At 53.4% G+C, this 64,858-nt stretch overlaps 4 protein-coding genes across 11 annotated transcripts; all 4 read right to left on the minus strand.

The window, feature by feature from the left end:
• Nucleotides 1-951: 951 nt before the first annotated feature.
• COX14 (cytochrome c oxidase assembly factor COX14) lies at nt 952-1,353 on the minus strand (the record flags this gene model as incomplete). Its single annotated transcript, XM_084877544.1, has 1 exon — nt 952-1,353. The coding sequence occupies one exon, from the start codon at nt 1,351-1,353 to the stop codon at nt 1,180-1,182; it is 174 nt and encodes a 57-aa protein (XP_084733670.1). The 3' UTR covers nt 952-1,179.
• GPD1 (glycerol-3-phosphate dehydrogenase 1) lies at nt 952-13,804 on the minus strand. 3 transcript variants are annotated; one of them, XM_084877498.1, is made up of 9 exons: nt 12,029-13,804; nt 11,445-11,622; nt 10,516-10,656; nt 9,791-9,929; nt 9,448-9,560; nt 8,529-8,762; nt 7,974-8,080; nt 3,963-6,978; nt 952-1,361 (listed from the first exon to the last, which is right to left on the minus strand). In XM_084877498.1, the coding sequence occupies exons 1-8, from the start codon at nt 12,067-12,069 to the stop codon at nt 6,882-6,884; spliced, it is 1,050 nt and encodes a 349-aa protein (XP_084733624.1). In that variant the 5' UTR covers nt 12,070-13,804; the 3' UTR covers nt 952-1,361; nt 3,963-6,881. The 3 variants fall into 3 exon arrangements, with proteins under 3 accessions (XP_084733624.1, XP_084733623.1, XP_084733625.1); XM_084877497.1 differs by having other exon boundaries at nt 3,784-6,978; nt 12,029-12,084; XM_084877499.1 differs by lacking the exons at nt 952-1,361; nt 3,963-6,978; nt 7,974-8,080 and adding an exon at nt 8,100-8,224 and having other exon boundaries at nt 8,459-8,762.
• ASIC1 (acid sensing ion channel subunit 1) lies at nt 12,231-53,724 on the minus strand. 5 transcript variants are annotated; one of them, XM_084877415.1, is made up of 12 exons: nt 53,194-53,724; nt 52,021-52,398; nt 51,195-51,390; nt 34,329-34,479; nt 33,629-33,756; nt 33,191-33,341; nt 32,789-32,845; nt 32,216-32,369; nt 31,711-31,802; nt 31,144-31,223; nt 30,941-31,045; nt 28,702-30,797 (listed from the first exon to the last, which is right to left on the minus strand). In XM_084877415.1, exons 2-12 carry the CDS (start codon nt 52,380-52,382, stop codon nt 30,693-30,695), a joined length of 1,581 nt encoding a protein of 526 aa, XP_084733541.1. In that variant the 5' UTR covers nt 52,383-52,398; nt 53,194-53,724; the 3' UTR covers nt 28,702-30,692. The 5 variants fall into 5 exon arrangements, 3 of the variants coding, with proteins under 3 accessions (XP_084733541.1, XP_084733542.1, XP_084733540.1); XR_014794464.1 differs by lacking the exons at nt 51,195-51,390; nt 52,021-52,398; nt 53,194-53,724 and adding exons at nt 12,231-12,250; nt 36,768-37,913 and having other exon boundaries at nt 30,533-30,797; XM_084877416.1 differs by lacking the exons at nt 51,195-51,390; nt 52,021-52,398; nt 53,194-53,724 and adding an exon at nt 44,359-44,446.
• On the minus strand, nt 15,486-27,816 carry SMARCD1 (SWI/SNF related BAF chromatin remodeling complex subunit D1). Of its 2 annotated transcripts, XM_084877432.1 has the most exons (13): nt 27,461-27,812; nt 26,704-26,891; nt 26,391-26,433; nt 26,174-26,296; nt 25,591-25,713; nt 24,198-24,314; nt 22,579-22,680; nt 21,882-22,043; nt 21,694-21,791; nt 20,144-20,279; nt 18,414-18,536; nt 17,267-17,368; nt 15,486-17,140 (listed from the first exon to the last, which is right to left on the minus strand). In XM_084877432.1, exons 1-13 carry the CDS (start codon nt 27,635-27,637, stop codon nt 17,087-17,089), a joined length of 1,548 nt encoding a protein of 515 aa, XP_084733558.1. In that variant the 5' UTR covers nt 27,638-27,812; the 3' UTR covers nt 15,486-17,086. The 2 variants fall into 2 exon arrangements, with proteins under 2 accessions (XP_084733558.1, XP_084733557.1); XM_084877431.1 differs by having other exon boundaries at nt 21,694-22,043; nt 27,461-27,816.
• Nucleotides 53,725-64,858: the final 11,134 nt, after the last annotated feature.

Genomic DNA, 64,858 nt, shown 5'->3' on the forward strand with positions numbered 1-64,858 from the left:
TGTTTCTAACTCTATCCCTCTCTCTTCGTCTCTGTAAAAAATCAAAAAAATATATTAAAAAAAAAAAAAAAAAGAGAGAGAGAGAGAGAGATGTGAGAGACACATCAACTGGTTGCCTCCTGCATGGGCCCCAACTGGGTTAGGGCTTGCAATCCAAGTACATGACCTTGACTGGGAATCAAATCCAAGACCCTTCTGTGCACAGGCTGATACTCTAACCACTGAGAACACTGGCCGGGACTAAAGCTCAGTGTTTTTTAATCCTGGAAGAGGGCTTTCAGGTGAAAGGTTAGGAGTAGAGGGACAAAGGTCAGAGGAGTATGCACAAAAAGTATGAAAAAGGAAGGAGGTTGATATTTGTGGTGATCACCAAGCACATGAACTAGTAAATCTCAAAACTGAATGGTGGTAACAATACCTCTCTTCATAGTTGGGTTTTACCTTGAATACATTTTTCTTTCAAATCCTCTTCACAGCTCTGTAATAAGACCTGCCGGTTTGATTTCCCGTACAGTGGAACAGCGAGAAATTGACCATTATGCTAACTACACCCAATGAGCTTATGGAGGTGAACTGTAATTACTATAGACTGCCCAACAACCCTTCCTTTTGGGAACTGAGCTTCTTCCACTTGGTGCCATTCTGAGAGGACTGTTAAACAAGGCCTCTACCTGCCTTAAGTGCTGCACAGTAATTGGTGCAGGAATGGTCGCTGACCAAAGAGCTCTGGTCTTTAAATTGTCAGGGGATTTATACAGTTGCTAGGACAGTCATTTTTATGAGGTCATGAAAGTTGATATTACTACTCCTAAAACTGTATAATACCCACTTCATGGGTATTAAGAGCTCAAGATAGTGGAAATCCAGTCTATGACTAGAAAACAGGTAGTTAAGAGCCCACCTCTGTGGTCGTAGCCTATTTAAATAAACAAAAGCACCAAGACACAGACAGACATGACAAAATATTTAATGTCTGTGCATGTGCCTTCCCCTGCCCCAATTCCTGTTACGATTTGATAGCCTCCTTATATGGCAGTTCCAGAGAACACAACGGGCACTGATCCCCAGCAGGACTTGGAAACCATTAAGGCCCTGGTTCTCTCGATTTGGATGACTGTTGGTGAGCTCTTTCCACAGCATGCCTCAGGCCTCTCTGGTCAAGGAGAAGAGCCCCCAGTTCTACAGGTCTCCTGGGGTCTTCTGTTCTTCTGCAGCCAGGCGCCGGGACATGCGCCGCTGGAAAAAGTGGTAGGCTCGAACACTGCAGAGGTAGCCCCCATACACAGTAAGGAGCATCATGGAGGCGGAGAAAGTCTTGTAGCCAATGTCAGCTAGTTGCTTGGCAGTTGGCATGTCGTCCCCTACAAAGAAAGACTGAATTTTAGACACCAGGATAGGTCTCCTGTGCCCAGCCCACTTCCTTGTTGAAAGCCATTCCATAACTTCTGCATCCTGCTTAGTCTGTCTCCTCTACAGAGATGCAGCGTCTTATAGTGGTTGACAACGTTTGGGAATTCTAAGATTCAAAATAAAATCTACACGAGACACACACACACAGCTGGAACCAGGTGAATCCGGATGACATTTTTTGGAAAGAAGTGACTGTTATGGACCACCCAGAAATGTTAACTGGTACATTAAGCATGCATCAGTTTTTCTGGCTAACAGGCAATTAATGGAGGTAGCCAGGGATTAAACATGAGCAGTAAATTATTCTCTGTAGAAGATCAAATGGGAACCTTCTAGGCAATATCCAATTTATTTTCCCCATAAAAACAATCTTATTCACGGTGGTTAGGTTCCCAGGTTAGCCCTCAAGTATCTGTTTAAGCCATAATATTCCTGAAATAGTGCCCGCCTTCCCCAGCATTAACTCTTAAGTTCCAAACACAACACAAAGCACCTATCCCAACGGCTAAAAAGAAATGGAGTCCCCAGCAAATTAACTCACATTTGCATGAGATAAATTACTTCTAATTTAACCATTCCCTGGATATTCTGAGCTACAGAACAAGAGAAAATCTAGCATGGCAATCTCTCATCCTGCACAAAACATTCCTCAGTTTGGGACTATGTGTTCTTAGACTCCTCTTTGTTGAGGGAATTGAAATAAAAAGACTAGCTGAGATTAGTGAGAATATGTGGGAGAAGAAAAGCGCAGGATTAGCTGGCTTAGGGAGTCGAGAGTGGGGTGAGATAAGTGCTTCTCTGAGTGAGTTCTACGGTCTGAACATTTCCTTAGAGCCAGCCCTTGAAGGTGGACTCCAAGCTGAGCTGAGGCATAGCTTCCTTGAATTATAATTCCAAGTGACTTTAAATAAGGTCAGAGGAAGAAAACCAAATGGCACAATCTCAAGATGAGGTTATCTGAGCTTTGAAAGGACCCCAAGCTGTGAGACTGAAGAAAACACACAGAGAGAGCAGAATATTAAGAGACTTGCGGACCTTCAACCTCCCCCCTACTTCTTTCCCCTCACATTCCCCATAACCCTGGCCAGAAGCTAACCACTCCTTTGAGGAGCTGAAGGAAGAAGGCTGGAAGCATTCGCTAGCCAAGAAACAAAATGGTACAACTTGGCTAGAGTGACAGAGACTTAATAGAATTGATTTTGGTATCTAGAATCTCACTTCTCTTGTCTAATCCAACCTAAGATTGTTCCTATTTTCAAATTTTAAAAAACTCTTCACATACCCTGAGCTAATACAGGGTGTAGAAAAGAAGACAGCCGGGACCGGTTTGGCTCAATGGATAGAGCTTGGGGACTGAAGGGCCCCGGGTTCGATTCCGGTCAAGGGCATGTACCTTGGTTGCGGGCATATCCCCAGTAGGGGGTGTGCAAGAGGCAGCTGATAAATGACTCTCTCTCATTGATGTTTCGAAGTCTCTATCTCTCTCCCTTCCACTCTGTACAAAAATCAATAAAATATATTTTTTTAAAAAAATAGAAAAGAAGACAAATGCAGAAGTTCAAAGAGATTTATTAACTGAATAGATTAGGGCAAAGCTGATAATATCTCCAAGTTAGGAAACTTTGTCCATTGGGACACTTACTAGAAATAAGAAATAAGAACCAAGGTGGTAATCACACTGTCAGTCAAGATCTTGAGTTGGGATTTGGACATCTTAAAATTAAGATGCTCAATACAATATTCAGGTGATGCTGGCTATTAGGCAGATGGACATGCAAATCTGGACAGCTCTTGGGCGGTGACGAGTGCCACCAAAGCAGAGGATAAGACCAGAGAGAGGGAAGCCAAGGAAACACAAATTTGAAGAAGCAAAATAATTAGGGAAATCCTGCTTCAAGAGGGGGGCTTTTTCGTTTAACTATATCCCTCTTCCTGGTTGAAAGTCTCTGCTGTACCAAGTCACCGCCACTGATGGAAGTGTGCTACATTTTTCAGGTGTACTGGGCCAGAATGAGAATTGGGAACCACTAGGGCAAAGTTATGTGCCTTGAAGACTGGTCATATGGGAATAGATGACTAGGTCACAGGTAAACCTAGGGTAAAAATTTAGCCAGGGCCTCAGCAGGCCCACGAACCCCGACCCCCTCCAAGGTCAGAGCTACTAGAGTCAGAACGTGGAGGGCCAAGGTTTGACAGGAACCTACAGCTGCAAGGAGCTTGTTGAGCTGGACGCAGTGCAAATCGCGGCCTCGTCCGCGGTGCAGGATACACCCATACACCGGTGACTTCAAGGGCACGGAAGCCCGAGGACTAGGGCACGGGAGGATGCGGCCCAAACTGGCGCGCCTCCGCTCGCCCCCGCAGTCGGCGTACCTGGAGGTTGCAGCTCGCTCCCGTCCACCGAGGCTCCGCGGGCAGCGTCCCGCCACCAGTGCGCGCGGCCTGACAGAGCACCTGACACGAGGGCGGCGGTCCAGGAACAACCCTAGACACTGAGGTGCTATTGGTCAGGGAAGCCACCTTTCCCCCTCCCGCCTATCCACCCCAATTACCTTCTGGGATACGACACCCAACTCAGAGAGAGCGCACGGCGTGCGGGACACCCAGGCGGGAGCGCGCCGCCCGCAGCCCCGCCTCCTTGCCGTCCTGGAACTTCCGGCTTCCGGCCCAGCCACCCTTACTACGCATCCTCAGACGAGCCTCGGGGTCCAGGAGGCCCGTTGGATTCTGGGGGTTGTAGTCATTCTCCGTTGAGAGAGGGTCTCCGGTGACTCAAACTCTAGAACTGGAACTTTTAAGTAAGTACCCAGTCACGGAAGAAGAGGCGGTCTTTGCCGCGGACTCGGTCAATCGCCAGTCCTCGGCTCACGGCGCAGGGAAGTCGCCAGCAGCGGGGTAGGTTCCCCCCGGCCAGCCCTCCGGAGTTGAGCCGCGCGCCCCCTCCAGCCTGGCGCTGCCCTCTGCCCGGTGGCCACGCTCAGGTAGGAAACGACCCGCACCGTGAGGCCTGCACCGCCACGGAGGCCGCAGGCCTGGCCATGGCCACGGAGTGGGCACGAGGGCTGCTTCTGCCCCGTGTGTGGCCTCTCTGCCCGCAGGCGGCGTGAGAAAGTCCCAAAGCAGCTCCGGGAAGGGGAGGAGAGGGTGCCCCGTCGGGGAGGAGAACTGCGTGGGCACTGCTAGGGGCAGGGAGCAGCTGGGAACATCAAGGAGGGCTTTCTTCTTTTTCTTTTTTTAAAATATATTTTTTATTGATTTCAGAGAGGAAGGTGAGGAAGAAAGAGATAGAAACATCAATAATGAGCGAGAATCAATCATTACTGGTCGCCTCCTGCACGCCCCCCACTGAGCCCGCAACCGGGGCCTGTGCCCTTCCAGGAATCGAACTGTGACCTCCTGGTTCATAGGAGGATGCTCCACCACTGAGCCAGCCAGCTGGGCAAGGAGGGCTTTCTTTTCCCCCTTTCCTTGGGGTAGAAATGAAAACACACAGCATACAAACTGCCACAATGCACGGAAGCACCCTTCCCCAACTCGTTTCTGGAAAATACACACATACTTTATTGGGTACACAAATAGCCTCATTTGAAGGCCTCAGCTTCAGTTAACTGTGGAGGGAACAAGAGTAGGCGAAAGTGTTTGACTACCCAAACAAGGTCACAGCCGTGCTGAGGGAAGGGACTGCCTGCCTGCCCTCACTCTGACCTCCTGTATTCAGCCAGCGCCCCTCACTGGGCCAGCCAGATCTGGGGGGGCTTTTTTTCACTGGAAAGTGAATTCTCAGCAGCTAGGTACTGAGAGGAGCCTGCCTCCCTGGTGAGGCCGGGAATAAGAGAGGGTTAACATGGTGCTGGCCAGAGCTAGTTATATGCCTGATGCTGCCATACAGGAAGCTGAGACCCTTTGCTGGATTCGAGGAGCATCTTAGGCCCTCAGACTATTAATAGCCAGGAGCCTAGGCTGCTGACCTGGGACATTCCCTCCCCATCCTGGAGCAAGGCCAGTGCACAGCACCCTCCTCCCCTCCTCCCCTCCTGTTCTTCCCTTACCCTCGGACAGCCGGTGTGCCACTGCGGGCACACTGCTGTGCTGCAAGGACTTTTCAAAACATGCGATACCTGACTATTTCGTCAGGGCCACTGACCTCTTTTCCCTTAAGTTGTCAAATAAAAAAGTGACAACAGCCAACACAACAATAGCTGTCCAGTGTGAGTGATTCAAAACTATACCTTTTTTTTTTTCTTTTTTTTCTTCAGATTGGTCATGTGCCACAGAATTTTAGTCATTAGTTTATGTGTGCCATGAGATGAAAAAGGTTGAAAATCGCTGCTTTAGGGGTAGGGTGCTTTTCATTCTTTCCCTCCTCCAGTTTCCTAGCTCTTGTGAGAAGGTGTATATATCAGATGACAGAGGGCTGGCCTTGGAATGTCATGATCCACCAGCATGGGACATGGTCACCTTCCCTACCCCTGATCAGCTTTTGGGCCACTCTCTGGCCACCTGCCCTCTAGAGCAGCTGGTTAGCCGCTCTGCAGGCCGCTAAGAAATAGGTTGAGGTTTGGGGAGAAGGAAAAGGGGTGGAGCCAAGGATGTCCTGGGGAGGGAGCAGGAGGATCCCAGCTGAAACCAGCCACTGGAGCTCCTGAGAAGGGAGGCGGGGCCAATACAAAGGTCACAGGGAGCAGTGTGATCGCCTGCAGTGAAAAGGTGTAGCTGTCCACGGGGAGGGGGAGGGAAGACTTGGAAAGGTCACGCACTGTGGGGAGGAGCTGGCAAAAAAAAAAACTAGGAACCAGGAAGTCCATGGGGAGAATGACAAGCCCCAGGGTAGCAACTCTGGTGCCAGGGCAGCCTGGGGGAGGGGAAAGGGAATGACCACAGGTTTCTGAGGACGCAGATGTTGCTAGGAGAAGCTAGAAGGGGGTTGAGATCTTTGTATTTTGTTAACAAACACTGAGATCCATTGATGCTGTGCAGGGCCTGGCAGAGGTCAGACAGAGCAAAGGAGTCCCTATGTCAGCTCAAAAGCCAGATCCCTCCCTGAGGGCCCTTGCCGCATCCCTCTTGTGGCTGAGATAGTTCTTTAGCTACTGACCTGGGCTTGGGGACAGGATCCCTGTTCTGTGTGAAGCAGCAGTGGGCACCCATTGCCTCACTTCCTTCTCCCTCCGCCATGCACACCCAGAGGCGGCAGCCCTGGGCCTTCCCCGAGGACAGGGAGAAAGCGGGCGCCACATCTGGAGGGGATCGAGGCCTCTCTCTCCATTGCTGCTGAGATATGGCAAGAGGCTGCAGGCTGCTTGGTGGTTCAGGGTGTCCAGACAGGTCACTGGGCCCTACAGCTTCCTGTCAGGTGAAAAGCTGAGAAGGGGCTGCTCTGGGGGGGTCCCAAATATCTCGGTGGCCAGGTACACAAACTTCCGCCTGTCTCCATGGGGTAAAGAAACTGCCTGGCCTGGGCCACGGCCTGCTCACATATGTTCTGGATGATTCTGGAGGCAGCGGATGAATTCACCCACTGGCTGGTTCTCGTAGCATATTCTGTACACAGCCGTGAACAGAGGGAACCTGGAATGGGGAGGAGAGACCCAGCTTAGCCTCCTTGTACATCCTCTAACCCCCACTCCACATCCCCTTCGAACCCTCCATTCTCCTCCCCTCCCACCTTTGAGTTCAGGTGGCCTCTGGTTCTCAGTTCCCAGCTGCTGAGAATTTTAACTTCCTAGCTCTGGGTCTTAGGGTCAGGTTGTTAATTGCCTCACTCCCTGTCATTGAACTGGCCAACATGATTCCCTGAAATTGTTTTGATCCAAGTGGACAAACCTCTTAACCTCTCTGAGCCTCGGTATCATCACCTGTAAAAGGGGGCCAGTGTGGCACAGTGCTGAAGGGATCCTGACTCTGTGAAGAGCTTCATAAATGCCAGTTTCCTCCTCCTCATCCTCTTGCCCAGGCTGTTTGCTTTACCAGGAGGCTTTACTCTGACCAGCCATGAACTGATCTCTTGAGCCTGTTTCATTCCCTCTTATCCCAGGATTCATTCTCCACCAAGAGAGCTCTGCTCTGATCAGCCATCACCCCCTCTTGTCTGTGTGCTTCACATAAAGCAGCACCTTGACGTAGAGACTGTCCTCACCCAGGACCCAGGACAGAGGTCAGGGACAGAGGGTTGGCTTTAGGTGAGCAGCTTAGACTCAGGATGATAGACCGAAAAATAGAACAATTTATTCCTATTCCTGCTGCCCAGAGTTCCAACCCCCACAGCAGAGAATGAGGAAAGAATGGAGGGAGGCTGTGAGAGGGGTTGAAGCAATGTGGTATAAAGATCACTAGACTGGAAGGAGTTCAAAGACCATGAACTCCTAGTTGGGGGACAGTGGGCATCCAGACTCTTTCCAAGCTCTGGTCTCTGTGTGTGTTAACATAAGATAACATTTCCCTCTCTGCCCACTTTACTACAGATTGAGGAGGGTTCAAGAACTTAAAGAATGGGAGAGCACTTCTGGCTGTGACTCCCTCCCCCAGTGGGCTTGGTCCCCAGGGGGGCTGTGGCAGACACTTACTTTTGTACCAAGCGCTTTTGTTCGAGGATGCTGTGTAGCTCCCGGGCTGTCTGGGGCCCCTGTAGCTTCTGCCCATTCAGCATCTCTTTCTCCAGCTGCTCAATGGACTGTGAAAGCACAGGACAGGTGGATGGAGATGAGAGAGGAGGATTAGCGTGAGGTTGAGAGTCCGGGGCTTGATGAGAGTAGGAAGGTCAAGGAAAGAAAGGCTAGCAACGTTTACAAGCTTAATGTTTGTGCTCAAGAGACACCTCAAGCCGAAACCGGTTTGGCTCAGTGGTAGAGCATCGGTCTGCGGACTGAAAGGTCCCGGGTTCGATTCCGGTCAAGGGCATGTACCTTGGTTGCGGGCATATCCCCAGTAGGGGTTGTGCAAGAGGCAGCTGATCGATGACTCTCATCGATGTTTCTAACTCTCTCTATCCCTCTCCCTTCCTCTCTGTAAAAAATCAATAAAATATATTAAAAAAAAAAAAAAAAGACACTTCAAGCCAGGTTCCTCTACCTCGACACCTCTAAGCCCACCCTCTGTTCTCCATTCTCCCCGGCGCCCACCTTTCCTGTGCGGGCAAAGGCCTCGGACACCCTGCGGTTCCGCCCTCCGTAGCAGGTAGTGATGAGGTCAGCGATGCCACAGCTCTCCAGGAAGGTGGCAGAGGACACAGGGCCCTTGCAGAAGAGCTTGGCGAAGGCAATCATCTCCATGAGGCCCAGTCGGATCACCGCTGCCTTGGTATTGTCGCCAAAGCCCAGCCCATCGCAGAAGCCAGCCCCCACGGCCACTACATTCTTTGGAAAATGGAAGTCACAGATGAGAAAGGATCCCCTTCTTCAGGCCCCACTCGGAGCCCTCGCCACCGGCCTCATGCTGCTTCCATCAGCCATGATATGCCCACTGAAGAAGTGAAGCATAGTGGGTGGCTCCGAGACTATTTCTACCTCGTGGTTTTCCCACTTGTGCTCTCCCCTAGCCTGGGCTTATGCTGCCCGGCTCCCCAACTCTGCTCCATCCTCCATCCTGGAGGAATTTACTGAAAACCAGTCTTCCATCTGGCTGGCTCCCCCGCCCAGGCCTATCGCTGATATCCACAGCTCTGTCTAGGGTCCAGAGCTCTAGCCATCAGTCTGTCTGGGTGTTCTGGGCATCTCCCATGAGCCTGAGTGCTCCCCCAGAGCATCTCCTCTTCTCCTTGGACCGCCCCTGGAGCCAGTGAGAGGGATGTCCCACAAGAGGCTACAGGGAGAAAGGAGGAGGGGGGTCCTGTGTCCGATGGTGAATAATCAGCCCGCCTAAATGATTTTGGCTTTGCTTCTGCAGTTCTTCCTACGTGTATAGGATTTGGTGGGGAATGGGAGCAACTGCCTCTGAGTGAGAGCCTGGAGGACCAGTAACCAGGTATAGCTAAGCCAGGCCCTCTTCTCCCCACCCCAGGATCTTCTCCCCACCCCCTAGCTGCTTCTACGTCCTTCTCACCTTCAAGGCCCCACATATCTCTACCGTGTCCACCTCTTGCACCACCGTGATGCGGAAATTGGGCGTCTGCATGAGCTCTTTCAGAAGCAGTCCCTGGGCATGGTCCTTGCAGCCTGAAATGGAGAGGGGCAAGGCGTTAACAGCGGACTCTTGGCTCTCCTTTGCACACCTGCCCTAAGCAGGACCCGAAACCCTTTCCCTCGGGGTGTCCCAGCCTTCCCTCACCTCTGATGCTTGGGTCTTCTTCCTTTGTCTGCCTTATGGGGAGAAGATGGCTAAGTGGGTTTGGGGGAGGGAGAGTATGGAGCTGCTTTATGTACGTGGGCTGTGGTGGGGCTCTCACCAATGGTTGTCTCACAAAACTTCTCATCAGCCACCTCGTTGGCAATGTTGGCCCCCATCAGCACGTTCACAGGGATGCCGAGTTGCTCCCCAATCACTTCAGAGATGAGCTTCAGCCCGTTGGGGCCCTCGTCTATACCCTGGGCACAGGACGGAGCTCAGGCCAGGCGCTCTTTATGCCCACCGAGGGCTTCCCACCTAGAAATCCTACCCTTTCCAAATCCGCTGTTCATCAGTGTCCCCCGACCCCCCATATGTCCTGCTGCCATCCCAACCCAGCCAAAGCTAGATGTAAGGAGCGTGGATGGCATATGAAAATCCATCCGAAAACTCTCCTCCACCTACTCTCTCTCCAAGGCAGTGTATCTCCACATTCCTGTACAACTCACTTCCAAGTTCCCAAACCAACTTCCATCCCAGTCACTGCTCCAAACCAACCTCTCTCACATTCCTCAACCCAGCCTGCTCCTCACACCCCCGGTATCCTTTGGACACCTCCTAAGCTCCAGGTCATCTGCCTCCAAACCGATCTCTTGTCTACTCCTCAACCAACCTCCCCTTCCCCGTAGCCTCCAGCATCTCACTGTTTCCCACGCCTCCCCAAGCCACTCCTTTCCTCTTCCCAGAGACTCTTAGCCTACTTTTGCCATATTCTCTCCTCCACACTTTACCCACCCCGAGCCCCACAAGTTAGCTGCACCCCCATTCACATGGTGTCCCTGGCACCTTAATAAGAGATATCCCGATTGCTCCTGCCTTCAGATGGCCCTTGAGCTGATCACAGAGCTTGCCGATGAACTGATGGGGCACCACAAAGATCAGGATGTCAGCATCCTCGGCAGCCTGCACCACATCTGGGACAGCCACCTGTGGGGTGACCGTGTTCATGGGCTGATAGACTTCTTCTGACCCCCACGAAACCCCATTCAGTTCAGAAGATCTAAAAGCCAAAGAGTGAGGCTTGTGGGGGAAAAGACGACCAGTTTGGGGTTGAATCTGGAAGGGCTAAACTTGGAGGAATACGACACTGTATTCCTTCTCCCATCGCCACCATCCCTCTCTGCTCCAGTTTTCCGGGGCTCCTGACTCTGGGAAACCTCCTCCCAGCACCCTCCTAGCCTTTGGCTGCGGGACAGTTAGAGGCCAAAGGAGGCCTGAGCTTGGCAGGAGGAAGAGGCCAAGTGATTTCATCACCCCGCTCCTCAGGGTCCCGAACGGGGAGGGACAGTGCCAGTTCTTCTGTCTTCTCTGGGGAGTGAGCCACGTGGGTTTGACCAAAGACCTTAAGTCCAAGGAGCATCGTCCAAGTCTGCTAATAACCCAGTGAATAAGTAACTGGATTAGAGCCTGAGGCAGGCACTACCTGAACCCCAGGCCTGGGAGCCAGAGAGCCTGTCTGGTTGCCACAGAAACCAACTTCCTAGTCTTTTGAAGACCTGGGAGTCCATAAATGGGGGCGGGGGCTGGGGGTGGGAGTTCTCCTGTTCCAGAAAGTGCCCAGGAAAGCAGTTTGGGGGCTGTGCCTAGGAGTGCCCGGTGCCTGGAACAGCCTTCCTGAGACACTTCCCAAGTCCAGGTCGCACCGGAAATGGCCCCCTTCAGCAGGAGGCGAGCACACCTCCCCTCTCCCTTCCCTGTAGGGAGTTGGAGCTCACCACGTTGGAGGGAAGCTTGTGCCCTGGCAGGTATTTGACATTTTCATGCTGTGTGTTGATGATCTCTGTCAGCTTTCTGCCCCCGACGTCTTCCTCAAACACCCACATGGTCACCCGTGGGTCAAAATGTGCCAGCTTGGCTGCATTGCCACCCACAATCTTGGCGATGGCTGAACCCCTGGTAGGAGAGGGAGCACAGAAAGTGGGGGTGTGATGGAGGAGGTTGGCAGGGGAGGGGGCAGTGTTCCACCTCAGTGTATGGCAGGGGAGGGCACAGCCCACCAGATTATTTACCTTCCTTGTCACCCCCACCCCCAAACCCAAGCAGCTTTTAAGCAGAGAGCACTGGAGGCCCCCTTCCGTGCCGAGCAGGTGCAGGGCCAGGGCCAGGGCCAGGCAGGGGCCAGGAGAGGTTTGGACACCATCTGTCCTCCGGGGCCGGGAGCGGGAACACAGAAGATAACAGCAGGGAGGGAAGAGGAGTCAGGGTTTTTTCTACCCGCTGCCTGCCTCCTGCCCACCTAGGCCTCTGTGTTCTTGGGGGATCCCCCTTCCTCCCCATACCTCTCGGCAGAGCCACTTACCAGTTGCCGGAGCCTAAAATGCAGACTTTCTTGACAGCCATGGTGCCGCTTTTCTGCCGGAGCCGGCTGGTTCACACTCCCAGCTCTTCTCTGCGCTGGGAGCATATAACTCTGCCACACGTGGGTGCAGCCAAGCCCCGCCCTCCAGGGGAGGCAGGCGCCTGGGGAGCCAGTCTGGCCGAGCCAGGGAAACGGGAGAAAGGGGTAGAGACAGGTGGGGAACTGGAATGGGGCACAAACCACGCTCCACTTTGCCTCAGGTTTGCCAGCTGATGGTGCTGGCAGTCTTCCTTTGGCCCCGGCTCAACCCCCCGTACCCCCCTGCGGCGGTCTCGTTTTGAAGTGTGCCAAGAAAAAGCCCAGATAAGGAGCAAGTGACTGGCCCGTCACTCCCTCCCGTCTCACAGCACTACAGTGTGCCACATGCAGCCCAGGTAGCAGGTACAGGAATGTTTTCTTTCCCGGGGTATATGTCTGGTATATCCTCCTGCCAGGACTCCAAAAAGTGCTCTGCAGTTTTGTCCTCTAGCAGGGAAGGGACCAGGTCACTGGCCCCACACTGGCTGCAGGGCTGTGAGTGGGGGTGGGCCCACTTTTAAAGCTGAGACCACAACAAAGGTAAAGGCGTGCTTTGGGGACAACCCAGCCCAAGAATGAGACCCCAGGAGCCCTGACGGACAAGGTCATCTCGGCTACCCACAGCCCTCATCTCAGGCACTCACCAGGGGCCTCCTCGCCTGTCTCCCCACCTGAACGTCTTCCAGGAAGGGAGGATGGGGAAGGTCAAAGTGAGAGGCTCTGATGCCCACAGGTTTCCTTTTGCGACTCTGGGCTTGAAGAAGACAGGAGAGAGAAGGTGCCAGCGTGCTCTCTGCCCCGGAGAGGCTTTCAGCACCCTTCAGTTTTCTTGGGGCTTTAAACTACCACACTCGGGCCGCCTCAGGTCGGTGGCTAGTTTGCAGAAGCCAGAAAAGGGGAAAGGAGGCTGGATCGGAGTAGCGGTGACCTTTGTGAGAGCGTGTTGGTCTCCGATGCTGTGATTGAGGAAGTGGGGTGGGGAGGGGAATGGAAGCAGCTTTCAGCAGTTTAGGGCTCTCTATCGCCCACAGCCATCTGTTTGACTCCGAAGGGAGCTCTGGTTTCTAGGCTGATCTGAGGAGAGGTGAAGGGCCCTAACACTCCAGCTGCCTGTGCACCTTGACCTAGAGGGCAGAGACCATTGTGTGCTCACATGCTGACCTCCTGAGCTGGCAGACTCCTAAGTGGGTGTTTCCAATCCCTGGGGCCACTGTTGGCCGGCAACAGTGATAAACACTGGGCTAGAGGGGAATCTGTGCAACCACTGCGTAAGGGTAAGTGGGCACGAGGTCAAAAGCGATGGTTTCCAGTCCGGCCACTGTGTCTCAACTGAGCATCAACTCATGCACCAGGTCACAGTTCAGTTCCCGGTCAGGGCACGTGCCAGGTTGTAGGCTCGATCCCCAAAAAGGGCATGCAGGAGGTTAGTTTTTCTCTCTCACCCATGTTTCTATCTCCCTACCCCCTCCTCTCCAAAAATCAATAAAAACATTTTCTTTAAAAAAAAAGAACAATGGCCGAAACCGGTTTGGCTCCGTGGATAGAGCTTCGGCCGAGTGGAAGGTCCCGGGTTCCATTCCAGTGAGGGGCATGTACCTTGGTTGCGGGCACATCCCCAGTGGGGGGTGTGCAGGAGGCAACTGATCGATGATTCTCTCTCATCGATGTTTCTAACGCTCTATCCCTCTCTCTTCCTTTCTGTGAAAAATCAATAAAATATGTTAAAAAAAATAAAAGTTGTGTGCGCGGAAACCAGTTTGGCTCAGTGGATAGAGCGTTGGCCTGCAGACTGAGAGGCCCCAGGTTCAATTCCGGTCAAGGGCATGTACATTGGTTGTAGGCACATCCCCGGTAGGGAGTGTGCATGAGCCAGCTGATCAATGTTTCTCTCATCGATGTTTCTAGCTCTCTATCCCTGTTCCTCTCTGTAAAAAATCAATAAAATATAAAAAAATAATAAAAAGAATAATGTTCTAATGGCTGCCCAGAAAAAGCCCCCCATATTCTCCTTCCATGGCCAGTTCCCATAGGAGAGAACAAACACAAAATCAGTTGTTTCCCTTAGGAACAAAGTTGTACCTCTACAGAGCCAGCCTGGCACAAATCACTCCAGTATGCACTGGCTCGGAGACAAGGCTCCAGTGCCAGGCTGCCAGCTGGGAGAACTGATTATGGGTGATGGAAGAGAAAGAATGCTTCTGTCCTTAACACATGATGGGAACCCCAAAGAATGGATATTTATGCATAAAATAACCCCATTGTTTTTCCCTAAATTCTTCCATCTCATTATGCTCCTGTAGTAATTTTTAGTGTGGAGACAAAGAATTTGTTCATTTATATAGGAATAGTGTGCAGAGATCCAGAACGGCTTGTCATAGGAAGTTATCTGTATCACTAGGCTCTTCCCAAGAGCAAACTAGATTTGCTTGAAATTAGTAAAGGTTCATCAGTTACTCATTACACATGTAATCAGCCTGGGTAAAAACAGATGCTATTTCAATGTCCTTGACATAATTTTTTTCCACTCCAAGTTACCACCCACACTCCTTTCCCTACTGAAATCTGATAAACCCCCAAGTTCCAGATTAGGAGGTGGTTTTCTCCTTGGCGGGTTTGAAGACAGGGAATGCTTGAGAGTTCCCATCCCACTTTGGAATGTGCTTGCACGCATGCTATATTCTAAACCCCCTTGGGTAGAACCAAGCAAGACAATGGCACAAAGGAGGAAAGTAATGAGCCGCCAGCTGGGAAGCAGGTACATTATGCTAGAAACTGCTAATGGGAATATCAATCCTGAGCAAAATCTTCCAAGTTCTGCCAGTGAGGGGCTGGTTGACTCTAGTGTGAGGATGACAACACAGCAAGCCTTTCCATGCTGTCTTAGGAACTGAAATCTTACTCAGGGCTGTGCAAGTGGGACTGTAAACAGTAGGCAGGCAGAGAACAAAACGGTTTTAGCTGTGCAGGCCCTGGCCCCAATCTAGGAGCCGCCCTGATAAGTGGAACTCCCTTGGAGGACGCTCAGGCTCATTAAGCCTACGGGATCACAGGCACCCACGGACAGTGCACATGAACACACTCAAGCCCCTGGAACCCAAAAGGACAAGGGAGATGTCAGACTGTCTGGTTAGTACTTTTCCACCGGAGCTGGAGACAGCGATGAAACCCAGTGACCCCCAGCCTCTGGCCTGCTTGGACCCCGGGGCTGACAGTGAGTTCTCAGGTGAGGACCTGAGGTCCACAAACCTTTTTCTACCATATCCCCAGCACCTAGCAGGTGCTCCTAAATAGCTGTCAAACAAAATGCACAAACACCGTAAAAGCACTGGAGAGAAAAGCTCAGGGAAGAGCTCTCCCTCAGGAGGTAAGGGCACCCATCTTTCAGAAGATTCTTTTATTAAAACTGGGTGACATCGATAAGGGGACAGTACAAAAAAAATTTTGGTCCATGAAAAAAACATAATTCAGTTAATAAAAAGTTATCTTTTACAGGGACACTGTGTAGGAGTGCCGAGCTTCCTTCTCACGGTTCCAGCCCCAAGAACAGAGGTTGTCCAGTGTCTCTGGGGAGCTTTCAGGGGAGGGGTGGGATGACAGAAGGAAGGGGACAGGAAGAAAATTCTGTCCCCAACGTGGAACAGGCAGGGATGCCGGGCAGGGAAGGTGCTCGCAGGAGCCTGAGGAGAAGTGGGAAGCAGGGGCTTTGTCAGTTCTGTGGGTTGTGCCCAGCTGTCTCCCACTCTGCTGTGTTGAGTCTGCGAGCCTGGGATATGCTAACTCGGGGTGATACACCTGGAAGAAGAATCTGAGGCTCTCATGGAAAGATGCAAAACCATCTCAGTCCCAAGGGGCCAAGATCACAAGGTCCTGCTGCTACCTGAGGGGCCTGAAGCTTTGAGGGCAGGGGCTGGGGAGTCCCCATCCTGTGAGGCAGGGAGGAAGGAGTCACAAACCCAACTCAGAGCTCTTCTGCAGCCCTAGGCGCGTTCACTCCTCAGTGCCCCAGAAGTCACCAGCAGGCGTCAACTGGGCAGACAAGGGGCAGGAAGACAGGGGTGGCCCAGGGCTTTTACCCGTGTGACTTGAGGCCTGTTTCTCCGGGAAGGGATGGGGAAGGCAGAATGGAGTAAATGAAAGCACACCTCCACGCAGCGGCAGGAAGAACAGCCTCCACTAGTGACAGTGCCCGGGTTAGATTCCTGGGGCTCTGACAGGGAAAGGCAAGATTCCCCCCCAAAATACCCTGCGTTAGGACGCTTAGGAGGGAGCCCTAAAGAGCAGCTACGAGGAGTATGCTGGGAGGGAGCAATCCTTAAAGAACAAACTCCAATACTGATGGAGACCCCCTACGAGGGCGTAAGAGAAGCACTGAGACAGCAGGCCAATCCGGAGACTGCAGACTGACCGGGCCTCAGTGGAGCTTGGGAGCCAGGGTTCCTTTAGTACTAGGGCAACAAGTGAAAGGGGAGTTTGCTCCAAACCTGTGGAGGGAAGGAAGGACGTTGGGTTCTGTTATCAGGAGAGCCAAGGTCAACTAGCTTATAGAGTGCCCCCAGGCCTGAGTCTTGGAGAAGGGAATGAGGCTCCCAACTCCTCGGTCTCTGAAGGGCAGGATCAGTGTAGCTGGTCCCCTTGAAGACCATCTGGCCTTGGGCCTAATTCATTCAATGCACTGATACCACTACAGGTTCTCTCTCTAATACTATCTAGAGGTCCTATGCGGACCAGGGGAGGGTAGAGGCACCCGGGGACTTCGTGGAGCAAAGGGAAGCTGGGGGTGGGAGGGGACGGGTGGGAGAAGAGGGTCACAGGTATCTTGTAAGACAGAAATGTGAGACCCTCTTCATTCTGGTGTTGTCCTTTCAACCAACAGCATCCCCTGGAAGGTCCCAAGCAAGACCAAGGCAGGTGCTATGAGGCAGGCAGAACGGGGCCCAAATAAAGAATCGGCGCAGCCAAATCAGGGCTGTGGGAGAGGCCCTATGTATTTCGGATTCCCAGGGCTTGCTCTAATTCTTGCCGTCTCTGCTGCACCTAAGGAGAAAACAGTGGAAGGAATGGAAGATGAGACAAACCAGGAATAGGCAACTCATACCACTGACCCCGCCGGGAAGCAGACCCCTGCCTTCTGTCACTTTCCCGTGCAGCCCAGGCACCTACCTTGGAGTAGAAGTATCGGCACACGGCCTCCTGGGCCCACGGCTGGAAGTAGAACTCAGCTCGGCGCTCTTCCTCTGGGTTGCCCACCACATCGGTCATGGTCTGAGGGAGAAGGCAGAGTAGAGAGAGAATAGATTTGTTTCCTTTCTTTATGCCCGAACAGAAGGTGTCAGAATCCTAACCCACCAGTACCTGTGAATCTGACTTTATTTAGAAATAGGATCTCTGCAGATATCAAGTTAAGGTGAGATCAAAGGGTAGGCCTAACCCAATAAAACTGGTATCCTTATAAGAAGGAGAAATTTGGGCACAGAGACAGAGATGCACAGAAGGAAGAAGTGAAGACAATTGGAGAACACCATCTGCACACCAAGAAATGCCTAAAGCTACCAGTTAGGACAGACCCTCTCGAACAGCCCTCGAAGGAACCAACCCCTGCGGACACCATCTTGATTTCAGAACTGTGAAACAATAAATTTCTATTGTTTACACCCAATTTGTGGCAGCTGACTACAGCAGTCCTAGCAAACTACTAACGAAACGCCCACAGTCACCCTGCAATCATCAAGTCACTGCCTGGTTCAGGGATCCCTTCCGGAACTCGCGGTCCCTTCTCAGCCTCTAAGAGTCACAGGCACCACAGGATGGCGAGGGCTAAGGGAACATTCACACATCCTGTGCTTGTTCCTGCCTTTTTGCCTCAGCCTCTGGTGCACCCCTCACTAGGAAATAACAAATTCTTCATGAAATCTGGGCCAGCTATTTGAGTATTATCAATCTCCCTTCTCCTTTTTATTATCTTACTGATATTGGTGAGATCCAATAATGTCTGATATGGCTTATTACTTTTCAAATCACAGCCTAATTTCCCCAAACCGAATGCATGCTGCTTTGAAGCAGAGATCTTTTCCCACCTGTATCCCCTATGATATGGTGCACAGTGACAACAAATACATGTAAGATACACACTTGATGATTCTACCTCCATTTCCCTACTTAGTTGTAAGACAGACCGTAGAATGTGCTAAAGATAATCTGGTCCCTCACTAACCCTCTGGCTCATCGTCTCTACCAGATGTCACAGAAATCATACAAACATATGCCTCACTGAACTGAGTCCCTTTGCCACTTTCCTAAGTATTTTTACCTTGAGGTCCCGGCACTGAGACTGAAGCCAGTCATTAATGAAACCCTGAGGGTCTCTGGCAAAGCTCAGCATGAACTCCCGCTGAGTCTTCAGCTGATTGATAGTTTCTATTGTCTCATGGATCTGAAAGGAAGAAGGAAGCTCATAACGTTTTCAAAATGGGGAAATGCAAAGTTAAATGGAAGACAGTGTGGACACCTCCTTGTGCCACTCCCAACCTCGTACAGAGCGGCCTTGAAAGGACACCACTGCCCAGAGCTCCACTGCTCCAGCCCTCACCTTTCTCTCAGGAGGTAACTTGCACTGTGGCTCTATTTACCTGACGTGAGAGAAGTTTTCCTTTTAGTCTCTGGTGCCCATTCTGGGGGAAGCTACATGGTGAGTACTAACCCACAGCACAGACAGGTCTAAAAACACTCTTGGGTAGAAAAATAGTACAGAGGCCTGTCTCAAAAGTTAGGGTCCATGGATTTTTTTTTTCTCTGCCTTCTCTTCTCATCCTCCATACTCTTCCTGGCAATTTCATCTACTCGGATGTCTTTCATTACCACTGACAGGCTAATGAGTCCCAGTCTGCAAACTAGAGTCCATTTCCTAAACTCCAACCAATCCAATGACTTGGATTGCACCTTAAACTCAGTAAAACTGCCCTAACCGGTTTGGCTCAGTGGATAGAAGGGTCCCAGGTTCGATTCCGGTCAAGGGCATGTAGCTTGGTTGCAGGCACATCCCGAGTGGGGTGTGTGCAGGAGGCAGCGGAAATACTACTCCTCACCCAAACTAGAACCCTGGGAGTCACCCTAATGCCTCCTTCTCCCACCATCCCCATCTAAAGAGTCCAAATCCCTTCAACTCCACTTTGACACTTCTCAAGGCTGTCTACTTATTTCCCTCCGAACTGTCCGTACCCTAAGTTTAGACCCTCCGTATATCTCACGTGAATGACTGCACCAGCCTCCTAACTGGGCTTCCTGCCTCCAAATCTGCCTCTTAAAATCTGCTCTCACCCATCCTGACGGTGATCCCTCAAAATGCAAACAGCATCAGCCAGTCCAGTATTCAGTATTAACAGGCGTTTCCTGCACCGAAGTTTCTTAGTGATTATGCTCTACTTTCCTATCCAGTTTCCTTTCCCAAACGCCCCATCACAGGCCCCTGGAGCTGTAGCTAGCACACAAATGACATACTTCTTGACAATGCGAAGCTCATCTTTGGACCTGTACACACCCTGCTCCCTTTCTGGAATGTCCTCTGCCTCCTACACCCTAAGCACCACTCTCTTTTCTCCCCACTGTTAATTTCACTCTGTCGTTCAAGATTCTGTTGAGGCATCAACTCTTCTGGGAAAGTCTCCCTGCTCTCCCCTCTTGGCTTTCCTTGTAGAACTATGTCTAATAAAGTTAAAGAGAATAATAACAACAGTAGCAGCAATTATCATTTGTTTTTATATGCCAGGCACAATGTCATGCCACTACTTCAGTTGTCTCATTTAATCCTTACAGCAAGCTTGTAAATAGTCTTTATTTCACCTATCAGAAACTGAGGCTCAAAGCTATTAAAAGGTATAGCCAGAAGCAGAACTCATGTTTGTCTGGCTCTAACCAGCACCAACCACAGTGCCTCACACATACTGGGTGTCAATACATTTTTTAATACCAAGAATCAAAAGGCAGCCTAGAAGCTGTGATAGAGGGCTGGCAGCACCCAAACTACCAGGTAGAAGCACCTACCTTGTTGTCTAGAGTAGCAATCTCCTGCTGGCTGGCAGTCGACAGTAGAAAAGAATTCATCTGGGTCTTCAAGGTGTCATCCACTTCCACATCAATGTCATAACAAGCCGTCTTTTTCTGATCATTTGGGTCAACACTGGGGAGGAAATCAAAGGGGCCTGGTAAAGGGCTTGTTCCCTAAGACCTAATTACACAGGGTAAAAAAGATGGCTTAAGAAGGAAGGGAAAGAAGTTGACTGCAAAATTCTTTTTGGGTGTGACAGAAATGTTCTCTATCTTTTTTGTGGTAGTAGCAACAGGGTATAACACATCTCCCCAAAGTCATCAAACTATACTTTGAACAGGTTCAATTTATTGTATACATATAAATCTCAATAAAGTTGGTTTGTTTAAAAAGTTAATGGTAGCCGAAACCGGTTTGGCTCAGTGGATAGAGCGTCAGCCTGCGGGCTGAAGGGTTCCAGGTTTGATTCCGGTCAAGGGCATGTTCCTTGGTTGCGGGCACATCCCCAATAGGGGGTGTGCAAGAGGCAGCTGATTGATGATTCTCTCTCATTGATGTTTCTAACTATCCCTCTCTCTTCCTCTCTGTAAAAAAATCAATATATTTTTAAAAGTAAAAAGTTAATGGTAAAAATTTAAGTGGAATAAAAGATATACAGTGAAAATAAGTTTCTCCCTCCCCAAAGAAAACCACTACTGTAGTATCTTATATTATCTTTCTGCCTGTTAAACTAAAATTGACCCTGAAAATAAATTCAAATAAAACACACACCACACAAAATAAGTGCTCAAACTTTAATTACAGGAATATAGAACAGACCAACTTCTACTAACCCAAAGTACAGGTAACAGGAGTTCCTACTGGCTGAGTGATGGCTCACAGTCTAAAGAAAGGAAGGCCTTTATTGGAATTAATACAGAGTAAGGCTAAGAAGGCAGACACTATACCCAACCACAGAGACATGCTGCTTTGAGGAGGAAGTACCTTCCATCATGCTATATGTGCCTAAATGCCTTGATCATCCATCTTCTGAACAAAAAAGTAGGTGGAAGTAATGGAGGTGGAGTGTCAGACTGGAATGCCCCACCATCCAGAGAAAAGATGGCAGCCTATCAGCGATGAACTGGTAAATGTCTAAAACAGATTCTCCAAAGGAGAGGAGAAAAGCCCTGGTTTGCAGCATTTGCCAATTTCTGTGGTTTAAATATTCCCAACATGGTTGACTTCAAGCTGCCAATATTCCATCACTGATCAAGGAGTTGGGAAGAGCTGTGCAAGTTACACAGTATTACATAGTACTTCCACCGTATAGACACAGCAGACATAAGTAACCTTGAAAACATAGATACTAATAATTAGGAAATGAACATTTGAGTAATATTACCCTCATTTTAACATAATACATTTAATTCTAAGTTCATATAATTTTAAATAACAGCTATGTTTAACAACCTGCTTGCAAAGTTCCTGAAAATTTGACAGTTGGCTTGTGCTAGCTGACACCAGCCAGCACCAGCACACCACTACCTCCCATACACACGCTTACCTGATGACATGATTAATGATGATGGGTTCTGGTGGCATAAGCAAGGCGTGGAGCCTTTGGGGGATCTCTGAAAACTTCATACGTTGAGACTCAAAGATCTGTGGAAAGGGGGAGGGGTAAGAAGCTGGCACTTTGGGTACAACCAGGGCTCCAAAGGACTCTGGCAAAAGAACGGGTCCTTTGCTTACCTGCTGCAGGTACTTGTCACAGATGACAAACTCCCGCTCGTGAGGGTCCTGGAGCTTATGCGTCTTTATATATTGCCACAGCGCTTGAATGATCACTGGACGGGTCTGGGTGTGGATGCCCAGGAGCCTAGCCAGGCGAGGGTCTAATTTAAACTGGGGAGGCTGCAGAAAACCAAAGAATAAAGAGATGAAGTGAGCTGAGTCTATATGCATTTTGGGGTGTTTAGCATGACCATACATTCAAGTCACTTAACAACTAGTGCAGTAGTGTTTTCTCTGGGACAAACACTAGGAGAAATTCAGAAATGACTAAGACCTATTCCTATATCTAGGGAACTTAAAGTCTGGTTAATTGTCCACAACTAAAACTTTAAAATGTCAGACTGCTGCCCTAGATGGTTTGGCTCAGTGGATAGTGTCAGCCAGCAGACTGAAGGGTCCTGGGTTCAACTCCGGTCAAGGGCACGTACCTTGGCTGCAGGCTCGATCCCTGGCCCTGTTCGGGGCTCATGTGGGAGGCAACCAATTGATTGATGTTTCTCTCTATCCCTTCCACTCTCTCTAAAAAGCAATTGGAAAATATCCTCAGGTGAGGATTAACCAACCAACCAAACAAACAAATAAAAACAAACAAAAATGTCAGCCTGCTGATAATGTGGCTGTGAAAGCCAGACCCCCTCACGTCACCACGGCATACCTGGTAATCCAGCATCAGTAGGACAGTACACCGGACATTCACATCTCCCGGCCGCTTCACCTGGAAGCCGTCCGTCTCCTGGGTAGTGGCGGTCCTGTGCCACTGCAGAGAGGAAGATGTCAGGGGATGCTCTCCCAGGGGAAGAGCTGGGGTGGGAGGGAAGAGCTTCTGAATTGACTGAATTCAACTCTGATTACTGAGGCTACTGGAAAAGAGCAATAGCATGAGAGTTTATTTGTTTTTTAATTGCTATGGCTTTGGGATTATTGTCTGTTTAAGTAGATTAACCTTTTAATTCTTACTGCTCAGGGTCACGTCTAAATTAGCCTAAATTTCCATTGATGACTTTATCTACACAATGGGTAGTACACATGTGCATAGTAAAATAACACAGCTATCATTTACTGAATACGTACTATGTGTGAGAGTATTCTAAGACATTTACTTGGGTTCTATCATTAATCCCCACAACACTCATACTAGATAGGCACAGATCAGCCTATTTTGCAGATGAGAAAACTACTGCTTAGAAGAATGAAGTTTGTCTAAGGTCAAACAGCCAGTAAGGAGTGGAGCTGCGATTTGAGCTCTGATGTGTCTAACTCTTCAGTCCACATTCCTAGTCACTACCATGCTTTAATTAAGCATATTTACAAATTTCTATGGATTCTATGACTTACTTCCCTTATTAGATGCTAAAGACCTTCCCATGTCTCTTAATGGTTGAGGTTAAGGGGCTGCAGCTATACTGGCAAAAAAAAGGAGCAGGTTAAGTTCACTTGGAATGCTGGACTGCCTCATTCTGGTTTTGACTGTATCCCAAAGAACACTGTTGCTAACACGGCTTTCAGAACATTGCATAATCAGGCATTAAAACAAATTCTTAATTTTGGGATGCAAATCTAAACAGAGCAGTGATCAAAAGGAAGTCCCAGATCTATAACAGTAACCTTGGCAAAGACTAGAACCCTAACTGTTAGCCTGTCTAATTATAGAACCTGCTACCATGAAAAAGTATGAATGGTGTATGGTTAACTATGTCTCAACCTTATTAATAAGCAAGATACATGTGGCATGTAAAAGCCGGGTATGTAAAAGAGGTCTCCATTAGAATTTCCCTTGAAAGTGGAGGGAGCAACTAAGATACTGAAGTAACATTAAAAAGGTGAGACAAGCCGAAACCGGTTTGGCTCAGTGGTAGAGTGTTGGTCTGCAGACTGAAAGGTCCCAGGTTCGATTCCGGTCAAGGGCAAGTACATTGGTTGCAGGCACATCCCCGGTAGGGGTGTGCAAGAGGCAGCTGGCCGATATTTCTCTCTCAACGACGTTTCTAGCTCTCTATCTCTCCCTCTTCCTCTCTATTAAAAATCAATAAAATATATTAAAAAAAAAAAAAAAAAAAAAAAAAAGGTGAGACAAGTCAGACTGCAAGAACTTGTCTTTGGTCCAAACAGCTAGTGCCACCTGGAGGTCAATGTGCAAACTACAATGATGGTACTGTACCCCTGGGTTAAGTATTTTTTATTTATACCTCCCCCTCTCTCTAGACATTAAAATTTGACTCCCAAGTCCATCATCCTTCAGTCATAGAATCAAAGTCTAGAGGCAGAACTACTCACTTCTACCAGATGGTTGTCTGGCCCGTACAGGTCTTTGTCCAGTTCAATCACCAAGGATTTAAAAAAGGAAGAGAATTTCCTTTTTTGTTTGGTGGCATCATATTTGGACAAGGCTGACTAGAGGAGAGAAACAAAAGGTCATGTTAGAGAAGCCCAGAAAAAATTCCTGAGACAAAGTCCCATAAAAAAAAAGGGGACACACACACACACACACACACACACACACACGACAAACAGCAATAGGAAACCTCAAAAATGTCTTTTGAGCCTGGCTGGCGTGGCTCAGTGGTTGAGTGTCGAACTATGAACCAGGAGGTCATGGTTCAATTCCCGGTCAAGGCACATGCCGGGTTGTGGGTTTGGTCCCTAGTCGGGGGTGTATGGGAGGCAGCTGATCAACAATTCTTTCTCATCATTGATTTTGTCTCTCCATTTCCCTCCCTCTCTGAAATCAATAAAAATATTTTTAAAAAATGCCTTTTGAATATCTCTCAGGAAACTGTAAGGTAGGTGTGAGTATTAAGTCACAGTAGCAACAGAACCCTGAATAAGCAGTCTATATTATGTATAGGGTCACTGACTTAACTTTGTCAAGTTAAGCCAAACCATTACACATAAAGCGAGTCTAAACAGAAAAGTCTGACTATGGAGGGGAAATGAATCACAGGCAATGAACAGCCAGAACAAAAACAGCTTTATTTGGATAGAATGACAGCACCAGCACATTGGCTGGATCTATAAAGAGAAGGAGGCTCTGACACTGAACCCTGGTTCTTCTGCAAAAATGCATTCACATTAGATTGCCTGTGAACAGCTAAAAATAGAGTCAGAGAATATAAGGGAAACGTGAGCTTCCCCAAGGAGCTTCTGGGGTAGAAAGTTTGGGGGCTATCACCTGTCAGCTGATGCTCCCCATGAAGCAATCAAGGGCCTGTCAGATAAACCTGTTCCACTTAAACTGTGAGATGTCTCCAATGAACATTGGGAAGATAGAGATGCCACAATGGGAATCAAGGACCTCAAGAACTCAGAGGAAAATATGGCCTCAAATTCTAAGTGCAAGCTCACTTGAGCGCGCGCGCGCGCGCACACACACACCAGAATACTCTGCACATAATGCTAAATTCAATGGCCAGTAGCGTCAGGAGGAAGGTAAATAATAAATCTAATCCCAGGACAATAAGGTTCTCGATAAGACACCACAGTGAGGGCCAAGCTGTGGGAGCCAACACAAAGAACCATTGTCTTCAGCACAGGGAACACAGTGACCCATCCCCCGCTGTTCCCGACAGGAGCTGTGAGCACCAGTCAGGCTTCCTGCCAACCAGACAACACTGCTTGTTCCCAGCAGCTCCCCCCCTGGATGCAGACCCGTGGTGGACCTTGAACTCACATCCTCCAGGAGCCGTCCTTCTACCCGAAGCTCCCAGGAAGCCACCGTCCCTTCCCCGTCCTCGGCATCTGACTTAGCCGGATTGAAAGTGTTAGAAATGAAAATTCGCAGCTTCCGTTTTTGCTGAGGAAGGTAGAAACAGGGTTGATGTGGGGCTTCAGTGGTTTGATGCTGAAGACAGGGTCTCCCCAAACCCCATTATTCCTAACAGACTGGCTTAGTGTCTATCCAGTCCCTAGGGTGGGTGGACAGAGATCCCATCTAGGAGTGCAGGCCATTGGTCTGAGTGCAAATGTATATCCTGAGATGCCAGTATATACTGAGATGCAAGGTGGCAGAGTAGTTGTAGCAAAAACATGGACGAGGTATAGTATATTTCTGGTGTAAGAGATACCAAAAATCCCTCCCCTTTGGCTGCTTTGTTTTTATGTTCCTAATGTAAGTCTAGTTCATAGGTGGATGGGAAAGATGCCACTTAAATGCCAAGGAGAGCTGTGCTGTGCCTTGGATTTCTCATCCTAGGCCTGCTGCAGGTTCCCGAATCCTCTCCTTTGGTTCTCTGCCTAGTTCACTCCTGTGTTACCTTGATGGGGCGTTTCAAGGCCTCCTGTATATCTAGCCGCTTCCTCATGATAGTCTGGTCCAGTTTCCTTTCAAAAGCCAAGAGATCCATATAGGCCTGGGATTCTGGTACCAGTTCACGAATCTTAGAAACAGAAAAATATCATGTGGATATAGAGCTGACCATCTCTATTCTCAACCTCACCACACCCTCAAGAAGACCTACAGCCTGGACTCACCCTTTGAGGTAGAATTTTGTCAGCCATCTTCTTTTTCTTTGCACTGTTCAAAAGAAATAGTGTTATCAGGTTGGGATGGAACTAACCAGAAAATGAAGACAGGGTGTCAGCACCTCCATTTATAGTAAAGTGAAGGGATGAAAAGATTTTCTCAAAGACATTCTTCCCTCAACCCCCCACCCAACGTGAGGCATTCTCAATAAGCACCATCTGCTGACACGGCACCACCATTTCTTGGTTCAGATACTCCCACCACCTGAGTTCTCATAGGTTCCCTCCCTCCATCCCTCCCTGCCCGCCATGGTCATCTTACTTGTGGTTTCGATTTTGGACCGCCTGCTGCTGGACCTGCTGGATCTGCTGAGGAGCAGGTCTCTTGCGGGACTGGTCCATCCCTGACTGTGCCAGGCCAGGTCGGACTGAAGGGTTCCCCCCGTAGCCAGGGGGTCCCATGGAAGGTCCCTGAGGTGTCATTCGGCTGCCTGGCAGCATACCTGGTCTCTATAGAGGGGAGAGGACCCAGAGATGTCATAGCTTCCCCTACTTGGCCCACGTGGGGGATTCTTGAGTTCTTTGAATGAAACAAGGCCAGTGGGGGGAGGGCTGGGGGTGGAGTACAATGGAGGGCCCTCTGCCTCTTTTTAATGCAAATCACTGGAGCTTCCTCTGCTCCAGTCGGGATTCGTAAGAAAATATCGCTCCAAAGTAACAATCAGATCACCTTCAAACCCTCCCTAGTCTACTTTGTATCTGTCACACCGCACATCTCTAGTTCAGACAGTGCTGTCAGCTACTCCCTCCTCTGGCATGGAGCTGCCCACGCCCTCATACCCTCCAGGTCTCAGCTGCCCACACCGGCCCCACTCCATCCACCCCGGATCCACATCCTGACCCCACCCCACGGAAACCATGCCCCCGGGAGCAGGGAGAGATGCTAGCTGCCTCCCCACCCTCACTCAGGGCCCAAATCCTGCCAGGGAGCCCCTCCTCCTCCTCGCCCCACCGCTGTCACTCCCAGGCCCCCGCTCGGCTCCGCCCCGGCCGCGCGCCCCTCCTCCAGCCCCGCTCACCGGATAGGCCGCCCCGGGCATCGGGGAGCGGTACAGCCCCTGGCCCGGCGCCGGGCCCATCCGCACGGGAGGCCCCGGAGTCCCGCCCGGGCCCAGGGCAGCCGCCGCGCCCGCCCCTCCTGAGGCTCCGGCCCCGCCGCTCGGAGCCACAGACTGGAAACCCGCCCGGGCCGCCATCTTCCCCGGAGCCGCCGCTGCAGCTGCACAAAGAACCGGAACCGGAACTCCCCCCGCCCCCCGCGCGCCCCGCGAGCCCCCCGCGCGCTCTTCTGTCCGCCCGGCCGGCCGGCCGGCACGGGGAGGCTCAGGGCAGCGAGACTGTGGGCTAGAGGGGGCAACTAGCGGAAAAGGTGTTGGCCACGCCCTCCCGCCTTCGCGGTCAGGGAGGAGAAACCATAGAGAAGGGCCCTGGGATAGAGAGGCCCTGGGAGCGGGCGCCCCCAGGCGACGGGAGGAATGCAGGCCCTGGAAAGGAGGACCCCGGCCCCAGCCCCGCGCTCTGATGGGGGCGGTGGTGCAGGCCCGGCTTCTTCTTGGCCCAGCGTGTTCCGCCTTCCAGAGCGCTTGGGTTGTTCGTTCCCCTCTTACTGCTGGAGAAGTCCGAGGGACTGAAGAGGAGAACGCACTGCTTATTCTCTTTCACAGACGGGAAAGCTGAGCTCAGAGAAATTGACTTGGCAAAGGTCACTAGGTTAGCAGCAGCAAAGCCAAAGCCCAGAATCCACATCTTCTGGCTTATACCTTACCTGTGGCTCATTGCACAGAAAAGGTGCCTCAATAACAACCTCATTAGAACGTCAACCCAACGAATTCCCTGGCTTTCAACCTAACCTGCTTCCAAATTTTAAGTTTATTTTAAAATTTGACTCTGCCTCCTCTTCAAAGCATCCTTTGTGCAAGGACTTCTCTTCAGGGTTCTCTGTTGCCTTAGACCCCGCCCTCTTTCCCTGTCCAGTGGTTCAAACCATTCCTGGTGTGATGGCCAGCCAGTCTCATTCCAGGAGGATGCGGGTCTCCTTGCTCAAGCCTCCTTATTCCTCCCCTGACTGTTTGGCCCTAAATCAAGCTTAGCTCTAGGCTAAGGTGACCAGATCGTCCAACTTTTGGCGGGACAGTCCCAACTTTCAACAATTTTTCCCGCGTCCCGAGGCGTTTTAAAAAAGTCCCGATTTTTGGAAAGATTAGAAACTCAATGGGAAGGCTTAAATGCTATTCCAATAAGAGAAGAAGACACTGACGAGGAGTGGTTGAAACCCAGTTTATTAGACCAGAGGCATGCGTCACCCATAGCCCTGCCTGCTGTTCTCCATCCCGTGCACACACCCCAGGCCTTGCTCCTGCTTCCCTCTGGAGAGATCTGCTCTCTAAGGAATTACTAGGAACTAAACTTCCCAAAGATCCTAAAGCCTCACCCTCCAGCTCCAGGTCAATGCGCAGGTGACCGGCCACAGGTCCTGTTCTGGGGTTGGAGACCAAGAGATTGCTGGGCAGAGAAGGCCTGGGAAGAGGCAGGGCCCTGACCTGGGAGGACCGCCTAGTGGAAGGGGCCCAGCAGGCCCTCTGTCAAACTCACTTTCTCTTTAAGGTAGGAACAGCGCTCAACTTCCCCTCTCTTTCCTCCCACTACCAAACCATACCGCACCAGGAAATACAAGTGATGGGTTTGGGTATCGGACGAGGAAAGGGGACTGGGCCCCAGAAGGAGGGAAAGGCCACTGAGGGAAGGCCTCAGCTCTGCCTGTCAGCACCCCACTGCTCCATCAAAGCAGTCACTGGCCCACAGCTCGCTCTCTCTTTGGAGCCCTTGGCTCTGTGTGCACAGCAGGTCTCCCTCCCTTGGGTGGGGGCTGTCTCTGTATCCCTTCCTTCCCGTGGGAGAGGCCACGGGCAGCCTTGCAGAGGACGCTGGGGTGGGAGGAGCAGGGGAGGGAACGTTAAGGCTCCAGGGAGGACAGAATGCCCCGGTGAGGGGGAGAGGAGGAGGCCAGAAAGAGGCAGAGCTTGTGATTCACAGCTTCCTTTATGTCGCCGCCGAGACAGTGCGAAGGTTACAATGCGCGTGTCGTCTCCTTGTGCTTCTCAGAGGGATGTGTGTACACAGTACAGACACCGGGGGAGAGAGTCCAACTCTTTATACAGGTGAAGGCATTCAGAGACCAGGGAGGGGGCAGAGACATGGGAAGGGGCACTTGGGGGGGCGGGGGAGGGTGGTTCTTGGAGACAAGAGGGGAAGGCGGGGGCAGAGACAGACAGAGTTAGGGGAGAGTATATACAGAGATATAGCAATATAGAGTCTGTATCATATAGAAATAGAAAATGCGGATGAGGTTGTCGAGAGAAGCAAATGAAGTTGGGAAAGAGGACTTGGGAGAATTCCATAAGAAAATTTATGGATGTGGCCGTCTGCGGGGGGGCCCCCCGGGAGCGGGACCAGTGCCCCTCTCCCTGAGCTGGAAGCCAACCAGCTGGATCTTTTGTGGGACAGAGAGGAGGCTGCCTCCTGGGTTTCTGTCCTGCAGCTCTGGGTGGGGGTGGCCTTGTAGGTATCAGGATGTGGCCTACAGCACCAGGGCCACATCTTGCCCCCATCTCCATTTCTTCAGGGGGTCCTTACCCCACCTCCCTAGTGACTCACACGGTGTATGTGTGGGGGCGGGGGCCGGGGCTTAGTTCCTACTTGGAGACTTGGGGCTGGGAGGTGGTCACTGGGCTGAGAGGGTCTCTTAAGGCTGGGAAGCCCCCCCCCCCCCCACTATCCCTCCCCTTCAAGGTACATTCTCTGGTTTAGGGCCAAATTCCAGATCTGAATGATCCCCTCCACTCCCCCCCACCCTCCACTAAGAGGGGGCTTTGGTGACTGGTGGCAGCAGAATGTAAGTGTGGACACTCAGATGACAGACAGCCAGACAGACAGAGTTCAGGCTGGGAGCTGGGGGAGGCAGCTTGGAGCAGAGAGGGGCAGCCTGAGGTCACTTGCCCAGTTCTCTCTTTTTTTAGTTTCTTTTTTAGATTAGTTTTGTTAAAAATAAAAAGAATAGGGTAGAGTCAGGGAGAGTACTCTATGGTCAAGACTCCTTCCTCACCACAGACAAGAGGAAAGGGCTGCCCAGGAGTGGGGGGCTGCCTTGGGAGGGGGAGGGTGTCCCCAGGGCAGATGTGGGGGGGCACCTGAGGGCCCCCTTGCTCTTCTAGCCCTCCTCATCTAGGCCTTTGGTACGGTGGCCTGCAGGGCTCAGCAGGTAAAGTCCTCAAAAGTGCCTCGCGCTGGGTGGTGAGGTAGGATGTTGGCAGCATACGTCATCCCGGCAGGATGGCCCCGCAGGCTCTCACAGGGGTTCTGGAGGAATGGTACAAGACAGGGACCGATCATTGGCAGATGGTACTGGGGCGTGGGGAGGCAAAGGAGGAAAGGTAGCAAGGGGTGGTCCAAGGGTGATGGGGAAGGGACTGGAGGGGGGCACCCATCGCTGGCTCCCTCACGTGTCTTTTGACGTCATCCAGGCTGAGGGCCACTCCCTTGTCTGCGCTGCTCCTTTTGGCCTCCTTCTGGCACTTCCCTCGTCTGCACAACCTGTGCTTAATGACCTGGGACACGTGGGGTGGGGAGTGGGTGTGTGGGTGGCCTGGAACCCCACTCCGCACCTGACGTGGCCCCTGCCTGACACACCCTCCCCGTCGCTTACCTCATAGGCGTAGTCAAAGAGCTCCAGCACCGTGAGGATGCTGGCGCCAATGAACAGCCCCATCTGGCCCCCAATGTCACCTGCAGGGGGCACAGGGAGGTCAGTAGGGTCAAGACACCATGGGAGCGGCAGAGCCCGCTGGGACAGAGCAGGCAAGTCAAAATTGCGGAAGGATAGATAGCCTTTGCCCAGAAGGAGCACAGAGTGATTCTGATGGAGGGTGGGGTTATTTTCTCCTCCATGCCTTTCTGTGTTGTGTGTTTTTGTTTTTTTCTACTTTTCTTAAAATGCATAGGTGTTATTCAGAAAAAAAAATTGTTTATAAAATACCCCAACACTCTTATTCTCTAGGCAAATGTCCAAGGGTGTATGAAATAGTTCCCTATCCACGACCAGGCCTGTCTCTTCCTATTTGCCCTAAGAGAAGGCTCAGCCCCCTCCCGCCACCACATACCAAGGCAACAACATTTGGGGAAAGGCCCCGGAGATGGTTGAGGACAGAGGTGAGCAGCCCGCTTTGGGCGGGAGGGTGACGTGGGAAGGGGACAGGTGCCATCAGCAGCTCACCCAGGAGCCCTGCAATCTCATAGGCCTTCTTCTGTTCAATGGTCTCATAGTTGAGGACTTCAAAGAAAATGTCCAGCACCAGGATGTTCTCCCTGCAGAGGGGTTAGGAGAGGAGACCTAGGTTCAAGTCACATCTCTGTCCCTGACTAGCTAGGTAACTTTCCTAAGTTATCCTCTGAGTCTCCGTCTCCACGTCCATCGAATGAGATGCTGATGGGGATACCTGCCCGTCGGGGTTGCTGTGAGGATTAAATGGGATGGCATATACAAAAGGATGCTCCATACACTAGCAAGTGGGAGGCGATCCCAGGCACAGCAAGGAGAATGACAACAGAGGATGAGGTGAGGAGGAAGGAGAGAGAGGCACTTTCCCTGCTTGTTCTGGCTTGATCTTTTCTCACCCCAGATTCAACTCCCTCCTGTCCGCTGGCCCCCCACCCGAGCCCACTGACACCCCTCCCAGGCCCAGCCCAAGAGCCCCGCCCTGCAGAGCCAGCGCCCTTACCCTATGTACTGCTCAGACTTGTTGAACTTCTTGGCCAGGTATTTGGCGGATGCTTTGCTGGGGATCTTGACCATGGACAGCTCCTTGGCATAGCGGGTCAGATTGCAGGGCATTTCACACACACAGTACTCCTGGTCCTTCTCCACCAGGAAGTCTGTGCCCAGCCAGGTGAGAGGCGCCAGTTGAGTGGTGCCTTCCTGCCAGCACCTCCCCACACGCACATCCTGGCCTTGCCCAAGGAACCCGAGCCCCCTCCTCTTCCCTCACCTCGGCCCTGTGCCCTCCCTCACCAGCCTCCCGGGGTATTTCCTAGTCCTATCTCTCGTTCCCTCAGAGACCTGAGCCGCTGAGGAGAGAGAGTGAGGGCCCCTCCCAGGTGACCCTGGTCCATCTTTCACGGGGGCCTTTAGAGTTAAGTCCCCAGCCTTGCTAAAGCCAGACACGGGAGCTTTCAGGTGAAGCTTGATCCAGGAGTGATTGGAAGTGTGTGGGAGCTTGGTCTGAAACCCCAGAGCCTATGGCTGGCAGCCCCTCCCCCCGTCCCCCAGGATGCCCCAGGGCAGGGTCGCTCACCCAGAGCGGGATCCGCACACTCCTTGTACTGCTCCGGAGTGCAGTACGGGGCGTCCCCTGCAGAGGAGAAAAGGCAGTGGCGTAGGATGAATACGGAAGGGCTCCGAGACAGTGGTTGTGACAAGGTCTAGAAGCTGGAAGAGGAGAGGGTGGGACTAGCTACCACCCCGTCTGTCCGGAAGGTGACCCACCCCGCAGTCCACTCCTCCTGGACCCTTCCCACCCGCCTCTATGGGGACAGGCAGGCAATACAGAGCCGAGGCACGTGGGAATGGACGGCCGTCTCCTCCATGAGGATGGGGGCTGGACGTGGGGCGGGAGGAGCCAGCTGGTCTTCCTCGCGTGGTGGTGGGAGCCGGTGAGCCGAGGGGCCAGGGCTGCGCTGGGCGCTTTGGGGCCCACCTGGCATGTGCACCATGCGGCAGTTACAGTTCTCCACCAGGTAGCGGGTCTCACAGTCGATGCGGCAGGCGGTGATGCTGTAGGAGTCGAAGAAATCCGAGTCCATGGTAACAGCTTTGCAGGTGCCCCAGGGCGGGGGCAGGTAGATGAGCTGCTGGGAGAGCCGGGGAGCTGGAGGGTGTGGAGACATCTCCCCCGCCCCTCCCGTCACCATGATGGGTTCTCTAACAGGACTCAGAACTCTGCACCCTGCCCCGCTCCCTCCACCGCGTCTGAGCGTCTTCGAGGTTAGAGAGCATCCCCATGTCTCAGCTCATTCGTGCTTCTCACTGGCCAGATGGCCACCCAGGCTCTCGCTCCTCCGCCCCTCCTGTTGGTGACGGCCCCCAGCTCCGCCCTGTACACCCCGCCCCAGGCCCGTCCTCCTGCAGCCCTCACCCTCTGCTCCTGGCAGGCCACAAAGGTCTGGAACCCCGGGGCCACACCGAAGCCCAGCTGGTCGATGAAGGGAGGCTCGTCCTGACTGTGGATCTGCACTTTGATGCCAGCTTCGAAGGACGTCTCGTCTAAGGGAACGAGGGGGGAGGGTGCTGAGAAGCTGGGGCATCCTGCCTCTCGGGGGAACAAGCACAGCACACGCTGGAGCCGGAGGAGGGGCCGTTTAGGGGACCCCAGCCCATCCCGAGCTGCCTTCGGGGTTCACCAGCCCCGGGCTGCCCCGGTGACCCCTGGCTCCGGCTCTGCACACTGGTGCTTCCAACGCTCTCTCAGATGCTCTCCATTTCTCCCCCTCCTCCCCTCCCTTCTCCCCCACCTCTCTCTGCCCCAAGGCCCCTGAGACCAGACAGACAAGAGGCAGCCCGAGAGAGGGAGTTATTTATAGAGCGAGTGGCAGCCGCTGATGGAGAGGGATGGCTGGTTACCTTGGAGAGCAACTGAGCCAGGAAGGGGGAGCCGGAGGAATGTGAGTGTGGCAGTCAGGCAGGTGGCATCGGAGAAGGAGACGGGGAGATGCCGGGAGGGAGGTGGGGGGGAGAGGAGTCCGGGGCCCGCCTCAGGCCCCACAGGAGACCCAGGAGTCCCCTGGCAGAGGCGGAGGCCTGGAGCCGCGGGGAGGGGCCCCTGCGGGGTGACATACCGGTCTCCCCCCACACAGGCAGGTACTCGTCCTGCTGTATGTCCAGCATGATCTCCAGTCCGTTGCCCGTTCCACCCTTCATGGTCTTCAGCGGCGGACGCCCGTCTCGGCCGGAGTTGAACGTGTAGCACTTTCCGTACCGGGTGAAGACCTGGGGGGAGGGAGGCGGGTGAAGAGCCTGAGAGCCCTGCCCGCCCCCTGCCCGGCCTGGCTGTCCCCGACTGCCCAGCTGCTGGAATGGCAGTGCCTTCAGGACCGGCCCCTCCTTGCAGCCCGTTCGCCGTTCGCCTTTGTTCGCACCCACTCTGCCTCCTGTGCCCGCCGTGTGCACCAGAGCTGAGCCCGTGGGGCTCCTTTGCTACCTGGATAGGCTTCCGGGTGGGTCTGGCCAATGGGTGGCATCAGTAAAGGGTCAGGGGGCAGAAGGAGGGAGGGATGGGCACCTCTCCTCTCTGCCCCTCACGTCGCTGAGAGTTCTGGCGGTGGCTGACCCTCGGTGACAACCCTGCCTGACCCCTGCCCAGCCCGGCCGCCTGTGCTCCCTCGGCTGGCGGGACAATGGCCACTCCTGCCGGCGCCTCGGGCCCCTTGTTGGTTTCCTTAACTCTGTTCAGCGCCCCGTGAACAGGCCTCGTTACATCTTTCCAGTTGAACTCTCCGAGCGGCCATCCCACTCCTGCGGGGGCCCTGACGCAGACCCTCCAACAGCAGATCCCACCGCCGCCTTACCCGTGGTTCCATCCCAGCGTCTGCGGGGCCCTCTCCCCAGGACCCGCCTCCGAACCAAGTGCAGCTTTTCAGTGTCCTCCACCCACCAGCCCCCGCGCTCATCACTGTCCCATCATCGCCAGAGCCCGAAAGTGAGCCCAGCTGCCGTGCCAGGGACCGGGCTCACCACACCAGCAGCACCTCTCTCAGCGCCGGGCGCCGGGCAGCCAGGGCCTGGCACGTTTGGCAATGCCAGGACTGTCAGGGCTTCCAGACAGACCCCCAAGAGCAGCCCTTAGTGGAGGGTCACCAGCCCCAGGCCAGAAGGAAGTGAGCCAAATCTCTACGGCCCTGTCTCCCCAGCTTCCCTGAACGCCCTGGGTTCCCACAAACACGAGTCACAGGTGAGCACAGGCTCAGCCCAGAGACCGAGAGAGACCAGGTGTCTGGCCGGACCGGAGCGGCAGGGGCAGAGGGGCCCCTCGGAGCAGAGTCCCTGCCCCCTCCCGCCTTCCTAGAGCAGCTCCTCCCCCCCCCCCCCCCGAAAAGAAAACATGCTGCCCCCCCATTTGGGGAGCCAGGTCCCAAGACGAGGTGGAGAGAGAACTCTGACAGCTCCTAGCCGCCCAGCCCGCTACAGGGCTCCGTGGCATTCAGGTTCCAGGCTGGACACACACCTCCTCTGGGCATGTGAGGGGCGCCCAGGGCTTGGCGCGCTGGTCCGGCCTGGCCCTGGCTCGGAGCTGGGCTGCGGGCCGGCGGACTGCTGCTGCCATCTTGTGGTCCTGGGTGAGAAGTGTCTGCTCTACCCTTGGGTTCAGAGGAAGGAGCCCAGTGGGTCCCCTCCTCGTCAGGTGCTGCTAGATGTCCCGGCCCGTCTGAGGCCCAGCGGACCCGGCTGTCTGCAGCCACACTGTGAGGCACCGCCATGATGGCACCCACCTGCTCCTGCACTGGGAAGGGGGTTGGAGACCGAGGGGGGGGGGGGAGGGGAGGGAGGGCGTGGTGCCTGGCTCCTGGTCAGACAGAACTGGAAGCTGAACTGGGGGAAAGATGGGTTTCCTCCGCAGGAAAGGCCTTGGACTCCAGAGTGGCAAGGAGGTTGATTCTCCCAATGAGGGCTTCCCCGAGAAGAGGGTCCCTGGCCACTTGGAGCTGGGGGTGCGGGGAGGGGGGAGGGGAGGATTTAAAGGAGGCCTGTTATCCTCCCTCAGAGTAACATGTGCACCGCACATGCGTGCACACACACATACACACGCACAAACGCACGCACACACTGTAGGAGGAACATAGGAACACCAGGGAGGATGCAGTGAAGCCCCCGCCATGGGAGCTGCAGGGGAGGGGGTGGCGGGGTGGAGATGAGGGCTCCGCCTCCCTCCCACGCTCTCCCACCTCCAGAAGCACCTGCCCCCGCTCCAGCCCAGGGATGCCAGTCAGAATTGTCACCGCCTGGCCCAGGCACCCACCTGCTGGGCAGCAGCTAATTACCGACGAGCATGATATAGTTTAATATTTTAACAGGAAGAGCGGCACTGAGATCAGAAAGCCAGCTCAGACTCAGGGGCTCCTGGGAGAGCCTGGCCGGGCCTCTCTGGGACATCCCCAGGGGGTGGGGGGGTCCAGGTGAGGCGGGGGAGGAGCAGGGCCCGCCGGCCCCAGCCCCAGAGGGTCAGGGTGAGCCACGGCAGACACGCTCGGGGCGCCCGCCGGGCCCGGGTCTCCACTCACCACGGAGAAGTTGTGGGGGCCGCAGGGCCCCCCACAGTAGGAGCAATAGAGCAGCATGTCCTCCAGCCGGTGGCAGGAGCGGTTGTAGAAGCGGTGCAGGTTAAAAGGCTCCCCAGAGAAGGCCTCAGGCCCCGGGGGCGCCAGGGGCACCCCGGGGTCGTCGCTCTCGTCCATGCCCAGCATCGGGGCCAGGTAGAGCAGGTCGGGGTAGCTGAGCTGGGACAGCCGCACGGCGTTGGTGTTGCAGAGGGTGACGGCCGGGAAGGCCAGCTCCGAGGAGGCCACCTCGTCCAGCAGAGTCACGTGAGGGTAGCTGAGGTAATAGGCCACTCGGTCCCCTACCTGGCACAGGAAGGCCCCCAGCGCCAGGACAAAGGCCACTGCCCACAGGGCCTGCCGCGGCCCCGGGCCCCCTTCCACAAATATGCGGTTGGCGCCGTGGAGGGTGCAGCTGCTGGCGAAGGCCACCAAGTCCTCGGGCAAACCCCCCTCCCTGGCCTCCCTACTGGGTGCCTCCTCTTCCTTCTCTTCCTCCTCCTCTTCTGACTCTGAGCTGTCCCGCTGCTGCTGCTGCTGCTGCTGGGGACCCTGAGCATCCCCCAAGGGCCCGGGGGCCTCCTTCCCAGAGGAGAACGACACAGAGCAGAAGATCTGGATTGGCATCTTCACCAGGGGCTTCCTGGCTCCAGGGGGTTGGCAGGAGAAAGGTGAGGGAGAGGCGGTCCCCGGCAGGGTCTGGCAGGGCCAGCCACCGGCCCTCCGGCCAGGTCTCCGCCGAGGGCTGGCCCCAGCCGCGACCTTCCTCATCGGGCCCGTGTGGCAGTGTGGCCGAGCTGGGCGGGGCGTGGAGCGAGGACCGGCCTGCCCTGCCGGGAGGGCGGGTGTCTGGGCTCATGAATAATTGAAGGCAGAGTGAAAGGGCGGCTGATGGAGGGGAGGGGACCTGGCGCGCCCCCCCCCCCTTTTTTTTTTATCAGCAGCTCCAGCAGGAAGGAGAGGGTTGAAGACAGAATGGAAATTTGGAAAATCCTAGGGGCTTCTGGTAGCCACCTCTCCAGGTGAGACGGGACCTAGATAGTCCCTTGCTCTTTCTGCCAAGCCAGCAAAAGTCCCTGCACACACACACACACACACACACACACATACACACACTTTCAAGCTCCCTCTTGTCCTCCAATCTGTTCCTCAGCCTTCCCCTCAGCCTTCCCATCCCAATCCAGGGCCCTCTCCCTCATCTCCTCCTCTGTCCAGCCAGGCCTCTGGCATATCTGAGCCCCCACACTCTCTTGGCAGTCTCTCAGACCTCTAATCCCCCCTGGCCCCTGACTCACATCCCCCCAATTATTTTGTTGACTCCCCAATTCTCCCAATACACCATTCTACCCCCGTTCTCTTCTCCTTATTCCTTTGGAGTCTCCGTTTCCCTTCAATCACTGTCCTGACCCCAATTTACTTTCAGTTATTTCCTGAACCCCTAATTCTCCTGCAAGCACCCTCCCTCGACTCCCAATTTCCCTCCAGCCAGTCCCTGACCCCGTTTCTCCTCCGCTCAGTCCCCTCACCCACCTCTGCTTCAGGTCAGCACCCTCCCCTCCCCGCTGCTGAGCTGGGCTTAGGTCACTTTCCCCTCTTCCGTTCCCTCTGTGGCTTGGGGGGCAGCCCAGGTTCCATTAGCACAGGTCCCTCCGTGACCACAGACTCATTTATGGCCAGTTCCCAGCACGAGGGGGAGGGACCCCAGCTCTCGCAGCTGAAAAGCTTCCTAATGGATCAGCCCTCCCCCTCCCGGCAGCCCACCGCCCCTCAGCCCAGGAGAGGAGTTCTAGGAATTCTCCTCTGGTGGGGGGAGAAACTGAGGTCAGAGCCGAGACGGGGTCCTGGATCAGGTGGGGCATGTTGGGAACCAAGCTGGGTAACCCCCAAACCCCTCAGCCTCACAGGCACCCCCAGCCTCTCTGTCTCTGAGGGCCCCGTTGTCCCCAATTTCTCATTCCCTTCCCCCAGGCCCCCGGCCCCTCTGTGGGCTCTGATTACTCAGGGCCACTGGTTGAGGAACTTGAGCCACCAGCCAAGTCTCCAGGGCCTAGAAGGTGACCTGAGGAAGGGAGGGAGGGAGGTGACGCACATTAACCCTTCCTCTGCAGGCCGGGGGGAGGAGCCCTGGGGGTCGGACAGGACTGACTGCTCCTTAACGGCCCCACAGCCCCAGGCCTCGTTCCCTTCCCTCCCCTCCCCTGTCCCCTCCTTCCCAGCTCCCACACGTCTCCCTTTGCTCCCTCCTCCCTCCCTCCTCCGTTTGCACGCAGAGACCCCGGAGTGTGCTGGCTGTGGAAGGCAGGGTGCCAAGCCCCAGCAGAGCTGACTGATGTGGGACCTTTAGCCTCGGCTTCGCTGCCAGGGACACAGAGGCCCCAGAGAAGAGCAGCCTGAGATCTGGCCCCTCTCCATCCTGAGGCCACTGCCCTCAGACTGGCCTCCTCCTCTTTGCCCAAACAACAGCCCTTCAATGGTCTCCTCCCCACCCCCATCCCTGCCCCTGCCGTGTCTCCCCATTTTCAGTCCGTGCTATGTAGCTGTGACCATTCTCCTGCTTAAAGAACTTCTCTCATCGCTTAGTGCCTCTTGGTAAAAGTCAACCCCACCCCACAGGCCTTTGCAATTTACCTTCCATCCTCCCCACCCCTTCACCCCAGTGCATCGTCCAGCCACCACACCCTTCCCCCATTCTGCAGTCACACCAGGCTTATCCTTAGTTCCATGCCTTCTCTGGACTCCATCTGAAGCACTACTCATATTTCAAGACCCTACTCATAAGTCACCTCCTCCCCGCAGCCTTCCCTGACTCCACAGGGCACAGTCCGTGCCCACCAGGGAACAGACTAGACGGCACGTTTTGCTCAAGGCCCTTCAGACAGGATAGTAAACAGCATGCTCACAGGGGCTATGGGCATGAAAGAGCAGGACCCAAGGGCCAAGTGGAGAAACAGGAACCAGGAAAGACGGGGAACACGCTGGGCAGCCAGAGAGGGACTTGGGGTGTCCTCAGGCTGGGTGTGAGAGGTGGGCTCCAGCCTTGGGCTGGAGAAGGGGCAGCCTAGGTTGAGGCTTGGCTAGCCCTATGTTCCACACCCACTAGAGGGCAGTGTCTCCGCCTTCAGATGTCCTGGCAGGGGAAGTAGATTGGACTTCCAAAAGAAGGAAACTAAGGCAGGGGGAGCTTCCAGCGTGGAGGCCTCACTCGGGAGAAGGGCACGCACACATGGCTGGACAGTCTTCCCCACTACAAAGACCCAGTGTGCACACCCACACACTTCTACACATAGACACACAGCCCTCTTACGGACAACAAAATGTAACACACACCCTAGCTGCTCTTCCTTGTCCATCTTCTAACTTCCTCTCCGATCTCAGCTCGTTCCAGCAGACAAATCCAAATGTCTCATAATAATGGGAGGGGAGGCAAGCAGCACACACAGACCCCCAAGCACACACAGAGGGCCCAGGGAGGGGGCCAGGCAGACACACAGGCAGAGCAGCACTCATTCTGAGTGCTCTGTCCACCGAGGCGGCCCTTCCCCAGGCCGCTCCCACGCCGGGCTCTCTTCAGCTGTGAGCCCTCCCTCAGCGGGTGCTGCCTCTCCCTACATCTCTCTGAACTCCAACCACCCCTCACATCTGTGGAACGTTTCATGCTTTTGAAACGATAGCTCCCAGGATCCTTAAACAACCCAGTGAAACAAGCAGGTTGAGCGACTTCACCCCCATTTGACAAATGAGGAAACTGAGGCATAGTGACCTCTTCCAGACTCATGGAGAGCAAGTAGAGGGCTTGAGACTATAATTAAGTTCTTCTTCTCCAAATCCCTTTCTTCTCTGTCCTTTCATTTACCCACCATATACTTCCTGAGGGTCGTGTGCTGAGGACACAGGGAGAGCAGATAAAGGACCGGGATTCTGCCGTCAATGAGCTTACTGTCTAACGGGGGAGGCCGACATGAGTTTTTTTAAATCACAAAAATGAATATGAATGAAAAGCTATGATAAGTTATGAAAAACTGGTATTATGAGGGTGAATGATAAGGAATCTGACCCAGACAGGTAATCAAGAAAGGTCTCTCTGAAGAAGTGATGTTTGAATTGCAATCTAAAGAATAAGAAGGAATGTCTGGCTAGTGTTGCTCAGTGGTTGAGCATCAATCTATGAATGAGGAGGTCATGGGTTTGATTCCAGGTGAGGGCACATACCCAGGCGTGTGCAGGAGGCAGCCGGTCAATGACTTTCTCTCATCATTGATGTTTCTCTCTCCCTCTCACTTTCTGTCTCTGAAATCAATTTTTAAAAATTTTATTTTAGCCAAAACCGGTTTGGCTCAGTGGATAGAGCATCGGCCTGTGGACTGAAAGGTCCCAGGTTCAATTCCAGTTAAGGGCATGCACCTTGGTTGTGGGCACATCCCCAGGAGGGGGTGTGCAAGAGGCAACTGATCGATGTTCCTCTCTCATCGATGTTTCTAACTCTCTATCCCTCTCTCTTCCTCTCTGGTAAAAAAAAAAATCAATAAAACACATTTAAAAATCTCATTTTAAAAAACAAAATGTGGTATATTTGTATGATGAGATACTACACAGCACTGAAAAAGAACTACTACAACACACAGCAATGACGCTGAATGTCACAGACACAATTATAAAGGGGTGGGGGACAGACATAAGAGGGAATACACTGTATAAGTTCAAGACCAGGTGACAGTCTCTATACTGACAGCAGTGAGAATAAAGGTTAGTTTTTATGCAGCAGCATTGACTAGGGAAGGGTCTGGAGGAACTTCCTGGAGTGCTGGAATGTCTTACACGTTTAAACCAATGTATTGTAAATACACACCAATGAAATATATAAAATATTACACTGTAAGATACAGCAACAACAAAAAATACTAATGAAAAATTCATCGTTCTACCGTTAAATCATACCACCTCGTGATTTTAAAGAAGAGGAAGGCTTGGGGCTGAGACCTGAGTGGTGCCAACCTTTAATGGTCCAACAGGAGAATGAACTGGCAGAGAGACAGGAGTGGCTAGGCAAAGGAGGAAGCTGAGACAGTACGGTTGTCTGGAAAGAGAATAGTTGGAAAAAAAAAAAAAAAAGAGGTGATGGTCAACCTTTTTGAGTGTTATTGAGAGATCAAGGATTTAAAAAAATGTTTGCGGGGATTTGGCAACATGAGGGTCACTTAGCGAGAACCATTTGGGTGAAGTGCTGGGGCAGGAGGGAGGCAGCCTGGAGTGGGTTGGAGAGTGAGTTAGAGACGAAAAAATGAAGACAGCGGAATGCATACATCACTTTTAAGAATGTTGCCTGTGAAAGGAAGCAGAGACATAGCGTGTGTGGGAGTTAGAAGGGGCTGTGGAGTGCAGACATCTGTATTTTGGTTTTTATCTTAACCTTACAGCCTGACGTACAGTAAGTGCTCAGTAAACGTTGGTGTCATAGCGATATAATTCAAGATGGGAGAATCAATCGTAAGCATGTTTCACTGTCAATGGGGAGGTTCCCCGGAGAGGGAGAGCCTGGCTGGAGAGGAGGAGAGCAGAGGGAAAGAGCGGGTGGAGAGTTCAGCCTAGATAAGACGGATGCTCCCCTCGGGGGCTGGTTCCCAGAGAGAGCAGGAGACCTTGTCAGAGGCTTCCATCATCTCGGTGAAGCGGGAGCCAAGGTCATCCGCTGGAGGTGAGAGGGGGCAGGAAGGTGGCTATTTGAGAAGCGTCTAGAAGTTTGCAGTAATCACTGGGGAGAGCAGGTTGACCAGGAAAACGCAGGGGGTTGCCAGGCAGTGCTGCAGCCCATTTGAGGGTGTTGGTCATGAACACACTGCGCTTCCAAGCTGGTCTCTGTGTGACTTCCTCCTGGAGCTGCCTGAGGAGAGCAGCGGTGGGCTCCTCTAAGGCTGGACTTGGTCAAAGGGAGCAGGGGAAAGGCAGAGGAATCAAAAGACTTGGTGTGCTCGCCCAGCTGGGTGTAGCTCAGCGGTTGAGCGTCAACCCAGGAACCAAGAGGTCACCAGTTCGATTCCCGGTCAGGGCACATGCCCAGGTTGTGGGCTCGATCTGCAGTGAGAGACGTGCAGGAGGCGGCCAATCAATGATTCTCTCTCATCATTGATGTTTCTATCTCTTTCTCCCTCTCCCTTCCTCTTTAAAATCAATAATTATATATATATATATATATTTGGTGTGCTCAACTTGAGGCCAGAGGCACTGCACAGCTTCTCCCCAGAGGGGGCACAGCAGAGTTGCCTAGAGCACTCTTCACCACACACCACCCTCTCACACACAAAGAACCTGGACTTAGAAGATCTGAAGTCAAGGCCCTACTCTGTCATCTACTGGCTGCATGACCTGGAGCAAGCACCGAATACCTCGGAGCCTCAGTTTCCTCATCTTTCAAAGGAAGGGATTAAAATGTTCCTGCCTCCCAGCTTTATGAGGGTCGCATGAGCTAAAATTTCATTGCAACGTGAGACGGGAAGAGATGATTAATTTTGCTGATATGTGCTCTGCATGCAACCAGAGGTTTTCCACACACAAGCTCCCTCCCACAGCCACACAAAGTGAGCTGCATGCCTCCACACATACCCACTTCACACTAATCTACAGCCATAGTCTCCCACTCAGTCATGCACACTGAGGGGCACATGTGTGCTTGCACACTTGGGGCACACAGGCGGGGGGCCTGAGTTGGCTGCTGTCCATGGTCAAAGCCACTGCAGCAGTCTCTCCCCTGGGGACGTTCCCAGGCTGGCACGATGATGTGACACACCAATTGGACACACACACACACACACACACGCACGCACGCACATGCACATGCACACGCACACACACGCAGCTACACAGCCCAACCTCCCAGGCCCCAGGCCTGTCAGAGGCATTGAGAGGACGCAGAAGAGAGGGGCGGAAAGGATTTTCTTTCCAAGAACTCTGGAGTTCAGAGAAATCACAAGTTGCCCTCCCTCTGCCTTGGGACTGCCTGGGGTAGCAGTCTCTGTCTTGTAGTTCGTTAAGGGAACTTGCCCTCAAGGTGAATACACAGTAGTTTCATTCTCATTTAAAATTTTTCCCTGAGGAAGAGGTCTGTTCCATGTGCCCAAGACAGTCGGTGCCGCACATCCGTTCTCCATGGCGGCGTGGGCTCAGCCAGCGTCCGAAGGCTGCAGGAGGGGCTGCCCCTCGGCAAAGAATAACTTCACAGTCTGCAGGGGATCGGCCCCAGCAGCTCCGAAACGGAGCCTATGAAACTATTCCCAAAGCATAGCCCAGGAATGCCAATACCCGGCCTCACCCTCCGCCCAAACTAGGTACCACGTCTCATTCTTGCAGTCTGCTTCCCAGTTTGCCTCCCAGAATCCCAGGCAAAGGTCCTGACCGGAAGGCTCTCACTCAGAGGGCAGAGGCTCCTGGAGCAGCCACCTCAGACACACAGCGAGGGAAGGCTTGTGCCTAAGGGGCCGGCAAAGGCGAGAATGACCCTTGCTGGGGAGGACTGGGCTGGCCACGAGCTGGGCTGGCGTGGGGAGAAGCCACGTGTTCTGACCTGGAGTTTCTCCATAGCTGAGCTGGGCTGGGAGAGTGAAGGACGCCACCTCGATGTCGAGGAGCCTTGCGTTACTCCTTGTTCCCAAGGCTTCTGTCAGTGCTGCCCACCGCTCAGCTCTGAGCCTGCCCTGGCACGGCCCTTCCCTCTAAGCTCCCTGAGGGCAGGGCCAGGCTCTGCCTGTTCACCACCCAGCTTCAGCCTGGCACTCAGAAGGGGCTCTGCCACAAGAATAAATCAGGTGGAGACGGACACACCTCCTGCCTAATATCCAGCCTCCCTCACCAGCCCCCAGAATTAGAACTGTCTTCCACAAAGTTGAATCATGCTCAGAAGCAACTGCCACCCGCCACAGAACCGTTGCCCTCACCGGGATCCCCGGACTCGCACCTGGGGCCTCAGGGCCACACCTTGCAGTCGCCCAGAGGCTGGGGCAGGAGAAAGGAGCTGGGAGGTGCGGCTCCCCGCCCCCTTCCTGCTCTGCCCCCAGAGGCACTCAGTAACGCACATCAATTCCCTATTACTTTAGCCAGAGCCAGGAGATCAATTATCTTGGAGCAGCCTCTTAGCTGACAATAGTCTGGGAGAGGGGTGGAGTCAGAAATGCTAGGGGAGGGTAGAGGTGAGAGAGGAAACTAAATCAGCCAAGGGGATGTGTAAATGTAGGGAGAGAGAGAGAGAGAGAGAGAGAGAGAGAGAGAGAGAGAGAGAGAGAGAGAGAGAAAGACCCTCCAATCTAGGGTCCCTGGATTCTTGCAACTGGCTGTACTCTCTCTTCTCAGGGAGGAAGGAGCCAAGGGGAGGATAAGGGGAGGATAAGGCTGGAGGAAGTTCCAAGAACCTCTAGGTCCGGAGTGCCTCTCCTCCGAAGTTAACCTCTCCGTTCCAGGCTCTCCTCTCCCTCTGCAATCCGTGCATGAGCCCCTTTCACCATAAAGACCACCAGGCCTCCAGGTGGAGTTGCCCACGGCACCCCCTTTCTCTGTGTGTGTGGCAGCCTTCCCCCTCGGCAGCCCCTCCACTCCCTACCTAGCTGGAGGGAGAGACCCAGGTAGTGAGGGTGGGCCCTCCCCAGACTCCTGGTCTGTCTGCGCTGCTGAGGGCTGGGGGTGTGAGTGTGAGGGGTATGGCGAAGGGGCAGAGCCAACCCTGGGGATAAGGTAGCTCCCTGCTAGTCCTGGCTCTCCCTGGGCCCTGTGATCCAGCTCTGCTTGCTGGGAGAGGACTTCTCCCTCCCCTCTGGGTCCCCAAATCACCCACCTCCACCCCCCCTTGTACCAGCATCTCACCCCCATAGGTGCTCCAGGGCATTCCTGTCCTCCAGAACCCTGGGGATTTCTGTGAACATCCTCTTCTGTCCACCTCTCCTCTCGGGGATTCCTGCCTCTTCCAGAGTCCTGGGGACCCCTCAGGGACCCCTCATGGATTCCAGTCCCTCCTGAGGGAGCATACTATCCCCCTAGGATTTCCAGTCTCTGCCCTCCCTTTCCTTCTATTCTAAGGTTCAGCAATGAATTCCGTTTCTCTCCCCCAGGCAGAGGCTCTGGGTCTCAGCTGGCGAAGGGGGTGGCATAGGGCAGACTGGGCAACCATCTGCCAGCCCCCTCCCCTCGGTGCTGTTCAGCATTCCAGCCACATTGCCGCTCCCAATGCCAGGGACAGATAAGGTGCAGCTGGAGGCTGGCACCAGCTGCGACTGTGCTCACTCCCTCAGCCCAACCCAGACACTGCCAGACAGCTGCGCCCCCAGACCTCCTCCAGGGGACCCCTGCCTTGCCTTGGCCTTGGTGGCATCAAGGTGGGGTGGGAGAGAGGAGCCCTTGTTGCCCTGGCAACCAAGCACCCCACCACTAAGGGAGGAGGTGGCCAGGGCAGAGTCCTGTGGGCGGGCCTCTGGTTGCTCTTTTGGTGGCTCAGGAGAGAGCTCCTGAGGCCCACCCAGCTGCTGGGGATGTCTCCCCACAGCCCTCTGCCCTTCAGTCTCAGAGCTTCCAGCCTGTTCCTCCCGATTTAGCCCATGTTTCCCATTGTCACCCCACTCCCCCAAGCGGACTCAGCGCAGCGGGGGATGGACCTGCCAAACACTCTGTGACCACCAGTCTGTCCCCGGAGGTTGAGCTAGGATGTTTGAGAGTATGCCTTCCCATGGCCCCCGAACAGACACATCCTCACAGACCCTCACACAGTCCCTCACAGACCCTCACAGACCCTCACACAGTCCCTCACACACCCTCACAGACCCTCGCAGACCCTAACACAGTCCCTCACACACCCTCACAGACCCTCACACAGTCCCTCACAGACCCTCACAGACCCTCACACAGTCCCTCACACACCCTCACAGACCCTCACACACACCCTCACACACACCCTCACACAGCCTCACAGTCCCTCACACACCCTCACAGACCCTCACAGACCCTCACACAGTCCCTCACAGACCCTCACAGACCCTCACACAGTCCCTCACACACCCTCACAGACCCTCACACACACCCTCACACACACCCTCACAGACCCTCACACAGTCCCTCACAGACCCTCACAGACCCTCACACAGTCCCTCACAGACCCTCACAGACCCTCACACACACCCTCACACACACCCTCACACAGTCCCTCACACACCCTCACAGACCCTCACACACACCCTCACAGACCCTCACACAGTCCCTCACACACCCTCACAGACCCTCACACACACCCTTACAGACCCTCACAGACCCTCACACACCCTCACACAGTCCCTCAAAGACCCTCACACACCCTCACACACCCTCACACACACCCTCACAGACCCTCACACACACCCTCAAAGATCCTCACAGACCCTCACAGACACTCACACACACCCTCACAGACCCTCACACACACCCTCACAGATACTCACACACACCCTCACACAGTCCCTCACAGACCCTCACACACACCCTCACAGATACTCACACACACACTCACACAGTCCCTCACAGACCCTCACACACACCCTCACACAGTCCCTCACAGACCCTCACACAGTCCCTCACAGACCCTCACACACACCCTCACACACCTTCACACACACCTTCACAGATACTCACACACACCCTCACACAGTCCCTCACAGACCCTCACACAGTCCCTCACAGACCCTCACACACACCCTCACACACCTTCACACACACCTTCACAGATACTCACACACACCCTCACACAGTCCCTCACAGACCCTCACACACACCCTCACACAGTCCCTCACACACCCTCACAGTCCCTCACACACACCCTCACAGACCCTCACACAGCCCCCCACACACCCTCACACAGCCCCTCACAGACCTTCACACAGTCCCTCACAGACCCTCACACAGTCCCTCACAGACCCTCACACACACCCTCACACACCTTCACACACACCTTCACAGATACTCACACACACCCTCACACACCCTCACAGACCCTCACACACACCCTCACAGATACTCACACACACCCTCCCACACCCTCACAGACCCTCACATACACCCTCACAGACCCTCACACACACCCTCACACACCCTCAGACACAGTCACACAGACCCTCACACAGCCTCACACACACACACCCTCACATACAACCTCTTACAGGTTGGATGAGGGTTACCCTTTGAAACCTGCAAAGGAGTTCACCTGGTTTCCATGCACACTGTACTTTGCAGACACTGTGAGCCAGGGCTTGGACCCTCCAGTTAAGAATCTCTGCTCTTGGGGCAGGGGGCATATCTAGGGATGGGTTTGGGATGGGAATGGGGGAATAAGGATAATTATGTGAGACCATAATATATATATATATATATATATATATATATATATATATATATATATATATATATAAAATTTTAAAAAAAGAAAGAAAAAAATCTCCGCTCTTGAGGTGGTAGAGGTGTCTCCCCTAAGCTCTAACCCGATACAGATGTTTTCTGTCAGTGTCACATCGGCCTAGTGGGTAGATACACCCCTTTTGGTCTGGCAGGGGCTGGCAAGGATGAAAAGGCAGCTGTTCACTATGAGACCAGGAGAGAAGGGAGAAGGTAGAGTCCTGGCTAGTGTTGTTCAGTGGTTAGAACAACAGCCTGCACACCCACAGAGGAGTCCAGGGTTTGATTCCCTGTCAAAGGCGCATACCTGGGTTGCACATTTGATCCCTGGCACCAGTAGGAACACGTGTGGGAGGTAACCAATCTATGTCTCTTTCTCTCTCTCATCGATGTTTCTCTTTCTCCCCCTCCCTCCTTCCTTTCCACTTTCTCTAATGAGGACTAACAAAGAGAAGGAAAGAGAGACAAACAGAGTGAGAGAGTGGAGCAGAGCATCAGGCCAGGAGGGTCTGCATCCCTTAGAACCAGGGAGCTGGAGGAGTGCCAGACCCGCTCCACCAGGGAGATGTCAGACATGGACTCACAACATGGGTCCCCTCCATTAGGCGCACCCCCATGGGCAGACGGGGTGGAGTTCCTGACATGGAAAGGATCCGGCAGTGGGGTCAACCAGAGAGGGTAGAAGAAGGGGCTGAGGGGTTTGGGTTCAGCCAGATTAAGGGTCAGGTCTTCTTTGATAAGGGCTCAGAAACAGCAAACACCTGGTCTTGCCTGACAACCCAGACCAAGAAGTGCCTACAAGCTCCTGGCCTCTATCTCTTTCCCAGCAAAAGGAAGAACTCGGATTACTCCAGGATTTTCTGAACCAGGCATATCTCCATCTGATAATTAGAATTGTCCCCTCAGACAAAATAGAATGATCACATTTCAGAAATTTCATTTCCATAAACCAAAACATGCCTTAGCATCACCACTTGGAATCTTTCTGGACATGAGAAATGAATGGAGCAATGGAACGCTCTCTATGGACCATCTGTACCCTCATCTTATACCTTAGCACCTTCCCTCCCTCCCCCAGCACACAAGCCATCCACAGAGGGGTGGTGTTCTCATTCTTGGTGCTCCCTTCTGCTGGTGTGCTGGGAGCAAGGCTTCGGCTTTCACCTTCACCTTCGCCAACAGCTCTGTTCTCTTGGGAGCACAGTGAGCCTGGAGCCCTGAGGGGAAGGCTCCGGGGAAGCCAGGACTCCCCTGTTTTGAGGAAGGGAAGGAGGGAAGAGTGGTTCTTGCCTCACATTAAGCTCCCCATCAGCTTGCCTCAGCAAATCGTGTGATCCTGTAACTTTTGTCTGGCAGGACAACAAGGGCTCGTAAAACCAGCCTGTAGAGCGGGGCTTTAAACGATTGGGAAGGCCGCCTGGTGGGTGTGGCTCAGTACCGAGCATTGACCCAGGCTCCGGAGGACTCCGATTGGACTCCGGGTTAGGACACAGGCCTGCAGTGCAGGGCCAATTGCCCTGTCTCTGGAAGGGGGCTGCAGGAGGCAGCCTATCGACAGATCGATGTTCTCTCTCTCTCTCTTCCTTTTTCTCTAAAATAAAAAAAACCCACATATTTTTTTTTAAAAAAACTTAATTTAATTAAAAAATTGGGAAGTCTTGTGTAACCTCAGCAAGAAAAAACAAGCACGACCTTTCTACAGGCTCAACCTTTCTACACAAACAAATGCGGTTCATGCTCCCATATCGCTGGGAGGAAGCAAGCAAGGAGGGAAGAGAACGGGCAGGGAGAGAGGGAGGTTCTGAGAGTGGAGAAGTGGGGGCCGGCATGGAGAGCAAGGGGCTCCTAGGGGAGGCTGGGTTTTCAAAGGGCAGTGGCCAGAATTGGAAGTAGATACGCTGGCTCCAGGGTCAGCAGTGTTAACAAAAAGAGCGCACTGCATTGGGACTTACGGAGACACGTTCTAATCCTGAATCTGTAACTAACCAGCTCACTCTCCCTCTCAGTTTGTGCATTCATAAAACAGAGATAATATGGCTGTTTGTCCGGGGATAATATGGCAGGGGTCTAGAAAGCATTCTGAAGGAGTCCCAGCACCGCCCTCTCATTCAGTGTTATTTTTCAGACACGGCTCCGGGCCCTCTGGTCCCTTTCCAGCCTCTTTCTGGTGCTATGCCCTCAGGAACCTGTATGACTTGCTTAGCATCACCCGGGACAGAGAGTGCCCCTAACCCTCTCTGGGATGCTGGCTCTAAGGCAGCCCACCCATGGGGCATCTCCATTCTAAGAAGCAAAGGAAGCTTGCTGTGCAGCCATGACTGGGTAGCCCAAACATCTCTCCTTCCTCAGACCGTGTGGCTCTGTGGCTCTTGGTGGCAAGGGGGTAACCCAACTGGACAGTGCACGTCCAGTGTATGTGGAGTGTGTGCGTGTGTGTGTGTGAGTGTGTGAGTGTGTGTGTGTGTGTGTGTGAGAGAGAGAGAGAGTGTGTGTGTGTGGGGTGACACGGAGAGAATGACCTATCTGGCTATTTAACAGAAAGCTTCCCTTGCTTTTCATGTTTCACAGTGCGTCTCAGACTTGAATTCAAGTCACCCAGGGATCTTGTTAAAATGCAGATTCTGAATCAGGAGGTGGGGTTGGTAAAGTCTGCATTTCTTTCCAGCTCCCAGGGGATCGTCCTCAGCCCCTAGCCCCCAGCGCTGACACCTGTGGCACAGAAGGCGAGCTTGATGGGGTCAAGGCCATGCCAGGCTGTGCGTGTGCCTGTGCGTGTTGTGCGTTGTGGCGCATAATGGACACAAGGCTGAGGCTCCAGCACTCTCTCAGAACAAATGCACCCCATGCTGGACAAAACCCCGCGAGCCCCAGGGACACACAGCGTCCTCTCCCAGCGGAGCCAGCAGGATGACAGGACTGCCTGCTCCCAGTCTCCTCCTCCGGGGCCGGCTGAGCTGACTCACACTCCGCACACTCCACCGCCCCAGGGGACTCACTCACCACCTTGAAGTCTTCCGCGCTGCACACCTCCCCCCGGAACTGGCAGGAGAGCAGCATGTCTCGGATGTCGTGCCCCGCACGGTCATAGAACTCGCGCATGTTGAAGGGCTTGGGCTTGAAGCTGCGGAAGTTGGCCTTGTCCTGCAGTATCTCCAGCTGCTTCTCATCGGCCATCTGCGTGTCCGGTATCTCATACCTGGGGCCCAGGGGCGAGCCGCGCATGGATCAGCATGATTTTCCGTTCCTGCCTCTGTGTGGCCTCCAGTGTCAACCCAACCTCCAGGGGGTGGGGGGAGGGCAGCATCCAGCCCTGTGGGTAGGTCTGGGCACAGGCATAGAAGAGAGCAGGGCGTGTCCAGAGGACCTGCCCCACAGGATCTGAGAAGGCAGAAGGCTCTGTAGTGGCTGCCTGGGGGCTGGGCATCTCAGCACAGCGGTGAGGGTGGGGGGACAGAGAGATCAAAGCTGGAGCCATGGCTTTCATAGTCCCTACCTGTTAAAGATGACCTGTCCCCATCCCCTAAGTGAGAAGATCAAGACATGGCGGCAGGAAGGTGGGGGAAGGGTCACTTCAAAGAGGGTGGTGATGTCTTACAGCCCAGGCCGGGTGGGGGCAGGGCTGGTCTGGACTATGCTGTGATCAGAGATGGGGTGCCCTTAATTGAGTGCTCAGCAGTACCCCGATTCCTTTGCAGTGAGTGGCAGGCTGGATGGGGACGGGAGGCGGAGGTTGTCTGGGTTTCATGGGGTTAGGGACTGGGTGCCTGGGAGCTGGGGTGCATGCAACTCCAGGAGCCGGGCTGGGGGATGGGGGAGAGCCACCCACCTGTTGTTGAGCAGAGCCAGGAGCTCCCCAGCGTGGTACAGGTCATTCTTGGAGACTTGGCTAAAACGGAACTCGTTGAGGTTGCACAGCGTGATGGCAGGGAAGGTGAGCTGGGAGGCAGCCACCTCGTCAAGCTTGGTGACGTGGTGGTAGTTGAAGTAGTACTGCACACGCTCCGTGCACACGCACAGCAGCACAGCCAGCGAGCCCAGGAAGCACAGGGCCCAGAGTGCCCGCTTCAGCGACAGCCGCTCATAGGAGAAGATGTGGGCCAGGCCGTGCAGCGTGGAGCTGCTGGCGAAGGCCTGGATGCTCACCGGCTGGACTCCACCCACCTCTTCCTCCTCAGCCTTCAGTTCCATCCTGGCCCAGGGGATCCTGAGGGGAGGGGAGGGAGGCATTATCCTGGGGTGAAAGTACATAAAGGGTCCCTTCAAAGGCGTGCATCTGAAGTTCCCATCCCCAGAGGTCACAGCAGGCTCCCTGAGGGGCTGGCCCAGAGCTGGCCGGCCCAGGAACATACCCCCAGCAGGGGGTTCCTCCACAGGCAGGGGCTGGGGATCAGCTCAGGCCAGGAGAATGCTCTCCCAGAGAAGCTTCCCAGGCAGGGGAGACAGCAGGCACAGTCATCCGAGGGCGAGAGGGAAGTCCCAGTGTTCCCACAGGCAGGCACCGGAGTTCCCTCCAGATGTGGGGTCACTCTGGGACAGGAATGTCCACCCCATCTTGGAGATGAAGACTCCCTCAGATGGGCTGAACCCGGGTCAGGAGCTCCTGGTCAAGGGTGTCCCCAGGGGTGGCCTCCCCCCACTCCTTCCTGAGCTAACCCCGGGCCGGAAACCCCCCAGGGCGGTGGGTAGCAGTCCAGGCTGAGCGCTCACCTGCAGACGCCTCTAGTTCTCCTAACCCGCAGGCTCTATGTGTGTACGTTTGGGGAGGGGGAGGGCCGCCCGCGGTGGATACATGGGGGGGAGGGTTCCCTAAGACAGCGAGCTGTCCGCGCCCCGGACGCAACACCCCCACTCCTCCAGCCCAGCTTCTCCATGCAGCCAGAGCCCCCATTCGGCCCCCGCCCCCCTCCCCATCCACCACGCCGCCCCGGGAGCTGGGGAAAGCGAGAGGGGAGCAAAGTCCTGGCTTCCTCAGCCAAAGGCAGGGGGATCAGAGACCCACCTTGAGGGGCTTCGGGAACCCGGCGATCCTGGGGTTCGGGGCCGGACGCGGGCTCAGCGCCGAGCCGCGGAGGGGCGCATGGCCCGGGGCGGGAGCCGGCCGCCGCGGCACCGCGCAGAGCCCTGCAGGGAGCGGCCCGCTCGGCCCGGCCCAGCCCGGTCCGCCCGCCCGCGCGCACTCGCTCGCCCGCCCGCCCGCCTTGGCTCCGTCCGCCGGGCTCGGCGCGGTGCGGGGTGCGCGGTGCGCGGTGCTCTCAGCGCCGGGATCTGCAGGGATCCATCGTCTGTCCGGCCGGGAGGCGGCGGAGGAGCGGCGAGGGGGAGGGGAGAGGGCGCGCGTGCGCGCCTACGAGTGTCTGCGAGGGTGTCTCCGCGCTGGGCGCGCGCCAGGCCCCCGGACCTGGGACCGAGACCCGGGGCTCCCGGCCGCCTCGTCCCCTCTTCCCGGCCAGTCCCTTTCTGCGAGGCCCTACGGTGTGTGTGACTGTGTGTGTGTGTGTGTGTGTGTGCGTGGTGTATGTGGTGTGTGGTGTGTGTGTGTGCGCGCGCGCGCGTGCTCGCGGGAGGGAGGGAGGGTGTCTGCCACCAGCGTCCCCCTCCCCGCTCCGTCTCCTTCGGATCGATGCTCCTGCCTCTTGCTGCTGCCTCCTGTGGTGGCACACATGTGCGTGCGCGCGCGCGCGCACACACACACACACACACACACACACACATACACACACACACACATCCCGAGTCACACTTGACTGATTCAAGCACTTGCCGGTGTGGAGACACAGGCACACATCCAGACCAGAGTCACAACACACCGCTCACACCCACACATCCCAGGCCTGACCCGCAGGGCAGGCACTCAGGAGCTTACACATATTCCTCTGTGCCTATCCCCATGTTCATGTGACATGCACACAACATGCACATATATAAACAAACACACAGCTTTGGCCACCCAAGCCCCATCCTTATAGCTTTGGGGAGCATAGTTGCAACCCCTCAATGCCACCTCTAAAGAAGGAGCAGAGAGAAGGAAGGAGACATAGGCAGAGATCAAGGGAATTTGGACCGAAGTCAAGAAACAAGGAGCCGATACCGGTTTGGCTCAATGGATAGAGCGTCGGCTTGGGAACTGAAGGGTCCCGGGTTCGATTCCGGTCAAGGGCATGTACCTTGGTTGCGGGCATATCCCCAGTAGGGGGTGTGCAAGAGGCAGCTGATCGATGAGAGACTCTCTCTCATCGATGTTTCTGACTCTCTATCTCTCTCCCTTCCTCTCTGTACAAAATCAATAAAATATATTAAAACAAGAAACAAAGAAACAGAATAGAGGGGAGTTAAGGAGGGGGGAGGGTTAAGTAGGTGGAGGGTGGACAGGACAAGGAAAGGATGGAAGGGGGAGCTGTACTCGGAGGACAGAGCAGAATCCTGGGGCCCTGAGCCCAGGCCTGGGGCTGCCCCTGTAGCTCTCACATCTTCCTTCTCTCCCTCCCTCTCTCTCTGAGAGGTCTTGAGGGGAGGGGGGCTCCTATCCAATTAACGGAGAAGGAGCAATCAAAGGGAAGTTGTTAATTTGCTGATGCTCATTAGAGGCTCTTAGCACAGAAACTGTTGAGGTCTGATGGTGTCAGATGATGAGGAGAGGGTGTGGGGGGCCAGAATTCTATCTCTAGCAGCTCCTTCACTCCACTTGTAGGCTGGCACAGCTCTGGGAGAAAGGAGGTGAGAGGTGTGTTCTCAGGGCTTTAAGGGCCGGGAAAGGGCTGGCACAGGGGATGAGAAGTTGTGAGGGGTTGGGGGCAGGGGGTACATGGGAAGTCAGGGGGAGAGCGGGAGATCCCTAGAGGAACTGTGGGCCTAGGACTGTGGAGGAGGAAGGATGGGATTCACTTCCTAGGGGCCTGGGTTTGGCGCTGCCAGAAGGAAAAGAGGGTTTTGGGTTCTGGTCTTGAGTTGGGGAGCTGTCCAGCAGCACCAGGCGGCCTCAGAGGGCTGTCATGTGCCTGGGCAACCACTGGGTGGCAGCACTCTCACAGATACTTAGAGTCCACCCAGTGAGGCTTCTGGGAGTGGGAATTCCGTTTGGGAGTGCCCCAAACAGGGAGCCAAGGGAGAATTGGACAGTCTGGGTCCTGAATTCTTAGTGTCCTCAGGGGATGAGAGGACCATCTTGAAGCATCTGCAATTCCCTTAGTTCCCCCCCCCTCGCAGGCTAAGTGACTGACATACAGAGCTTCTTGAAATGGCTGCAGATTGCTTCAGTCACCTGGGATGTCACTGAGGGAGCAGCGTGGGTGGAAGCAAGGTGAGGAGGTGAGGTGGAGGCAGGCAAGGACTGATTGAGGCCAACGAGCAGCCTCAGGGGGAGTCCAGGGGAAGAGAAAAGATGTGACTCAGGGAATTTCAGTTTCCAGACCCGGTCCTGCCATTCACTAGCCCAGGGCAGGACCTCTCTGACTCAGTTTCCTCATCTGTAAGATGGGAATAATATTTATTCCACAGGAGTTACTGGGGATTACATGAGATAATGTATAGAAAGTGCATGGCACATTCACTTGAACTTAGTAAATCCTCAAAAAGTAATATTAGCCTTGACGTTTGGGTCCAGTGGTAAACCACCAGTGCAGCTGAATCGTGGCAGCATCTGACAATGGTTCAACCCAGGCTGCACATTTGAGTCAGCTGGGGAGCTTTTTAAAATGCTGATGCTGCCGGGACCGGTTTGGCTCAGTGGATAGAGCGTCCGGCCTGCGGACTGAAAGGTCCCAGGTTTGATTCCGGTCAAGGGCATGTACCTTGGTTGCGGGCACATCCCCAGTAGGGGGTGTGCAAGAGGCAGCTGATCGATGACTCTCTCTCATCGATGTTTCTCTCTATCTCTCTCCCTTCCTCTCTGTGAAAAATCAATAAAAAATTAAAATGCTGATGCTGTGTCCCCACTGGAGACCAATTCAATCAGAATCTGGGGGTGGGGCCCAGATTTATTAACTGTTCAAAACCTTTAATTTACAGCAGCCAGTCTGGAGAAACTGTGATCTTCAGAATCTGTGGGTCTGAATCAAGGCTTCAGCATAATTCTCCAGCCTTCAAAGTTCTTTCTTCTTTTTAATTTGAGAGAGAGAGAGGGAGAGAGAGAGAGAGGTTTGTTTATGCATTCATTGGTTGATTCTTGTATGTACCCTGATCAGATCAAACCCGGAGCCTTGGTATATTGGGATGACTGTCTAACCAACTGAGCTACCTGGGTAGGGCTCAAAGTTCTTTCTTAGGGAAAACCTAGGTCCCTCATGATGTTGTTTCCTCTCCATCTGAGGTGAGGCGAATCCCTGAACGCATTCCCCATCCCTGCCCTATGCATTTCAGCACCCCTCCACTGAGGCATTTCCTGTGTCAAGCCCAGGATTGGCCCTGGGGCCATGGCAAGGAGTGGCATCGTCCCTGCCTTCAAAATTTCCTGGTGTCAAAGGAGAGATGAACATGTTGACCACTGGCTCTAGTGCAAAGGCCAACAGTGAAAATGAGGAATGGGAGAGGGCAGAGGGGCAGAAGGGCGAGCCAGCCTGACGGGTTTGTGGAGCAGAAATGAAGAAGGGGGAGACTGGCTTCAGAAAGACAACACTTGAGAGGCCCAAGGACTGTGATGAGTGTCCCACTGCTCCTCTCTGCTTCTCTGGGTCACGTACCTCCCGTTCAGACTGTGACAGAGTCCAGCTCCTCAGCCTCTCCTCAGCCTCTTGTCCACACGCCCCTCCTCTCTGGCCCCTGCAGTTCCTGCACCTCGGTTCCCTTTCTCTCCTGGGGCTGAGAGAGAAACAGGCCTGGAGACATTCCTCCCTCCACTGGCCTGAGGCCAGGACCCACTCAGGGCTCTGGCATCCTGCTGACCCGGGTTCAAATTCCATCTCTGTGTGATCCTGGGCAAGTTACTTAACCTGTCTGAGCCTCACTTTCTCCACAAACCATCAAATCTGGCTAATGCCCACAGCGGAACACGCATGCCTAGTAAACAGTAGGTGTTCCATCAATAGTGGCGAGTACTGTTTTCTCTCTCTCTCTCTCTCTCTCTCTCTCTCTCTCTCTATATATATATATATATATATATATATATATATATATTATTGATTTTAATTTATTGATTTTTTTACAGAGAGGAAGAGAGAGGGATAGAGAGTTAGAAACATTGATGAGAGAGAATTATCAATTAGCTGCCTCTTGCACACCCCCCACTGGGGATGTGCCCGCAACCAAGGTACATGCTCTTGACCGGAATCGAACCTGGGACCTTTCTGTCCGCAGGCCGGATGCTCTATCCATTGAGCCAAACCGGTTTCGGCCTGTTTTCATCTCCGAAAGGCTGATGGGGGCAAATTCCCCATGGACACTTCCCTTGCAGATGGTCCCATCTGCTCTAGGTTCGGAAGCGCCCTGCAGCTTCCCAGAGACAGGGAGGAGGGAGGAGGGCAAAGAGGGGGGCGGGGCCCCCTGGGACTCCCAGGCAGCTCTTCTCTGCTCCCCCATGCGTGAAATCACAGGCGCCCCCATCTGTCTGCATCCACTTCCTCTGCTAGCTCAGCAAATGCGGAGACAATTAGGAGTTAATTAGCAGGCGGGTGGGAAGGGCTGCGGACCTGAGGCTGATGGAACCCAACCACTCCCCCCTGCCCAGCCCTCCAGGCTCCGTGTGGAAACTGTGACCCTCGTCTTCTCTCCCTGTTTCTTTTCTGGTCCAAATGCTCCTCTTACCCTCTTTCCTAATTTCTTGACTACACTTGTCCTTTCCCCCAACCTTGTGCTGGCCGCCTCTTCTTCCCCATTTCTCTCTCTAATCTCTCTCCTTCCTCATTTAGCTTCTCCTCCCCCCACCACCCCCCTGCTTTCCACCCAAGTCACTGCCTTCTCCATCTCACTCCTCCTCCCCATGCTCTCTTATCATTCTGGCCCCTCTTTACTCCCCCCCCCCATCACCCATCCTTCTCCAACTTGAATGGGGGTCTCAGAAAAGGTGCCTTGTTTGCTGGTTTATGAGTATGGGGTTCACTATTTGCTACAGGAGGCAGCAGGGTCCAGGTTGCCCGCCAGACTGGGTCCCCACCTCTGCTCCCCCTCTCCCATCACCTCCCGCTCCCGGCTCTCTGGGTCCCACCCCGTACCCTCTGCTCCTCTCTCTCTCAGGGTCTGGCGGTTCAATGCACATCCAGGACGATGCTGGAGCCTTTTCTCCCCCTCTCTTCCTAGGGGGACCAGCACATGTCCACCTTTGTCCCATCACACATCCCAATTTGTGTCGTCATGTCACATGCTTACAGAGAAAACACAGGGAGACTGAGAGACAGAAAGGCGCAGAGCAAGGGCGAGGTGGAGAAATCGGGGCCAAGGCAGAGATTAAAAGGGCAGATGTCTGGGAGGGAGGAGGAAGTGGAGAGGGGGAGGATCGGAGAGAGGGTACAGAGAGATGTAGGAATAGAGATAGGGGAAAGAGTGAAGGTCCCTGCCTGCTTTAAAATCCTGGTCTTCGAGAAAAGTGAACAAAGGAGAAACTAAAGGCCCACAGAGTGTCTGGGCCTTTTCCTTTTCCAGAAACTTCCCCGGTGAATCCCTTACCTGGCACGGCCTCCTGCCCCTCCTGGACCAGCTGCCCTGGCCTCTCTGTCTTGTGGGCTCTAGCTGCCCTGGGAGTAGGTCTGTCCTCTGTCCCCCCCTCCCACACCTTCCCCTCATGGGGTGCTCCCCGGAGTGGGCAGCAGCGGTGGGTCTTGACCTCTGGAGGAGAGGGGAGGAGAGGAAGGGCTGTGGACAAGGACAACCCTCCTCCCCCAGACTGTGCTCCTCCCACACTCAGTGCATTGGATCCTCGGCACGCTGAGGGCAGGGACAGCTGCTCAACAGTGTTCAGTGAGTTGCCTAAAAGGAAAGCACCCGTGTGCTGGGCCTGCAGTTCCCTAGGCTCGGAGACACTGTCCTTCCTCTGCCCTGCAGGGCGCTTGTGCCTCTGAGCTGTCCCCCAGCTCAGCACACAGTCCTCCCCTTTCCCATCTCTCCCTGCAGGAGTCCCGCTGCAGCCTTCCCCTCTGGACCCTCCTCCCGGTGGACCCAGGCCCCTCTGGAAGGCGCAATCTCAGCGGCCTCCGAGCGCGAGGAGGCAGGGCCGGTGAATAATTCATGGGGCCGGGAGGCCCTTATCTCCCAGGCCGGCCCCACCCGGGCCCCCGCGCCGGGCTGCTGTCCCGCGGCTGCCCGCTTTATCTCGGCGCCCAGCTTGTAATGCAGCCCGCCATATCACCGGCAGAAGGGGAGATTAATTTTCTGGTTTTGCATGGGCGGGAGGGGAGGGGGCGTGGGGAGGTGCCGGGGAGCAGGAGCTGGGATCTTTCCGATTTCAGACTCCAGCGGCTTAATCCTCGGCGGCCCGCGGAAAGGGGAGGAGGGGGTGCTGCCAGCCAAATTTCATCGCCGCGGCAGCCTCAACACAGGGCGGGGGCGGCGAGGGGCCAGCAGACGGAGCGGCAGCGCGCTGGCGCGGGAAGGGGACTTGTTTGGAAACAGGGAGGAAGCGGCCTCTCCGCCCGGGCGCGCGGGCGTCTGCGCGGCTTGTCAGCAGCCCCGGGGCCGCGCGGGGTGAACACGGGGGCTCCGCGCACAGGGGCTCACCTCGTGGGGAGTGGCACCAGCCTTGGTGTCTGCCACACCTCACACAGGGCCTGGCACAGAAGAGTCTAAAAAAAATGTGGCCTGACTGTGGGCTGGATTGGGTGTGTGTGTGTGTGTGTGTGTGTGTGTGTGTGTGTGCAGATGAGCTGAGCAGACAGCTCCACGGGCTCCAGGAATCTGGCGCTGCCATCTCTCCATCTGCTCCGTGGGCCCTGGCACACGCACACTGCTGGCTCGATCGGTTTCCTGGTGGGGACCCTGGCCTGGGGAGCCTGCAGGTCCCTGGTGCTTCTGCTTCGATGACACAGCTACCTAGAGCTGGAAGAACCTCCACCTGTTAGCGGAGCACCTGTTACGCAGCAGGGAGAGGGGAGGGCAGCCGTGCGTCCCTCAGGATCAATTAGAAGCGAGTCCTGCCTTCAAGGAGCTTCTGGCCCAGTTGGGGTAGCCAGACAGTTAGTAGGTAATTGACTGATGCATGACAGCGTCATGCTTGCCAGGGAAGAGCTACTAATTAAGCTCTCCCGAGGAGGAGAGAGCTGGCGATGACCAGGAAAGTATCTCAGAGGATGTAGCATTTGAGATGGGTTTTGAAGGATAAGTAGGAGTTTGAATTGGCTGAATTGGCATGCAAGAGAGGCAAGGCATTTCGAGAGGAGGAATAGTACAGAAGAAATGATGGTATGAGAGCAGTGTGAAACGAGGAGATAGTAATTTTGTCTGTCTGGCAGGTAAAGAGGGAATAGTGAGGGTCGGGGCTGGGTGGCAGGCAGAGGTGAGGACATAGAGGTGCCTGACGTTGTGTGGTTGAGCGTGCATTTGTCTTGGATTATTGGGAAGCAACTAAAGGACTTTGTGCAGGGGGTGGCATGATCAAAACACCAGGGGAAGATAACTGTAGCCAGCATTATCAAGCATTTAGGTGCTGGGTATTGCTGTAAGTGCTACGGAAGGAATTCTCTCATTAAATCCTCACAACCACACTCCTAGAAGGTGATAATGTCATCCCATTTTACAGATGGGGAAATGGGGTCACAGTGGTATTGGAAATAGAAGGGGAGCTAATTAAAGACAGCAGAAATCACAGATGGGAAGTTTAGGATAATACATTCTTTTATGTATCATGTACTTTGGGGCTTGGAGAGAAAGGTATACTCATTTTTTTTCTACTTTGATGTCCAATTTATTAATCTTTATTTGATTATTAACATTTCCCTAAATATTCTCTAAATATACAACCAATAAATAAAAAACTTATAAACTTAGCAAATTATATTTCCCCAAATATGTAAACATTGATTTCAAATGGAATCAAACATCAGAAATCTGGTTTTCTTAAAAGCTTTAAACATCCTAAAAAGCAGACAAAACAAACAAAATTACAATGATTGCCCCCAAAATTGCCCATTATAAAAGCAGCATCATGAATTTAAATGTCTTTGATCCATATTTTCAATACTATTATTTTTATTCTTACTCTCTTTTCTTCCTGGAATAGGATTTTTTCTGACTTAAACTCAAGAGCACGTACCTGCCCCAGCAGGAGGCGGCTGCAGACTGGGGTGACAGGGACAAAGGTCCTGGCAGGGCGGGGCTTCCAGGGAGAGTCTCCGGGCTTCATTTTGCAGCCCTTCACCTATTCATCAGGAACTCTGCTCTTCACACTTGGACCAATCACAGATTCTGAATTTTTGTGTGTGACCTTAATCTTTTCCCCCAAATGATTCTAGTTCTGAGTACCTTATCTTTACAGTGCAGCTCCCTGTGTTCTGAGTGGGACCTGGTCTGGTTCAGTTAAATCTAAAGTCCTTGGTCAATTGGTTAACTGGAACTACGTCCATGCCTTCCTTCTCTTTAGCTGCTAAAACCTACACCATTGTCAGCTGAGGCGCTGAAGCACGTGTCTAAGATGAGGCATTAAGAGCTGAATTAGGGCAGTGGCAATGGAAATAAAAAAGGAAAGGACAGTTTTCTGAGACTCCATGAAGGCAAAATTGACTTCTATTAAATGGGAGAGAATAGTTTACCTTATAGAATCAAATGAAAATACATGTGAAGGTCCTTTTTACCATATAAGCACCATTAAATCCTGGTTGTTTTGCTTTCTTTTCTTTTTTCATCTTTATTGTTCATATTATTACAGATGTTCCTCTTTTTTCCTTCCATAGCTCCCCTCCACCCAGTTCCCACCCCACTCTAGGCTCTCCCTCCCCACTGACTTCATTCATAGGTGTAAGCTCTTTGTCCAATCTCTTCCTGCACCCCCCATAACTCCTTCCCCCCCAAGAATTATCAGTCTGCTCTCTTTCCATGCCCCTGATTCTATTACGTTCACCAGTGTGTTCTGTTCATCAGGTTTTTTATTCATTTGATTTTTCGGTTTACTTATTGATAGATATGTATTTGTTGTCATTTTGTTGTTCATAATTTTTTATCTTTACTTTTTTCTTCTTCTTCCTCTTCTTAAAGAATACTCTTCAGCATTTCATATAATAATGGTTTGGTGGTGATGAACTCCTTTAGCTTTTTCTTGTCTATGAAACTCTTTATCTAACCTTCAATTCTGAATGATAGCTTTGGCGGGTACAGTATCCTGGTTGTAGGTTTTTGCTATTCATCAGTTTGAATATTTCTTGCCACTCCCTTCTGGCCTGCATAAGTTTCTGTTGAGAAATCAGCTGACAGTCGTATGGGTGCTCCCTTGTAGGTAATTAACTGTTTTTCTCTTGCTGCTTTTAATATTCTCTCTTTGTCTTTTGCCCTTGGCATTTTAATTATGATGTGTCTTGGTGTGGTCCTCTTTGGATTCCTCTTGTTTGGGGTTCTGTGCGCTTCCTGGACTTGTAGGTCTATTTCTTTCACCAGGTGGGGGAATTTTTCTGTCATTATTTCTTCAAATAGGTTTCCAATATCATGCTCACTCTCTTCTTCTGGCACCCCCATAATTCAGATGTTGGTATGCTTGAAGTTGTCTTGGAGTTTCCTTACATTATCTTCATATTTTTTTTTCCTTTTTGCTTTTCCAGTTAGATGTTTTTGCTTCTTTGTATTTCAAATCTTTGACTTCATTCTTGGGATTCTCTAGTCTGCTGTTGAATCTCTGTATATTATTCTTTATTTCAGTCAGTGTATGCTTAATTTCTAGTTGGTCCTTTTTCATATCCTTGAGGGTCTCTCAGAGGTTTCTATAAAATTCTTGAGTAACCTTGTATCTATGGTTTTAAACTTTACATCCAGTAGTTTGCTTTCATCCATTTCTTTCATTTGTTACTTGTTTCTTTGTTTCTGCATTTTGGCTGCTTCCCTGTGTTTGTTTCTATGCACTGGGTAGATGCTAAGTCTCCTTGAGTTGATAGAGTGGCCTTGTGTGCTAGGTGGCTCAGCCTCTCCAGTCACCTGAGGTGGACTCTCATGTTGCACCCCTTTGTGGGCTGTTTGCACAGTCTTGTTGTAGTTAACCCTTGATTTCTGTTGGTATCACTGGGAAGAATTGACCTCCAGGCCAATTGGCTGTGATGTCCAACTGTGTCTACACTAGAAGATCTGTTGCACAGGAGACATCCTTATGGGGCAGGACTTACTTCAGTGGGGCTTTGGTGCTCACTGAGTCTGCCCCTTGAGTGTGTTGCTTATAGATGTGAAGAGTTGCAATTCAGTATGGTCTCACACTGACCATTGGGTATACTGGCTCTTGGATCTCCAAGGAGGTGCAAGGTCAGGCATTGTCTGGGGCTACCCAGCAGGAGCTACAGAGACATCTGCAGATTCCTCTCTTTGGGGTTAGGAAGTGCCCAGAGGAGGCCCAGCTGTGAAGCAAGACCGCTACTGCTGCTAGGCCTTGGGCCTTCTTTTGGAAGTTCTGGGGCTCTCTGATCCAGCTGCAGTTTGACAGGTTTAAGGTGGAGAAAAGACAGGACATTCATATGCAAATCCCATGCGCATAGCTTGGCGCATAGGTTGTAAAATGGGGGGGGGGGGGGGGCGGCGGTGTTGTCTCTGAGAATCACCAGGGTGGAGCAAACAGCAATGGCTGTCAGTCATCCCTGCACCAGAGAGGTCCCTGGATCTCTGCGTCCCATACTCCCCTGCAGGAACAATGATTGCTGTGAGCACTTCTGAGAGAAAGCCGCCCATGTGTTCCTGTCCTGATGCCAGACAATTCAGTTTCTCCCCGAATGTGTCTGAGTCCCCAGAGTCTCGCCCGGAACTGGAGTTCAGAGCATTCGGGAGCTTGTATCTCCCTCCCGATTAAAAGAGCAGCACATCCAGGTGCCAGCGCTTTCCGCGCCTCCGCACCTCTTACCAGTCTCAGTGCGCTTTCTTCCCCTCTCTAGTTGTGGAACTTCCACTCAGCCAGCTTTCCCATGGTTCTGGGTGGTAGTTGTTCTGCATTTTAGTTGTAGTTTTGATGTGGTTGTGGGAGGCAGCAAGTATAGCTGTTTAATCTATGCCACCATCTTGGTTCTCCCCTGGTTGTTTTGCTTTTGTTGTTATGCTACGATTATAAGACATCCAAGGACAAAGTTCAGGAAGTTCACCCAAAGGAGAGGAGGCAGGAAAGGAGGCTAAAAGATAAATGGAACTGAGAAAGAGTGGTCAACAACAAGAGCCAGGAGAGAGGTGCCATGTAGACCAAGGGGCTGGGAGGCATGAGGACATTTAGGTGAGTTTCATGGAGGTCCAAGAGGGAGGAGGTAAATATCAAATTAGGGTATGGACAGCATGGGTGTGCTGCCAGGGAGACAGGAAATAAAGGAGGTGTGTGATATCTTAGATAGAAGTGGCAGATGATAATTGCCTGGTGTGCTGATGAAGGCCGGGGGGGGGGGGAGACACTGCTGATTCTAAGATCATGTACCTGGGGGTGGAGGGCCTGGGCAGGTGCAGGTAAGGAAGGCTGGGTGGTTCTAGATTCCTACAAGTGAGAGAACAGGGGATTCCCACTGTGACCAGGTTCGGCTATCCTTTGCAAAGAGAAACTATTCACTAGCCATGTGGTCCTCAGCCTTCTAGCAGAACTATCG

The sequence above is a fragment of the Pipistrellus hanaki genome (genome assembly GCF_964339955.1).
Source record: "Pipistrellus hanaki genome assembly, chromosome: 3".
NCBI classification, from domain to species: domain Eukaryota; kingdom Metazoa; phylum Chordata; class Mammalia; order Chiroptera; family Vespertilionidae; genus Pipistrellus; species Pipistrellus hanaki.

Coding starts and splice junctions, on each gene's coding strand:
- GPD1 (XM_084877498.1), bottom strand. CDS start 12,069: ATGGCTGTCAAGAAAGTCTGCATTTTAGGCTCCGGCAACTG. Junction 10,657..11,444: donor ACAAGCTTCCCTCCAACGTG/GTGAGCTCCAAC, acceptor GTCACCCCACAG/GTGGCTGTCCCAGATGTGGT. Junction 9,930..10,515: donor TCGGGATATCTCTTATTAAG/GTGCCAGGGACA, acceptor TCCTGTGCCCAG/GGTATAGACGAGGGCCCCAA.
- ASIC1 (XM_084877414.1), bottom strand. CDS start 37,574: ATGAGGAAGGTCGCGGCTGGGGCCAGCCCTCGGCGGAGACCTGGCCGG. Junction 31,803..32,215: donor AAGTCTGAGCAGTACATAGG/GTAAGGGCGCTG, acceptor ACCCCTCTGCAG/GGAGAACATCCTGGTGCTGG. Junction 31,046..31,143: donor TCTTTGACTACGCCTATGAG/GTAAGCGACGGG, acceptor CACGTGTCCCAG/GTCATTAAGCACAGGTTGTG.
- SMARCD1 (XM_084877431.1), bottom strand. CDS start 27,637: ATGGCGGCCCGGGCGGGTTTCCAGTCTGTGGCTCCGAGCGGCGGGGCC. Junction 24,315..25,590: donor AAGGACGGCTCCTGGAGGAT/GTGAGTTCAAGG, acceptor TCTCTCCTCTAG/TCAGCCTTGTCCAAATATGA. Junction 17,369..18,413: donor CTCAGTGCCGGGACCTCAAG/GTAAAAATACTT, acceptor CTTCTCCCTCAG/ACCATGACCGATGTGGTGGG.